Raw genomic sequence first — 72089 nt, forward strand, 5'->3', positions numbered from 1 at the left:
TGTAGTTATCTGGTGTGGCTGACTTCCGCAAAGGTAGTATAATGCATTTTTTGGCATTGAGTTTTAAGCCATGGCTTTGCAACAAAACATTTGTCTGTGTTAGGCCTTCCTGAAGGGTATTCTGTTCTTGGGAGGATTCATTGACTGCTCCCGGTTTGCAATCGTCTGTGGACTTGGTCAGACAGAGGTCTTTGACATTGGCTTTGATCGTTGAGAAGTAGATACCAAAGAGAAGCAGGCCCAGTACAGCCCTGAGGGACTCCATTGTTGACTGTTTATTTTGTGGAGGTGGTCTCACTGATCATAACCTCTTGGGTCCTATCCATGAGCCAGCTATCATGCCTAGTTCTATAAATTTGTTGACAAAGCCTGGGTGGAGTATTTATCGAATATTTTAGCCAGATCTAGGTAGACATTACGCACTGGCTTCTCCTCATACATTGCCTTAGTGACCTTTTCAAAGAAATCCACCAGGTACAGTAAGTATAAGTAAGGCAGATAAACCACCAGGGATTAATGCAAATATGCCTTTAAAACCAGCCCTGAAAAAAGGGCATCACGTTACTGAGTTAATTGCATCTTAGTATTCATCATCTCCCTTAAGTTTTAAATCATTTATAAAAATGCTTTGTTTTAATTTGTATGTGGATCTGATGAAGCACGAACAGTGTGAAAGCGGTCATCCTTTTATGTGTTACTCATTAAAGTTTATGCCAGCAGCCGTGGTGGTCGCTCTGATTTATATTTTCACACCTGTATACTGGTTATCTCAGCACCCTTTGGTTGCCATTTGTTCTTTTCTTTTTGTGATTTATAGTGTAGTTTTATGGCAACGCATGGCTGAAGGCAACAATATAGAGGTTGAATATCACCATAGTGTTGAAGCACGTAAGAATGGATGTTTTAATCAACTGTTGAAAGTGGATAGTAATCCATTATTGAGGATGAATTTGACTGGTAAGGAGTTAGCACAAGAAGTATTGGATGTGGATACTTTTAAACCTCCCCTGAAAGATTTTGAGAATGGTTTGCTTAAATTAAAGAGGCTCCAGTGGCAACGCCTCCATTTGGAGGCTTGTCTCCACTACAAGGTTGTTCCTATGGGCTTCAGGATTTTATGTATGCCTACATATGGAGAGGCTTATCCTGAATTGTTAAAAAAAATGTCAAACGCTAAACATGGAACTAAGTTTTAATTACATTAGGCTCTTTATAGACTTTTTTCGTCCATATGAATATGAACTGGCTGCTAGAATAGAGGCTATACAAAAGGAGCTATATGAGAAATTTGATAATGGATGTTACACATCTGAAATAGATAATGTCTTGATCAAAGTCTCTGCGTATGATGACCATTTACAATTGCAGAAGAAAGGAAAACTGGCAAGAGACTTTGTAGATTTTAAGAACGGGCACATCTTTGTTTGGCCTTGTGAGAAACACATGAGAGACAACCCTATTTGTAGTGCAGATTCAACTCAATTGCTTAAGACTACTCAATCTACTATACTTCATGCTACGTATGATACTGAAATGTAATGCTGTTTCCATTGGTGAGATTTCTATGTTACCATCAAATCAGGTCTTTGAAGGAGGTAACCTAAGACTGTAATGAATAATAAGAACATCGGGAAAGTTGTTCCAGATTTGACAGCTCCTCTCAAGCTCCCCCACTCACAAAGGAGTGGGCGTTCACTCAGTCGAGGCCGGAAGAGGCTGAAGACATCGCTCGAAGTTGGGTTAGTAATGGAAGGAACAGTGCGCAAGAAGTACCATCTTTAGTTGTCAACTTATCTTCTATGGCATTAAAGAACTCGCAGGAAGTGTTGCTGAATAAAGCATTATCCTTTGTTCCAGCTCGCTCTTTACAGATCAGTGACATTATTGTAGACCTTAGATTGTTTGCAAGAAATGTTGCCTCATCGTCTCCCTTACATTTTAAATAATTTATAAAAATGCTTTGTTTTAATTTGTATGTGGATCTGATGAAGCACGAACAGTGTGAAAGCGCTCATCCTTTTATGTGTTACTCATTAAAGTTTATGCCAGCAGCTCAAAGTTAAGTCTTAAGTTTAAGAATATTTAATTCTGCAAGATGTATATCAATATTTTTTTATGTTTTTTATATATGTCAGATTTTTTTTTGTTAGAAATTTAGTAACAGGCTTTTAATAAGGAGTGGAGATTAATTAATATTCATGTATTTTTCTGAATCTTGATCACTATTGGCTGTTGTTTAATTTAATTGTTTACTTGGGTATAAAAGGAAGTTGTTTGAATGTGGATGCTGTTTCTGAAGAAGTTCTGTAAATTAAATGAGCAAAAGTGCTAATGCCATTTCTGTGCCTGACTGCTGGTTTGTTTTTTCAGTTGTTTCTTTGTTCTTTGATTGGTTTGCTTCAGTGTGTCAGCACACATTTTCGCTTTGGTTTGTGTGCACTTTTTATTAAGAACATTGAGTTCCTTGTCTTTTAAGATGTAAAAGCCTTATTAAAAGCACTACTGCCATCCTTGGGAAGTTGTATTTTGACTTGTGGGCTTAGATCTCATCTAATATGGAAAGTGGTGAAGTCCGTGAATTCACTCTACATTCTACGCTGGAAGACATGACCAACTTAACTAAAAACCTGGCTGATGTCATTTAGCAAGCACAGGCAGTGCTTAAACAGCTAAAAGGGAGTTTCAGAGCCCTCCACAAGAGTGGTGAAAGTTTCGATGTGTTTTTCTCTTCCTCATCTGATGAAGGGACTGTTATTGCGGTTGAGATGGATGTTTCTCAGCAGACAGTGACTAGATTTCTGCAGGAAGAAGATTCCAATCCTTTTTTGGAGGTCAGCTTATTGTGGCAGTTCGGAAGGTCTGTAAATACACACAGCAATTCGTTTGACTTTAAAGCCAACTTTTTTGAGCTGGAAAAGAAAGTTTTGAGATTTAAAAGTCTATTGCTGGAAAATCATTATTTGAATAAGTGTGTAGACCTTAAAGTTGTGCCATTGGGGGCTCAGAGTGTACGCGTCCCCTAATGGAATAACTGTTAAAGACAAAAGTTATCTTGACATCAATGATATTTATAATAGAGCTGGTTTAGACATTTTAAAAGTATTAGCTGGTTGGATCGCAGATAAAATCAAGCTCCTTAGAGAACAGGTCAACATTATTGATGCTAAGCTCAACAAACATCCTGATTTTCAGGCCTTTCAATATTTATATCGGAATCTTATTGAAAAAACTGAAAGGCTTGTGAACAACATTGTTAACAAGCAAAAGAAAAATCTGATTAGGGATATCAAAAGTTATCAGCTAGGGCAGGCCTATCTCATAAAAAAGAAGGGCCAAAAACATGTTGGTGCTGCTGACAATAATCATGACAACAAAAACACAGTGTTCAGAAATCTTGACAGGCTGGACTCTTTCACTAACTCTGAGATTGTCAATATGCCTGGTAAAGACACTGGTGAGCAACACAGAGACATTTTAGCTAGTGAGTCCAGTGAATTATCTTCCTCTGCTTCTTCTTCTTCTTTTTGTACATCAGTGGCGGAGACCTGCAGTCTGCCTCCAAATCAAGAGGCACTGACTGTGGTAACCAAGAAGAAAGGCAAAAACAAAGGATGTTAGACAGTGATTGTCGTAGTTACAATTTGAGCAACAAGTTTTTTTCTGCAACTGAACTAAGTTTGTTAGCTAAGGGTTTATCTTTTTTGCCAGCCAACAGAGCACCTGTTGTTAACATTTTCATTAATTTTAAAGTATTTGTAAGGAAGCTTAACTTAAAATGCATTCTGAGTGAAGTTAACATGACTGATGTTCCATTTAGAAAAGTGATCACATATGATCTTATTTTAGTCCACACACAGCACTTTTCCATCTGTTTGTGAGGCAGATCTTTACAATCTTTTTTATAATTCTGCACACAGTAAGTTTAATAAGAAATATTGTAATTTGAGTAAGCAAGAAATTGTAGCACTTAAAAGGCTAGGAAGTTATACAGACATTAGGTACTTGAAAGCAGACAAGGGATTGTTATTATGGAAACCAATAGGTACAGTGAAATTATTGGTAACCTTTTGACTGATGATACTACTTACATAAAGGTTTCCAAAAAGTTTGTTAGAAGCTGTTATAAAAATATTGATTTATGTCTGTTTGACTTGTTGCACCAGGGATACATCACCATAGATTTATTTGAATTTCTTATGGTAGAAGAGCCACAATTAGTTTTTTTATTTGGTATTGCTAAAATACACGAAAATTTGGAGCAACCTCCTTTTAGGCCCATAGTGTCTGCACCTTTCAATAAAACATTTAACATTTTAACTTACTTGGATCAAGTGTTAAATCCTATAGTCCAAAAGAGTAAATATTATTTAAAAAAGACTCATGGATGTTTTTCGATGAGCTTAAAAAATATAATTTTACTGGCAATGAAAGTATGATGTGTACTACTGACATCAGTTCTTTATACACCTCTAAATCAGGAAGAGGGCATATAATTTGTTAGATTATATTTGAGTAAATACTGCAAGGATTGTGGACATTACATATCCATTTTATGTCAAATGTTGGACATAGTATTAAAAATAACTTGTTTATGTTCAGTGGCAGTGTATTCCAACACAAAATTGGGGTAGCCATGGGGACCCAAGTGGCTCCGGTGTTTGCGAATCTAGTTCTTTGTTGGTGGGAAGAGGAGTATTTATTTAAGATCATACTTTTTCATCATGTACACTTCTCAGAAGATACATAGATTATTTGTTTTTTATTTGGTCAAGTAATGAAGTTACATTACAATAATTTTTGCAGCAGGTCAATGACAGTGTGAGATGGCTCAATTTCACATTACATGATTTGGGAGAGTCAGTTCATTTTTTTGGATATAACAATTGATTTAAATATTCAAGAAAATAAGTTTTCTAGCAAGATTTTAGAAAAAAGTGCGTTCACTAATAATTATTTACATCATGACAGTTTTCATCCCTCTTACATGAAATTGAATGTGTTTCATGGGCAAATCATCAGATTAAGTCGTCTGATCAGAGACGATGGGGTTTTCTCAGAAGAAACTAACAAAGTTATTAAGTTGTTTGAAGAAAGGGGATATCCCCTTACAAAATTGACTGTTATTGCAAATAATGTTAAGGAACAAAGACACAATAAATTTCCTCCTGTTATTAAGGTAGGTTTTCATGCCAAAATGAATACTGACAATAAAGAGTTCATCTGTTCCTTCCCTGTCCCTTTAAGTGTTGAAGGTGCTGAAATAAGGCAAATTATTAGTGACAATTGGAAAATTTTATTAGGAAATCATGAACTTATAAAGGTTATTGGAGAAAAAACAAAGTTCATGTATAAAAGAACTAGAAATTTGAAGCAGTTTGTTGAAAGTTTATCAACCATAAGAAGGTTGACACAGACAGACAAAAACTTGGTACATGCTCATGTAATGGGTGTTGACAGTGGAGATATATTTTGGTTATGAGCAGTTTATATTTTGGGCACAATAATTATCTTTACACTGCAAAAGACAGGATCACATGCCAAACTGAAGGATTAGTTTATGTTGCAGTCTGCTCTACATGCAAGTTTTTCTACATTGAAAAAAACATACAGAGGTTGGCAGACAGGATCAGGGAGCACATCATGGGCATAAGAAAGAAAGACAATAGTAATGCATTAGCCAGGCATTCTCAGAAATGTGTTGATTTTAAGAAATTTCAGTTCATGGTGTTGGAAAAAGTTAATAGAGCAAGATTTATTGATACTTCCAATGCATATTTGAAGTATTTAGAGCTTAAATGGCAAATATTTTTAGGGCAGATTATTCCGCCTTGTATTAATGAGATAATATCTATTAAATGTTTTTTAAAGTTTAAGAATATTTAATTCTGCAAGATATACATCAATATTTTTATGTTTTTTATATATGTATTCTGTCAATTTTTTTTTTTTTAGAAATTTAGTGACAGGCGTTTAATAAGGAGTGGAGATTAATTAATATTCATATATTTTTCTGAATCTTGATCACTATTGGCTGCTTTGTAATTTAATTGTTTAATTGGGTATAAAAGGAAGTTGTTTGAATGTGGATGTTGTTTCTGAAGAAGTTCTGTAAATTAAATGAACAAAAGTGCTAATACCATTTCTGTGCCTGACTGCCGGTTTGTTTTTTCAGTTGCCTTAAAGTTAATTCATTCTTCTAGCAGCATTCCTGATGCTGTTCGCCTAAAGAAACCTAGTCTATTTAACCCGCAACTTCATCCAGTTATAGAAGTTTTCTTGAAAGTTTGTGAAACTGAGATTTTTAAAAACTTAATGATCCAAATTCTAAAAGGAACTTTTTCAGCCTTAACAAGGATGAATACTTAGCCCTACAACAGCTGCGTGATAATACAGATGTGTCTGTCCACCCAGCAGATAGTGGGGCTGTTGTGCTTTTAGACCCTGCACAATATGTCAAGAGCATACTTGAAATGTTGAGTGACACATCAACTTATATTATTATTACGACTACTTATGTAATGTATACATGGTTATTTATATGATTTATTGATGACTTCTCTTTTAACTAAAGAATTGTATGATTTTATGTATGTGGAGAAACCATTGATTCCCACAATACATGGGTTACCCAAAATACATAAATGAATGGTTAATCTGCCAGTGCACCCTATAGTCTCAGGGTGTGGAAGGGTAACAATTTATTTATATTTTTATTGAAAAACAATTAGAGACCACTGGCAAAGGCACAGGCTGTCATCAAAGACACAGAAGATTTACATTAGGAGATTATGTGAGAAATTTGGAATGTATTGAAAATGATTTGTTATTGGTTACATTGAACATTTTTACACTGTTCACTATAATAACCAATGATTTTGAGACTGATTCAGTTAAGGATTTTTTAAGAGTGAATAGTTAGTATACATCGGCACAGATTGACCTGATTTGTATTTTACTAGAATTAGTACTATAAAATAATATATTTGTTTTTAATTATGATTTTATATGCAAAAATGTGGTGTAATGATGGGAACACCATGCACCAACAATTATGCCACCTTAGTGTTGGCTAACTGAAGTTGTTTTTTCTAGTCATAGGTTTAATACACATTTGTTATACTAGAAGAGATTTGTTGATGATGTTTTTATCTTGTGGAAAGGGACTAGTGATTTGTTAAAGGAATTTATCCAATATATAGAGCAACACAGTACATGTTTTAGGTTTTCTATAAGATATTCTCGTCATTATATAGACTTTCTAGATGTTAATTTAACTATTAAAGATGGTGCCATTGAGAGTTTATTATACAGGAAAGATTGTAGGAGAAATGGACTCCATCATTCTAGCATGCTCCCTAATCATATTTTTAAGAATATAACTAAAGGGCAATTCTTGAGGATGTCTAGATTACAAACTAACAATCAGGATTATTTAGAAGCCAACACTAGATTGAAACATGACTTCATTGAAAGAGGTTACAGGATGGTACAGCTAGATCACATAATGAAGTTAATACTTTACTTTCTACTGTTGGTAAACTTTATTTTATTAGAGGTCCCAATTATGATACTAGTGTTCAAGTTAACAATAATTACATTTGTAGAATTCCCTTAACTTATAGTAACAACATTAGTAGGGTTTGTGAAATCATCAATAGGAATTGGCCCATCTTATTATCTGGTGAGAAAGTCAAAGATATTGTAGGTGACAGACCTAGGTTCACATTCAAGAATACTCTTTCACTCAAAAGACAACTTTGTTATGGTCCACATAGAACAGGTGTTAATAATTCAATAAGATTGGGTACATTCCCTGCAGGAGTTGTAAAGCATATGTTACGCAATGTCAAGGAGGAACACATTTACACACCCAATAACAGGGCTTATGTTTACATTTAGTTTTATGCAGATTCTAGGATAATGAACCTGGTTTATTTGGCTCAGTGCAAATTATGCACTTCTTTTCATATAGGCAAGACTAACAGGATGTTAAAAGAGAGTGTCGCAGCATGCTAAATGTGTTAGCCAACCATGTTTCTTATAATCATGCTCATTCCTTTGTCTTTACTGTCCTGCAACTTGTCCCAGATGTTACAAGAGATGGTGATTTGATAAATAGAAAATAAATGGCAGAGATGAAATGGATTGCTACCTTACAGGCAGATAAACCACCAGGCATTGATGCAAATATGCCTTTAAAACCAGACCTGAAAAAAGGGCATCACATTAATGAGTTAATTGCATATTTTTATTCATTGGCTCCCTAATGTTTTAATCATATATAAAAATGGCTTGTTTTAATTTGTATGTGGATCTGATGAAGCACTAACAGTGCAAAAGTGCTCATCCTTTTATGTATTACTCATTAAAGTTTATGCCAGCAGCTGTGGTGGTCACTCTGATTTATATTTTTACACTTGCATATTGGTTATCTCAGTGCCCTTTGGTTGCCATTTGTTCTTTTCTTTTCGAGTTTCACTAAGCACACCTTTCCTTCGACAAAGCCAAATTGGAATGGATCCAGTGTCTGGAGATCTGCTTTGTCCTTGTTGTTAATTTCCAGGAGAATTCCTTCCATGGCTTTGCAAATAAGACTAGCAGTACTAATGGGTGAATAGTTTGGGTCTATATTAGAACATTGAAGTTTCAAAACTTCGAATGTTCTAATATCGACCCCTATTCAGCAAAAGCTGAAAACATCGAACATACAGAACAGCAAATTTTTTCCTAGGGAAAAAATTTGCTGTTCCAAAACATATACACACAACACAAGCACACCAAACAAACAGCAATCCACACACATACACCTAAAATCTTACACCTAACCTTACACTAAACTATATGCACACCACTACCTACCCACTTACCTTAACCCAAACCCTAACCCTAAGGTCCGTCACTATTGTACACTCACCTGCACCCTAACCCTAGCTCACTTACCCTGCCCTAACCCTCACGTCCACACAATCGCACACTTACCTGAACCCGACCCGTAACTTTCCACCACAGTGCAGAAAATACTGAAGCAACAGAAATGGACAACCGAATTCTTTCCCTAGGAAAAAATTTGGTTTTCTGTTGCTTCGATATTTTCAGCTTTTGATGAATAGGGGTCGATATTAGAACATTCAAAGTTTTGAAACATCGATGTTCTAATATAGACTCTCTAGTTTCCAGGATCTGTTGAAGGTCCTCCCTTATGCAGGGAAATGACCATCGCAGTCCTCCATTCTCATGTTAAAAAGCGTGTTTTAAGACTATAGTTAAATAATGACTATACCAGGGGTCCTGATAACTCATATTTTGGACTGTTCAGGAATCATTGTGGGATGTTATCAGGACCTACTGAGGCAATTTCTTGGCTTTAGTGAGTGCAGCCAGTACATGTCCCTAGTAATAGTTAGAGGAGTTGTGTTTGAAGGTATTTCTTGGGGTAGGATGGGTTGTGAGGGTGATAAAGTTGGAACTGAATTTGTCCGCTAACAGGTTTGCTGTATTGTCAGACTTGGTGAATGTGGCACCATTAATCACCAGTTCAACACATTGCTGTGTGCTGCCCTTGAGGTTCTTGACATAGCTGAAGAAGGCATTATGGTTATCTTTCACCTGGGAGGCCATCTTAACTTCAAAGTTTGCTTTGTTTGACCTAATTAGCCCTCTTTGTCATCAAACTAAATAGGCAACTGATTTTTTTTTTTAATCATAAAGAGAACTACTCTTTCTGATTTTTGATGTAAATTTTCCTATTGTTGTATATCCTGTTAATTTGGGATTGCTACCAGGATAGTTTATTTCAGGGGTTAGTTTTGGACTGAAGAAGAATGGCAGCACCTACAAACAGCATGTGTTATGACTACAGAAAAGATATGTGGCCGAGCCAGGTATGGAAATAAGGTACATAAGGAAAGCTGGTGGTGGAATGCAGAAGTCCAGGAAGTCATCAAAAGAAAGGAGGAATGTAGGAAGAAGTTGGAGATGGAAAAGACTGACCAGGCTAGGAAGGACTACTAGTTGGCTAACAAAGAAGCTAAGAAAGAAGTTGCAGTAGCAAAGAATAGGGCATCAGAGTCACTGTACCAACTTCTGTATCAGGTTGCAAGGTAAAGAAAGAAAGATAAAGAAGATAGTCAGACACCCTTCATAAGGGATGCCAGCAACAACCCGGTCACCAGTCCAGAGGACATCAGAGGCAGATGGAAAGAGTATTTCCAGCAGCTACTGAATGAAGAAAACCCCACAGAAGCTGTACTGCCCCAGAAACAGCCTACAGTGAGAGAAGAAGAGTAGCCCACCCTAGAAGAAGAAAGAACAGCACTAAGGAAGATGAAGTCAGGGAAAGCAGCATGATGTCTGGTGAGATAGGGAAGAAATGGCTCCTGAGGGTACTAATAGCAGTGTGGAGAGAAAGGCATATCCCAGATGACTGGAGAATAAGCATACTCGTGCCATTGTACAAGAACAAAGGGGGCATCCACAACTGTGGGCAGTACGGAGGCATCAAACCCCTATCACATTGCATGAAAGTTCTGGAGAGGGTGATTGATAAACGGATAAGCAGAGTAGTAGATTGTAAGATGGGAGATGAGCTGTTTGGATTCAGATCAGGATGCAGCACAAGTGACCTGATGTTTGCATTGAGACAGATACTTGAGTAGAAGCTAGAGATGAGGAGAGAGTCCAACTGGGCATTCCTAGACTTGGAGAAAGCATATGACAAGGTCCCAAGAAAGCTGATCTGGGCAGTATTGCAGTAGTTTGAAGTTCCAGAAACATTGGTAGAATTAGTGCAGGCTATGTACAAGGACCCAATGACTCAAATATGAACAGTGTTCGGCCTCACATACTGGTGATGGACTGCATTAGCAAACAGGTTGGAGGGGACGGATCAACAAAGCTGCTGTATGCAGACAATGTGGCAGTACAGGCAGACTCTGAGCTAGAACTTCAGCAAAGGATAGGAGAATGGAATGCAAATTTGAAAGCACACAGGATGAAACTAAGCACAGATAAGATGGTGGTCATGGCAGCAAATTGCGGAAATCAGAAGAAGCTGAGAGTAGAGATAGAAGGGAAGATAGTGAAGCAGGTAAACAGCTTCAGGTATCTGGGAGGGGTAGTTGAGTAGAAGGGTAGTCTGAATGAAGAGGTCAAAACTAGAATCAGAGGGGCTGCAGCCAACTGGCATAGAGTATCAGGTGTAGTCTATGACAGAAAAATGCCAAAGAAGCTGAAAAGTAAGGTGTACAGGACAGTGGTGCAACCAGTACTACTGTATGGTACAGAAACCTGGGCAGTAAAGGCAGAACAGTTGAAGCTAGAGGTGATGGAAATGAAGTGCCTGAGAAAGGTGGTAGGATGCACACTGTGGGACAGACATAGAAATTAGGACATGAGCATAAGCCAAAGTAGCTCCAATTTCAGGAAAGATCAAAGAGAACAGATTATGGTGGTTTGGGCATATGTGTAGAAAAGCAGAAGATAATCTAGTGAGGAAGATTTGGGACAGACATGAAGAAGGTAAGAGTAGGTGCGAACGTCCAGCAAAGAGGTGGATGGATTGTATGAAAAAGGATCTGTAACAGTCAGGCATGAGTGTTGAAGAAGGCATGAATGTGGCACTGAATCGAGAGAGTTGGGGACAGTTAACACAATACCTCGATCCCATGTAGAAAAATGGTAAAAAGGGGGCTGATGATGATGATGATTTTGGGCTTACGTCTGGTAGGTACAGCAGCCATTAATATGGTTGTGCAGATTAGGCTTCTTTGTTTTTGGAGTTTGGAGGGACATTGAATTTTGGCCGACCATCATTAATGAAAGGTAGTTTGCCTTGGGATATTAACTAACTGTTACTGGTTTTACTGGAGTTACAGAGTTGAATTTGCTTTTGAAGGGGATGGCTTTATGGTCAGACATTACCAGGAAGGATGAGATTTTGCAGAAGAAATTGAGTAAGACAGTATAACAGTATATTTGTAGACAATATTCTGTTATGCCTGGCAATCTAAGAGGAAAAGAATGTTAACCAGTTTCTTTTTGATAAGAAGACAGAGTTGAGAGTCAAGATGTAAAACAGAAGTAAAATGGTATTTGTTAACAGCTTAATTTATTTTGAGCAAAAAACTGCTATACAGAAGCATGTTTAAGTTACTGAAACTGGGTTTCTTGAATGAGTTAGGTGTACTTGAATATGTGCATGCCAATTTAATAATAAATGTGGGCTAGTTACCTGTAATGACAGGGAGTATGTCGTACTGAGCCCATAGCACTTAAGTGCAGTAAATTTGGAAGACTTCTTAATTATGTTTTGGTCAGTCATATTTAGTACTGAGCCCCCTGTGTACTGTTTATTTGTCTTTGTGTTTTGTTCAGCGGTACAGTTGGGTACTTAAACTGCATTAATTTAAAATAATATCATATATTACCAGTTCAGTTTGCTGATATCAATTTAAATTGTAATATTTTCAGGATGGATTTGAGGAAACTCTAGTGATTATGAAAGTATGCACAGCAGAGTTTGTTGCTAAGGGTTTTTGTGTAATTTTTACAACATCCTCCATTAAATACAAGTAGTCTTTGTCACTGTGTAGTTTTAAAGTTGTTTTTGCAAATGGATTGTCAGTATGAATCAGTTTTATCTTTTTTTGTATACTTAATTACTTGTAGACCTATGCAGTAAGGGCCTATTCACAAGGTAAGTATTCAGCAGAGATGGGGACATGACTAACTTCCATCTGTGTAGTGGAAAATGTACACTGTTGAGTTTAAATTGTGGAAACTTTAAACTCAGCACCATCTTGTGTGAGTAGAAGGTATTTTGCGTACCTTTGAGTTATAGAGGCTTCGTAAGAATAATCAGCAAAAAGTCAAAAGAGTTCAAAGTTGTGTGGTGTGGTGTGCAAAGCACCCCTACGAGAAAGTGACTGTTGAGAAGAAGTGTATTTGATTCCAAGTTATACCTTTGGGCTCCCATTACTGTTTTTCATGTAAATAGCCGTTAACAAACTTATTAAGGGAGTGTTATATAAAATCATCTGTAAGTACACAAAGTGCATGGCTAAAACTTGATGATCTGCAATTTTCAGTTAACTGTTTTAGTAAAAATATGCAGAAAATGCTCAGAAGTATTAAAAGGTATATGTGCCCTTCTATGAATATTCATGTATGTGTCAGGTGCGCTGGATACTTGGAGCTTTGCATGGTGTATCTCTTTCAGACTTACAGTTCTGGTGCTGTATATTTTTTCTATTGCTTTTCTCTCGTGTTAAAATAGATTTTAACTGTATTTGACTGTATTATATCATTATATATCTCAAAGTCAGGAACTCCATTTATCTTACTCAGATCAGAGGAGATTTATTGAATTTTATTCATTTATTTATTAAGCATTTGAGTGTGAATATGCTATAAGCCCTTTTGGTAGAATATTGCATAGGCTTCCACCTGAGTATTGTAATAGTTTACAGCTATTACTGTAGTGCATTAGCAGAAAAGAGTTCATATATTAGGACCAAGCATTCAAGACTGGTAGTTAGTCGAAAGGACAAAACAGAAAGTGAGCATATAGTTCTATGAAGTAGAGGGATGTAACCCATGATCCCAGGGAAGTGGATTTGTTTAATGGCTTGGACATAGCAGGAGAACGTTAGCGAAGATAGCAGTGAGTCTCTGATAAGTGGGTTTCCCATTCTGGTGGACAGACTCACTTAAATGCAGGCATCTGTTGTTGGAGAGACATTTTGCATGTAACAATATTTGTGATATGTGGTTGGTCCCTGCCAAGCCGCATATATGGTAGCTTTTATGGGAGGAGTGTTGGTATGTGCATTCACCTAGGGGAAGGTATTGCATACTGTAAATCTGTGAGCATAGCTGTCCACTGCAGAATGGGCCTGATTTTGCTTCATGTTTTTGCCCTGTCCATCATACCATTTTTGATTTTCTGGTAAATCGCTAAAGATTATAGTTAGTCATTAATGTCAAATAACACCAGACAGTGGAGTTTCATACTTGTGTGTGTGTGTGTGTGTGTGTGTGTGTGTGTGTGTGTGTGTGTGTGTGTGTGTGTGTGTGTGTGTGTGTGTGTGTGTGTACATGTGCATGCATGCTTGCTGGGGATAGTTCTTTTTTAAGGGACTGATCTGATGACTGTATTGAGAGGAAACATAAATGGGGGTTCCAGGTGCATTTTGGAGTATGAGAATGAAAGGAAATAGGCATGTGGCTAGGCAGATATACAGACAGGACAGTCTGTTTGTTGTTGTTGTGTGGAGTTTTTGTATTGGTTATTGGCCTCCGTGGACTCCTTATTCCCTCCCTTCCTTTCTGCATGTACATGTTGATTGCATCTAAATAAGCTTTTCCTTTTTCTAGAGAGATTAACTTGAATTGGGGGATGAGATTTTTCCATCGATAATTGAGAACACTGGACTTTTATACATTTTCTATGCTTGACAAAATGATATTGTGGCAGCATAGTTTGATAGTTGCCATGCCATTTTGACAGGTATGGAGACTGGCAGACCAACAGTTTCAAGGCAATATTAACAATGCAGTTGATTTACTAGGAGACCTCTCAGTTGTCTGTCTTTATTTTATTTTTTTTATTTAATTTGTCTGGGATGGTAGGGTGAATGGACAACTGGCTTCCTCCTTAATTTTCACACTCTATTTTTAGAAAATACTGGGCACTTGAAGTTAAGGTGATGTCATCCCACCTCCCCTTACAAATGGAATTAATAATCTATCTGTTTAGTTATCCAGCTTCCTATTTGTCTAAGTAAAAATAATGCCTGACAGTGCAGAGGATTAAAACTATGACCCATCAAAGAGCCACTTCCTGTGGTACAGGATTTGAACCCCTCAACCTTCATTTGCATATTGTGTGATATTAAGCAAATCACTGAACCATGTAGTGCTCTCGGGCATTTGAAAACTTTGGCTAGGTTTTTTTAATGTTCTCCTGAACTGCATGCTTAATAACTACCTATGAACTTGCCCCCATCCCCCTCAAAAATGCAGCTGGTTACTAGGCAGAAGACAATTCTGTTTGTATAACCTCATGACAGAGATTCTGGACCAGCACTTGTCAAGATGGCTGAGCAGTCTAAGGTACTGTGTTAAGCACGCCATCACTTCTGGAGACATGGGTTCAAATCCCATTTCTGACAAATAAGTTTTGTGATGTCCATTATCTGTGACTATACAATATGGCAATATAAATTTTGTTTGCCTATGTGTGGGTTCAAATTTCAGTGTAGCCTATTTGTTGAGGAGTTGTCATAATGGTTAAGGTGTATACATCACAGACACAAGGTACAGGGTTTGATTCTAACATTTGAAGGAAAACTAGCTAAGCTTAAAATGGAGTGTAAGGGCATGACCTTATAGCACTTACTCTTGATCTAGTATACTCTATAATCACCAATTTTCTTCTGTTTTTTATCTTTACCTTCAAGTAGGTTAGGTAGGTGTCACAGGAATATCCTTGATGTTGTCATTGGAGTGAAAAAAAGGAATATGGGCTGAACTCAGAATCTCCTTATGATTTGTCCTTGAGAGATAGCGAGAGTAGGATTTTTAAAATAATGATGTATAAAAACTCAGTTTCTGGCATAGGAAGTTACTGGTTATACAACCCAGGAAACGAGTGCGAATCCTGCCTTAGTTTCCCCAGAGAAATGTCTGGTTATGTACCTTGCTGAGGGTCTACAAGTAGGCATATGGAGACTGAGGGAATCAAACCCTGCAAGGTGGGAAGCAGCTCATTAAGAGCTCACAGCCTTAAGCTTCTGTGCTATTATACTGTAAGATTTATATAGCAATAACCCATGCCTGGGTGTGGGTAATGCTGGATTTACCCATGGGTTGGTGTGGTTTGGTCACGAGGGTGAAGCCCGAGTGACCAAACAAAGCCAACCATGGGTAAATCCAGCATTACCCACACCCAGAAGTGGGTTATTGCTATTATAGAATGACATTATTTAAGAAAAAATAAATAAATTTTCTTAAATAATGGCATTGTATAATGCCTCCTTGCTGCCCTTCCGCAGCTGTCTGGTATTCTGCTGCAGTTCTGATGTACTGCGCATGCGTATGCCTACGCAGTACATCAGAGCTGTGGGCAAAAGCAACGGAGAAAGCAAGATCTCTGTTGCTTTTTACAAACTGTTTCGCTATGTTAAATGGGTTTAACATAGCGAGACAGCTTTAAAAAAAGCAATGGAGCCGTTGCTTTTTTTAAAGCTGTCTCGCTATGTTAAACCCATTTAACATAGTGAAACAGTTTGTAAAAAGCAATGGAGAAAGCAAGATCTCCGTTGATTTTTACAAACTGTCTCGCTATGTTAAAGGAGTTTAACATAGTGAGACAGTGTGAAGCAATGGAGATCTTGCGTTCTCCGTTGCTGTAAAAAAAAAAAAAAAAAAAAAAGTTATAGTAATGGAAGAAGACCGGGCGACCGGACCTTTTTCCATTACTATAACTCTGATTTACAACGTGCACGCTGACCAATCAGCGTGCACGTTTTTTGAATATTAATGGGGGGGGGGTTGTTGTATAATTGGTTTGTTTTAAGCTTTATGTGAATATCGTGTTCTATATTTTGTAAATACTTATTAACCATTGTGTTGTAAATTGTATTTTAGTATTCTTCATTGTTAACCTTATTGTAACCTAAACATTATTTTCTCTGTATTTGTCTTGGAGGTTTTTCTCCCCGGCCCTCTACGGAAAATGGACATATATCCGTTAGACTAGCCCGGTCAACAAATGTAAAATAAAATAAATAAAAATAAAATTGTTCTGTAAAATTTATTGAAGTGGGTTAAATTTGACTATTTCTCTCTTTTGCTTGCCGTAGCGTGTAACAAAGACAAGCCAATGTAATCCATGGTGGATTAGTATTATCTGTGGCTGTGAGGGGCTCTACAGTGGATAGATTTGTGGAACTGCTGTGTTCTTTTTGAATATTTTCATTGTATATGCCTGCAGTATAGGTGCTTTTTAAAACAGTGCCACGTAAGGCCTTCTGAGCATTTTGTGATCTTACAGCAGAAACATTTTAAAGGTACTGATGATATGCTGATGCCCTTGTTTTGTTAAGAATGGAACAAAGAAAATGTTTGTGTACATTATGCATTATGATAATGAGGAGCAGGCATTTGTTTCTTCAAACTGATGCCAGTTAAGGGCTCTACAGTATAGAGTTTGATCAGAAAAGTTCAACAAATGAAAACTGTTTAAATCTTAGCTGTTCCTTATTATGTAGGATTTTATTTTCCTCAACAAGGTGGTTTAATTTGTGGATTGCTTGTATGGAAAAGTTCAGCCTATGTATTGTTTATGAACTACAGTTCAGTGTATGTTGCATGACAAAAGTTTAATCCATTGATGTTATTTACTAAGGTGGAAAAAGTTGCGCACATCTATAGTCATTGTTGAGATTGCCTGAAATCAAAACCCGAAAAGTTGGTTATTGTTTAGATGAACTTTGGGCCAGATTCACGAACCTCTACTCTAAGTGTATACTAAGTGTACACGATGTGTACTCAGGAACATCCCTATCACATTTTTTGTGTTGTCTATTCACTCAGAAGGATTATACTAAGTGTACACGTAGTCTACACCTTGTAGTAACCTTTATGAATCCCTCTTGATATTTAAGGCTGCAAGAAAATCAGTAGGAAAACTAAAAATTAGGAGGAGGGAGGTGGGAGTTATGCTTATGTTGTCTCTTCACTCAGAATAGTGTACACTTAGTTTAGGCATTCATGAATCCAGCCTGAGATGGAAGTGATGTCTACCAAATACATTTTTTTTCTTTCCATGCGCAGATCAGAAAAATTTTAGTTCAGCATGCCATCAGTGTATGCATAGAGAAATTGTACAGCATCTGTGGGCATACCTCACCTACATCTGAATCTGTCCAACAAAGAAAGCATAAAGATTTCTGTACACAAAGCTGCCAGACATAAATAAGCACTAATCAGAACTGTAAATTTATTTCCTGTAGGATATTGTGACACAGCTGGAGTTATATCATTGCCAGCTATTTAATGACTGGGTAAACTGATTTACATGGAAAATAAAACAGTTGTCAGTTTCCAGGCAGCTTTTGTTAATTTTTAAAAATGTATTGCCAAGATGTTTTGTAACCTTGATTGCTAAATAAACTAGGACTGTGCTTTTGGTCACTCAGTGCATTAAAGGATAAGGCATGTAACAGTGTAAGTAAATGCAGACATGTTAGTAAAATATATGCAGTTTGCAAATAAATTGGTCTAGTATAGCTAATAAGATATAACACTCCGAGTCAATTCAGACCTTCTAATCCTTAAGTGGAAAGTCGTTATTTTTGTAGTAGATTCCTGATTTTTCCCTCTGGACATTTTACCTCCTGTGTTGCTTCTTACCAAATAATAATACCTTTCTCTACAACATGTGCTTACTAACTTCTGAGCTTGATTAGTGTTGCAGTGCTGTGACTGTACACAGGCTGTGTGCACAAGCATATTTGTCACGTGCTTCCCTAGAACCAGACTGAGCATGGCTAGAGCCAGCTAGTGTAGGTGGTGCATTGCATTCTATCTGTGATTCAGACATTTGTGGTAAACTGCTTCATCAGCATAGCTGCAGTAATAAGAGGCCCCGTTTAGCACAGTGTAAAATGTAGGCACCATTTTGCATAAGAATGCTTACAGATGAAAAACTGTGGAAAACAGGAGTTTGGATATTAACTTTGTGAAATTGGAGTTACAAAAAGGAAAGAAAGAAAAAGTGCATGATAATATTCCACAACGTTTTCTTCAAAACCTGTGGTGGACAACAATAACAGCAAGACAGATACAGTGGGGTATGTGCAAGTGGGAACACAGAATAATAGAATGCCACTATCACATCCAGCCATAGTGCTGGGGAACTGAGGATATTGGATATCTAGGGAAGGACAGTGCACAAAGATATGTTGATCCTCCATAGGGGTAGGCGTAGCGATGCATTGAAAGAAGAAGTGTAACAGTGTGTGCATAGCAATAGATGGGGCCAGTAGGTACCTGCAAAAAAGAGTGTAGGATCCCATGTTGATTGCTGCATTGTGTACATGGGGGGATGTGCAGAGCAGTATACAAGCCTGCTCTGCACATCCGTAAACTCACTAAACTAGGTATAAATCTCTGTGTCAAAAGATGGGTTGCCAACTGGCTCACTGACAGAACCCACACTGTGAAAGTAGCTGACTCCAAATCCGACTTCAGACCAGTGACAAGTGAAGTACCACAGGGTTCAGTCCTGGGTCCTCTCCTGTTTAGTATCTATTTCTCAGAAGTACAGGCTAACACAGAAGGTCTTTGGCTAACAAAGTTCGCAGATGACTGCAAAATAGGAGCCATAATCGAAACTCCTAATAATGTGGACATCTGCAAAAGGGCCTCACTGAGACAGATGCCTGGTGTCAAAGCCCTGGCCTCAAGCTCAATGCCAAAAAGTGCATTGCCATCCCTTTTGGTAAAAACTCAGTACCCATGAACTACCACATAGGCGGTAGTCTACTTAAAACCGAAAGTGTGATGAGACCTTCGGACACAGGTGGACAGTAATCTCTCTTTTGATAATCACATCGCCACAGTAGTCAGGAAATCCTGCTACGTGGCACACCTCATCACAAAAGGTTTCTCATCCAGGAAAAAAGAGGTCATTGTTCCCCTCTACTCGTCACTCATTAAACCTATTATAGAGTACAAAGCCCCTTTTGGTATGTACCTCACAAGACATCTACAACAACTAGAAAGGCCACAGAAATACCTCACAAAGAGGATTACCAGCCTCAAACAGATGCCCTAAGAAGACCATCTCAAAAAACTTCAGCTTTACTCTGTCACATATCACCTATTCAGAGGCGATCTCTGCCTAACCTACAAAGCTATGTCAAACTCAGATATGTTGGACATGCTCCACTTAAAGAAATCCCAATCCCTCTGAGCTACAAGCTCTAGCAACCTAAACCTTGTCACCACAATAAACAGAACATGTTGGAGGGATAGATTCCTGTCCCAGAGACTTCCCATACTCTGGAACAAACTACCCATCTATATCAAACAAAGCTCCTCATTAGCACTCTTCAAGAAAACTCTTGATGATTGGATAGGAGATAGGAAATTCATCCCGGGGATCACTTCTGTGGCTCTGCTCGACAGGGGTACAGGAAAATAATTTTCTTGGGTGATGAAAGCCCAGGGTACCTTTTTGGCTAGGCTTATATAGGCCCTAGGGCCAATAGCCTAGTAACTACCTATGAACCTGCAAGCCAGCTGCAGAATTTGAGGAAGTGGGGGATAGTGGCCATAGGTAGATGACTTCCACAGTCTCCGTGACACACTTATTGACTGATGTGTAACCCATAGGAGTACACAGGCCCCAAGAGAGAAAATGGCTGGAAATGTCACAACTCAAGAGACAGAGGTGGTTATGCAGACCAGTCATGTGCATCCTGGGGAAAATTGTCATGGCTAAAATATATCAGGAGCAGTTGTGACAGGGAGTAGTGCAGGATGTGAATGCGATGGGCATCCGTAATAGGTTTATGCAACAGATATGGTGAAGGGTGACTAATTTAATACTTTTTTGCAAACAACATGATACTGAGCATCTACTGAGCTCCTCTGTGATCTATTCTGAATAGCCACCCGTAATGACAACAGTCTTCATCCTAGTATTATGGACAGTTGGACTACCCTTGTTTCTCCTGCCAACCTTGTTGACTTGGGTCTCTTGAGGCAGTGTAGCAATTGCCTTATGTACACAGACAACCCTCTTCTAATAACAGACTGTAGTACAGAGTGTGAGAGATGTGTTTACACCAAGAATCTAGAATTAGTGCTCTCTCTCTCACTCAAAACAGTAACACGATGAAGGTTGTCAACTCACCCACCACTACATATGCTCAAAGTACCACTACTGATACCCATACCACTACTCATATGCACAGTATGCATCAAATACGTAAATCCATATACATAGGGGTTCTCTCAAAAAAACTTTAGTGCGACCCATGGATGTCCCACTCACCAGGCTGGACAAGGAGAAAGTCATTGTCTGCTGCCTGTCCATTGCCAGGATTCATCAGATCATGCATGCACTCATGTCTCTCAGCAACAAGTACCATTATGACTCTGTCATAGTTTATGTTGGTGTGAATGACCTGAGATGTACCTCATGGGACTATATGAAGAGAGACATGGTTGAGCTCTCTTGAGTATGTGTCCCAGGCAGGAATGTCCCTAGCCATGAGCAGCATATTACCCCGACCTAGAAGGATGCCACAGTATAAACAAAAAATGATTGATTTCAATAACTGGCTCAGTTTTTAGTGTTATTCAAAGGGGATCCAGTTCCTGTCAGCCTGGGAAGCCATGGTCGGCAAACCTAGCTGCTTTGACAGAGACGGTTTGCACCTGGCATCTCTAGGCTTTCAGCTGCTGGCAAAGGCTCTTGCCTCCCCCAAGGTGCCTTTTTTAGTCAAGGTCTCTAAAACAGCAAACCAAACAGAACAAAATAAGGGTCATGCTGCTAAATGCTAGGAGCTTAAACCAAAAACAGCACTCCCTAGAGGCACTTCTTTCACTAGAAGATGTAGATGTCTGTGCAGTCACAGAAACCTGCCTCAAGGCCTCAGAGAGTACCCTGGCCTTGTAAGGCTATAATGCCTTCCACACCTTTAGACTGCAGAATGAATGTGTGAAAACTAATGGAGGCGGTGTTTCAATCTAAATTAGTGATACATTCACCTCTCATGTTATTAGAATGGACAACTCCATGGAGTTACTCTAGGTGTAACTTATGCCCCCCTTTCAAGTCATAACTTGTTATAGATCCCCCTCCCATGGGACATAACTCCCACGAAGCCTATTTGACCATACTGGAGACAACACAAATTTTACCGTACACACAGGTTATGGGGGATTTCAGTTATCCCACCCATCTACTGGGAAACCTACGCTAGCATAAAAGTTCCTTGACTTTGTTAATTCAAATGCCCTGTAACAAATTGTCCATACCCCGACATGGGGAACAAACATTCTAGATCTGGTCCTCACCAAAATGTCAAACAGATGCACTGCTGCAACTGTCAGACCGTCATTTGTTAAAACTGACCACAAATCAGTCACCGTCAAGCTGGCACTAATGCCAGAACTCACAAAGGGTGAAATCAGACTAAAAAACTTCACCACGGCAAACTATACCCTCCTAGGTGAAGGTGGAAATGCATTCCAAGCCCCACCCCAAGCTGGAAGTGGTAACTATGTCGAAGCTTACACTAAAGCCTTGTACAATCACTTGCATAAGTGTATAAACTCGGCCATAACAGAAAGAATCAAAGCCAGAGCTCCAAGTAAATACAAGCTGCCATGGTGGCCATCCAACATCAACAAACTTTATAATAAATGCAAAAAGTTGCTTTCCAAGAAAACAAAGGCAAGGCCACAACAATGGAGAAGCACCCTCCTCAGGCTCAACAGGCAAATAAGACAACTTGTTAAATCCTCCAAGGACTCCTTTCAGAGAAACTTAGCAAATACAGCCAAGGATGACCATAAGGCTTTTTACAGCTACGTACATAACCTAAAGGGTTGGACCCAAGCATGTGCAGAACTAATGGTCAACGGTATCATACACACTGACCCCACAGAGATAGCAAATCAGCTAACGGATAAGTTTGGCAGAAATTTCACTCCCTTATCCCCTCCTAACTTACAGTAAACCTTACCCCAACCCCCCCCCCCATGTATCTGAAGAGCAGGTCCTCAAAGCCTTGACCAAGGCAGAAAAACACAGCCCGTATAGGACCAGATGACATCCCAGGTTGTCTTCTAAACAGGCTAAAACATGAACTAGCATCGCCACTAAGTACCCTTTTCAATCATAGCCTTGCCATAGGCTTTGTATCTCCAGAATGGAGAACAGCAACAGTTATTCCCCTCCTCAAAGGTGGCCCAGCAACAGACCTGGGGAATTACAGACCCGTAAACCTGACCAGCCTCATCTGTAAGGCCATGGAATGTGTCATTATGGACATCATAAATAAAGACATAGGTGACCTCCAAACTCTGGATCCTACCCAATTCGGCTTCATGAAGGGCAGATACTTCCTGCCAAATCTGGTGGATTTCTTTGAAAATGTGACCAAGACCATTGACAAGGGCAAATCTGTGCACACAGCAAACCTCGACCTGGCAAAGGCTTTTGATGCAATCCCACATTCAAGCATTACTGATAAACTTAGCAACTTGCCAACTGGCTCACAAACTGGACACACACTATCAAAGTGGGTGACTCCACATCAACCAGCAGACCTTTTACCAGTGGGGTGCCACAGGGGTCAGTGCTGGGCCCCCTACTGTTTGGTATATACTTCTCAGAAGTTCAGGTCAAAACTAAAGGGTTATGGCTGACCAAGTTTGCAGGTGACTGCAAACTAGGTGCAATCATTGAATCCCCAAATGATGTCGGTGTACTCCAGGAGGGTCTCATGCAGAGCAATGATTGGTCTATTAGGCACTGTCTACAACCGAATGCAGAGAAATGCATCATCATTCCCTTTGGCACAAATAATGTCCCCTCACACTGTCAAATCAACAACAGTATCCGAAGAACCCTTGAAGTGGTAAGGAACCTGGGATCACAAGTGGACTGCGACCTTAACTTTGACCACCATGTCTCTGCTGTAGTAAGAAAAGCTTTCTATGTAGCATACTTGATTAGTAAAGGCATCATCTTGAGAGCAAAAGAAGTTATAATCCCCCTACACTTGGCACCTATCTGACTCATAATTGAGTATAGCATCCTGTTTGGCATATACCATACTAAGCACCTGCAGCAGTTAGGGAGACCTCATGGGTTTATAACAAAGAAGATCAAGGGGGTCCAGCATATGCCTTACACAGACTGACTAAGGTCCCTGTCACTATACTCCATATCATAGACTTTTTAGGGGAGACTTATGCCTGGCCTACAGTGCAATCAAAGACCCTAACCTAGTGAACTTGCTGCATATCTGTAAATCAAATGGGGCTAGGGCTACTCATTCCAGGGACTTGAATACAGCCTGTGACCTAAATAGGACATGCTGGAGGGACAGATTTATCTCCCAGCAACTGCCATGTCTTTGGAACAGGCTACCAATTCATGTGAAACAGAGCACCTCTATGACACTGTTCAAGAGGAACCTGGACAAGTGGATGGGGCACTGTAAATTCTTACTGGGGATAGAGCCCACAACCCTCCAGGACATGGGCAGTCATCACTAAATGCAATCTTGGGTATTGCCTAGCATTTCTATGGTATTACATTGGGATGAAACAGCTATGCTTAAAATGACCTCCTGGTCGATAGCTTAGTAATCTCCTGTGATCCTATGAATACTGCCAGGGACATGTACGCCACATGGGGTGAACACCTGGCATAGAAAACAGCTCAAAGAGTTGGAGGACTTCCTTGTTGAATATTTATACCCAAAGGGTAGCTTGGATGTGGGAGAAAGGCTTACAGAAGCCACATGATTGTTAGTAGGGGGAGCACCAATTTAGTACTAGCTGCTATATGTCCATATGGTACAGTTCACTGCATATGGGATGATACTGATTCATCCAGAAGCTTGACAAGTAAACGGAACTATTAAAAAGAAAGTGGCAGACTCCAGAAGTTGACAAACAAAATGATGTTAAACAGAGCCATAGCTGGCTTATCTAGGGCTCAGTGTCATTCCCCTGTTCTGGTGACCCTCAATTCTATGACTTGAAGAGTAAAAAAATGAGAGTAGCCGGCAAGTCTGGTCCATCTTCAGAGGAGTTAAAAAAAAAAAAAAAAAAAAAAACAGATAATGCCCTGTACTGTCTAGATTCACTTGTGCTCCTCACCTCAGGAGCAAACAGCAAGCTGGGTTACTCTCTATGTTCCTTTTGTGCATGAGGAGCAAAACAGAAAAACAGGATGTTCTTCATCTCACATTGCTGCAGTCCTTACTTATGGGTAGTCCACGGTCCTCGGTCGGCCCGAATACCAAAGTATTAGGCTGACGTCGGTCATGGGTGCCTAGAACTGACATCAGAGCGTCAGGGTATAAAGGCGCATGACCGACGTCATATCCTCAGTCTTTTTTGCCGCATGGTCCGATGCAGAAGCAGCGTTGCAAGTGCCGTTCGGCGTTCTGAAATTTTTCGGTTTCAGAGTTTCAGACCGATACCAAGTTGGGCTAAGTACCCCGTTGGGGAATATTTTTGTTTTTTCTTGCCTCAGTTACTTACCGGATGTCAGAAAAAGTGAATAATTGTATTTCTTGTGGGAAACAGATACCGCATAGGGATTACCACTCGCTTTGTATTCCTTGTTTGGGACCGGAGCACGACGTAGGCAGGTGTCGGTTTTGTGCTAGGTTTAATAAGCGCACTATAAAACGGAGGTTAGATTGCGCTAGGTTAGTCTTTGGCAAGAGGTGTAATTATAACATGCCGTCGGAGGTTCCGACGCCGGCTTCTACTAAGAAGCGCAAAGACAAATCTTTAAAGCCTAGGCAGGATGATTCGTCTGTTACGGACGCTGGATCTTTAGAAGCTACAGCTGAACAGCTGGATCCGGCTGAAGTTTCTGTTGAGTCCCAGGGGGAAACTTTGATTTTACAAGATGTGGCCTCTCAGGTTACTATTCTCCCTTCTATGCCTAAGGTGGTTAGGCCTTCTGTTACTGTTCCTAAGGCTCCTTCTAAGGGCAGGTCTGTTTTGCCTTCCTCTGGTGTCAGTTCTGGTTCTTCAGGGTCTGTGCCTAAAAAGCACATGCTTAAAATGGCAGAGGATTTGATTACTTTAATTAGAGGTTCTATGCCCCCTCCTGATAAGAGGCCCAGGATGGAGCCAGAGTTGGAAAGTTTGGAGCAGGCCTCAGATGATTCTGAGTCTTCTGCTGAAGACATTCAAGATTTCCCTCCTTATTCTGATTCTGATGCAGAGGATTCCACTCCTTCTGCTTCTCCTCCAGAGGATTTTTCATTTTCAGAAACTCTGCATTCCATGATGGAGCATTTTAAGTGGGAAGGACAGGATTACTCTGATTCACGGAAGAGACTCAGGGAGTTCTTGTTTTTGCCACAGCATAGACCTTTAGCTATACCTCCGGTTTTGGATGTTGTTTCGGATGTTTTCTCGGAGGCTTCCCTTAATCCAGATTCTGTGCCTCCTGCTCCAGTTAAACCTGACAGGTATTATAGGGTGCCTGAGGCTCATAAATATCTGTATAAGAGTCCTAGGGTGGACCCAGAAACTATTAGTCAGGGGCCTAAGGGTGTTAGAGCCTCTGTTGTTAAGAATCCGGTTCCTCTGGATAAGGAAGCTAGAGCTTTGGATAGATGGGGTAAGAAAGTGTATACCTCTTCTACTTTAGCGATGAGAGCTTTGAACTGCCAGTTTCATATGTTGAAGTATCAGAATTTCCTTCTTTCTCAGCTAAGATCTAAAGTGGATGCTTTAGCAGAGGGCATAGAGTGTAAAGAATTGCAGGATTTAGTGCATGTTTCTGAACAGGTGGGAAAGCACTCTTTGCAATGTGGTTTTGATGCTTTACAGGCTTCTTCTAGGGTGGCTGCAACTGGTTCAGTTATTCGTAGGCACGCCTGGCTTAAAGAACAGAATTTGTCTGAGCATGTTAAGTCTAGAATTCTGGATGCCCCTTTACAGTCTGAAGTTTTGTTTGGTCCTCCTGTGGAGTCAGTCTTAAAGAAAATGGAAGACAAGGCTAAGTCTATGCAGACTGTTAAAGATTTTTTGCAGGTACAACCTCCAAAGTTTAGTAGAAATTGGCCTACTAAGGGGTGGACGTACCCTTCTTCTGATTCTCAGTCTAGGGGTAGATCTAGGTGTGGTAGGGGCAGAGCTCAGAGTACCTTCAGGCCGAGACAATGGAGTTCGCCTGCTCAATCTGCTGGTGAAGGCAGGGGCCAGTCCTTTCGTAAACAGGCCCAATGACCTGCGTTTTCAGCTGCCAGATTCTTCCTGCCTGGCAGCTCCTTTGGGAGGAAAGTTGGCTCTTTTCAAACAAAATTGGCATTTAGTTACCCAGGACAAATGGGTATTGGACATTATAAACCGAGGTTACAAGTTCTATTTCCATACCATGCCTCCTTTCAAGGGCATGCCAGACGTCCCTCCTCGGCAAAGGATAGAGGCTCACAAACAAATTTCTTTACTTCTTCAAATGGGAGCTATACAGTCAGTTCCTCTGTCAGAAGTGGGCCTAGGATTTTATTCTCGCCTGATGTTCTTCATTCCACATTGCTGCAGTCCTAACTATTGGGGTAGTCCGCTGTCCAGTCGGCCCGAATACCAAAGTATATGGCTGACGTCGGTCAGGGCGCATTAGACTGACGTCAGTACGTCAGGGTACTAATGCGCATGACCGACGTCATATCCTCAGTCTTTTTTGCCGCATGGTCCGATGCAGAAGCAATTTTGCGAGTGCAGGTTGGCATTCTGAAAGTTTCTGAAGTCAGAGTTTCAGACCGAATCAAAGTTGGCTAAGTACCCCGTTGGGGATTATTTTGGTTTTTTCTTGCCTCAGTATTTAACCGGATGTCAGAAAAAGTGAATAACTGTATTTCTTGTGGGAAACAGATACCTCATAGGGATTATCATACTTTGTGTATACCTTGTTTAGGGCCTGAGCACGACGTTGTTGGATGCCGCTCTTGTGCTAGATTTAACAAACGCACTATTAAGAGAAGGTTAGACTGTGCCAGGTTAGTGTTTGGGAAGCGTTGTAATTATAAAATGCCGTCGGATGCTCCGGCGCTTCGGCCAAAAAGCGCAAGGACAAAGCAGCAAAGCCTAGAGGGGAAGAACCGACAGTCCCAGACGTCGGTTCTTTGGAAGGCTCAGTGGAGCCGGAGGTTCTGCCAGGTGTTTCTTTGGAGTCTCAGGGAGAGACTTTACTGTTACAGGATGTATCCTCTCTGGAAGTAGGCCAGGCTGAGGGGGCTTCTCAGGTGGCTGTTCTTCCCTCTCTTCCTAAGGTGGTTAGAGCCTCTCCTTCTGTTTCCAAGACTTCTTTGAGAGGCAGGCCAAGTGTAGCTTCAGTGGGGGTTTCTCCTAGTGCTTCAGGGTCTTTGCCTAAGAAACATATGCTTAAAATGGCAGAGGATTTGATTACTATGATAAGAGGTTCTATGCCCCCTCCTGATAAGAGGCCTAGGGTGGAACCTGAGTTTGAGAGTTTTGAGCAATGTTCGGAGGCTTCTGAGTCTTCGACTGAAGACTTGCAGGAGTATCCTCCTTATTCTGATTCTGATGTGGATGATTCTACTCCTTCGGCTTCCCCTCCTGAGGATTTTTCATTTTCAGAGACTCTACATTCCATGAGGGAGCATTTTAAATGGGAAGGTCAAGATTTCTCTGATTCCAGGAAAAGGCTTAGGGAATTCTTGTTTTTACCCCAGCATAGGCCTTTAGCTATACCTCCTGTTCTGAATGTGGTGGAAGATGTTTTTGCAGAGGCTTCCCTGAATCCTGATTCTTTGCCTCCTGCCCCAGTTAAACCGGATAGGTATTATAGGTTGCCTGAAGCTCATAAGTATCTTAAGAGTCCTAGGGCAGACCCGGAAACTGTCTCTCAGGGGCCTAAAGGTGTGAAGGCCTCAGTTGTTAAAAATCCTGTCCCTCTTGATAAAGAGGCAAGGGCTTTGGATAGATGGGGAAAGAAAGTGTATACTTCTTCCACTTTAGCCATGAGGGCGTTGAATTGTCAGTTTCACATGTTAAAATATCAGAATTATCTCCTTTCACAACTGAAATCTAAGGTGGATGCTCTGGCGGAAGGTATTGAGTGTAAAGAGTTGCAGGATTTAGTTCATGTGTCTGAACAGGTGGGCAAACATTCCTTGCAGTGTGGTTTTGATGCGGTGCAGGCCTCCTCGAGGGTGGCTGCCACTGGTTCTGTTCTTCGTAGGCACGCCTGGTTGAGAGATCAGAATTTAGCTGAGCATGTTAAAACGAGGATTTTGGATGCTCCTTTACAGTCTGATGTGTTGTTTGGTTCACCAGTGGAAGCAGTCTTAAAGAAAATGGAGGACAAAGCTAAGTCTATGCAAACTGTTAAGGATTTTTTGCAGGTGCAGCCTCCGAAGTTTAGTAGAAATTGGCCTTCTAAGGGATGGACTTATCCTGCTTATGATTCCCAGTCTAGGGGTAGGTCTAGACGTGGTAGGGGCAGAGCTCAGGGTTCCTTTAGGCCTAGGACAGGGAGTTCCCCTGCTCAGACTTCTAGTGAGGGCAGAGGTCAGTCCTTTCGTAAGCAGACCCAATGTCCTGCCTTTCCAGCTGCCAGTTCATTCTCGCCTGGCAGCACCTTTGGGAGGAAGGCTGTCTCTTTTCAAAGAAAATTGGGATTTAATTACCCAAGACAGATGGGTTCTGGATATCATTCACCACGGTTACAGGTTTTATTTCCATACCTTGCCTCCTTTCAAAGGCATGCCAGACATTCCTCCTCTACAAAGAACAGAGGCTCACAAGCAAATTTCTCTGTTGCTCCAAATAGGGGCCATTCAGCCAGTTCCTGTACCAGAAAGAGGCCTAGGATTTTATTCTCGCCTGTTCCTAGTACCGAAGAAGGGGAACACGTGGAGACCAATTTTGGATGTATCTATCCTCAACACTTATCTGGACATTCCCAAGTTCAAAATGTTGACGTTACAACAGCTTTTACCTCTGCTGGGCAAAGATCACTGGATGGTAACTTTAGATCTCAAGGAAGCTTACCTTCATGTGCCTATAAGACTAACTTGCAGGAAGTATCTGCGTTTTCGAGCTGGAAATTCTCATTATCAGTTCTCTGCATTGCCCTTTGGCTTATCTACTGCGCCCAGAGTATTCACAAAGGTTCTGGCTCCAGTGATAGCTTACTTCAGGCTAAAAGGAATCCAAATCTATCCTTACTTGGACGATTGCCTGATTCTGGCTCAAGAAAAGGAAGATCTTCTACAGCATTTGGAATATGTCATAGCAGTGCTAAGATGCCTAGGGTATTCTGTGAACGAAATAAAGTCCAGTCTAGTACCCTCTCAAGACATGTGCTTTCTGGGTGTGAGACTGAATACAGCAGCCCAGATGGCCTTTTTAACCCCGGACAAACAAAAGAATCTTTCCAATTACTTCCATCACCTATCTCTTCAGTCCGGGCTGACTGCAAGGACAGTCCTTCAAGCCTTAGGGTTCATGGCATCTTGTATTCTGGTGCTTCCCAATGCCAAACTGCATATGAGGAAGCTGCAATGGTATCTCAAAATGTATGGACACAGCACTGCCAGGATTTGGACACTGTCATTCAAATAATACCTTGCATTCAAAAGGAATTTTTGTGGTGGGCTCAGGAATGTCACCTAAACAAGGGACTCTCTGTGACCCGGCCAGAGGCGAGTCAGATTCTAACAACAGATGCCTCAGACATTGCTTGGGGAGCTCATCTAAATGGAAAGTGGATACCAGACAAGTGGCCTGCCAGACTACAGCATCTACATATCAACATGAAAGAGATGTTAGCAGTCCAGTTTGCATTAATGGCTTTCAAGGAATTACTTCTTCCAGGGCAGGTGTTGATTCTAACAGACAACACAACTGTCATGTGGTACATCAACAAACAAGGGGGAACACATTCTTACCCATTGTGCAGGCAAGCAATGATTTTATGGGAGACTGCGCTCAGCTTGCAACTAACTCTTCAGGCAAGGTTTCTGCCGGGAGCACAGAACTCCTTAGCAGATGTGTTAAGCAGACAAATCATGGATCCCCACGAGTGGAAACTGGATCTTCATGTATTTCAAAAATTGACAGTGTCATGGGGAACTCCAGACATAGATCTGTTCGCTTCTCCACTAAACCACCAGCTGCCAAAGTTTTGCACAAAGGGGTTTCATCACACAGCTTGGAAAGTGGATGCTCTTTCTTTCAGTTGGAAAAATCTTCATGTGTATGCATTTCCACCTCTGCCTCTTCTTCCAAAGGTGCTTCTAAAGGTCAGACAAGACAAGCCAAGGATGATTTTAATAGCTCCAGATTGGCCTCGCAGCACTGGTATCCATTACTGAGGAGTCTGGTAAGGAAGCCTCCATGGCCTTTACCTTTGATTCCACACCTGTTGTCTCAGAGGGACGGTCATCTGCTCAATGTCAAGCTTCACTCTCTTCATCTAACAGCCTGGCATATTCTGTTTTGAAAGACAGCAGGTCTCAACTTCCTCAACAAGTTTTAAATGTGATTATGGAAGCCAGAAGACCTAGTACAAGGAAAGTGTACGCAGAAAAATGGAAGAGATTTTTATTTTGGAGTGCAGCAAACAATTTGGAGATTTCTGAGCCTAATTTGAGTGTGGCTCTTCAATATCTTACTGAGTTACTGGACAAAGGTTTGTCTTTCTCTTCCATTAAGATTCATGCTGCAGCAATTTCAGCTCACTATGATTGTGACCCACCATTGTTTTCGCATCCTTTGTTCAAGCAATTCCTTAGAGGGGCAAAGAATATAAGACCCCCACGTAGAGCTCCTACTCCTGCTTGGGATCTCAATTTTGTGTTGGAGAAACTTACTCTACAACCTTTTGAGCCTCGGCTACTGCTGAATTGAAATACTTGTCATGGAAGACTGCTTTTTTGTTGGCCATTACTTCTGCAAGAAGGGTTTCTGAGTTGCAGGCCCTTATGGCAGTGGAGCCTTTTTTGATTTTTCATAAGGATAGGGTATCTTTACGTACTAATCCTTCCTTTATGCCTAAGGTGGTTTCTAGTGTGGCTTTAAACCAAACTATTCATTTGCCTACTTTTTATGCAGAACCCCAAAATAAAGGGGAAAAGATTTTGCACACTTTAGATGTACACAGGCAATTGCGTTATTATTTGAGCAGGACTAAGGATTTTAGGCAGTCTCAGCAGTTGTTTGTTTCCTTTGCTTTGAGTTCACAGGGCAAGCCTGTGTCAAAACAAACTATTTCTAGGTGGATTGGGTGTTGCATTGCATTTTGTTATTCCCATCATGGCAAGGAGATTCCAGCTGGGATTAGACCTCATTCCACTAGGGCTACTGCCACTTCAACAGCATTTCTAAGGGGGGTGGCAACTAAGGATATTTTGGAGGCAGCTACTTGGAGTTCAGTGCATACTTTCTCTAAGCATTATCACCTTCCTCTCTACTCTAAGTCTAGGGCTGGTTTTGCCACAGCTATTTTGCAAGGCATGTTGTCAGTTCCTGCTTCCTTATGATTTGCCAGCCTCCCTTACCTCTGCTTTGGGATTCTACCCAATAGTTAGGACTGCAGCAATGTGGAATGAAGAACATAGTACAGTTTTGTACCTACCATAAATGTAGATGTTCGAGGATCCACATTGCTGCAGTCCAATTTACCTCCCTCCTTCCCTCTGTGTTTAGGGGTGGTTGTGTAGGTGAGGTTGTCTTCTGCTAATTTTGTATATATTGTGCATATTTTTGGTGCAGGTATGTTTGGAGTTTTTGGGTTTTGGCCTTATCTTTTCAGGGTCTTCTGACATCTGGGGCAAGAAAAGACTGAGGATATGACGTCGGTCATGCGCATTAGTACCCTGACGTACTGACGTCAGTCTAATGCGCCCTGACCGACGTCAGCCATATACTTTGGTATTCGGGCCGACTGGACAGCGGACTACCCCAATAGTTAGGACTGCAGCAATGTGGATCCTCGAACATCTACATTTATGGTAGGTACAAAACTGTACTTTTCTAGTTCCAAAGAAAGGGAACACGTGGAGACCAATTTTGGATTTATCTATCCTCAACACTTATCTGGACATTCCAAAGTTCAAGATGCTGACTTTACAACAGCTTTTACCTCTGTTGGGAAAAGATCACTGGATGGTTACTCTGGATCTCAAAGAGGCTTACCTTCATGTTCCTATCAGGCCCAGTTGCAGGAGGTACCTGCGTTTTCGGGCTGGAAATTTACATTATCAGTTCTCTGCATTGCCCTTTGGCTTATCTACTGCGCCCAGAGTGTTCACAAAGGTTCTGGCTCCAGTGATAGCCTTTTTTCAGACTAAGAGGAATTCAGATTTATCCTTATTTGGACGATTGCCTGATTATTGCACAGGAAAAGGACGAACTTCTTCAACATCTATAGTATGTGATGGCAGTGTTAAGATGCCTAGGGTATTCTGTGAACGAAACAAAGTCCAGTCTAGTACCCTCTCAGGACATGTGCTTTCTGGGTGTGAGACTGAATACAGCTTCCCAGATGGCCTTTTTGACCCCGGACAAACAAAGAAGCCTTTCTCTTTATTTTCATCAAATGTCTCTACGGTCCAGGCTGACTGCAAGGACAGTCCTTCAAGCCTTGGGGTTCATGGCATCTTGTATTCTGGTGCTTCCCAATGCCAAATTGCATATGAGGAAGCTTCAATGGTATCTCAAAATGTATGGACACAGCACTGCCAAGATCTAGACACTGTCATTCAGATAATACCTTGCATTCAGAAGGAGTTTTTGTGGTGGGCTCAGGAATGTCACCTAAACAAGGGACTCTCTGTGACCTGGCCAGAGGCGAGTCAGATTCTAACGACAGATGCCTCGGACAAGGCTTGGGGAGCACACCTCAATGGAAAATGGGTGCAAGACACGTGGCCTGTCAAACTCCAACATTTGCATATCAACTTGAAGGAAATGTTAGCAGTCCAGTTTGCATTGATGGCTTTCAAAGACTTACTTCACCCAGGGCAGGTGTTGATTCAAACAGACAGCACTACTGTCATGTGGTACATCAACAAGCAAGGGGGAACCCATTCTTACCCTCTTTGCAGACAAGCGATGATTTTGTGGGAAACTGCTCTCAATCTACACCTCAATCTTCAAGCAAGGTTTCTACCAGGAGCACAGATCTCCTTAGCAGATGTGTTGAGCAGACAAATAGTGGATCCTCACGAATGGAAATTGGATCCTCATGTATTTCAAAAATTGACAGTGTTATGGGGAACTCCAGACATAGATCTGTTCGCTTCTCCACTAAATTACCAGTTGCCAAAGTTTTGCACAAAAATGTTTCATCACACAGCTTGGAAGGTGGACGCTTTATCATTCAGTTGGAACAATCTGCATGTATATGCCTTTCCACCTCTGCCTCTTCTTCCCAAGGTACTTTTGAAGGCCAGACAAGACAAGCCAACCATGATTTTGATAGCACCGGATTGGCCTCGACAACACTGGTACCCACTACTGAGGAGTCTAGTACGAGAACCTCCATGGCCTCTGCCTTTGATTCCGCACCTTTTGTCACAAGAGGGCAATCACTTCCTCAATGTCAAGATTCAGTCTCTGCATCTAACAGCCTGGCATATTCTGTTTTAGACTCTGGAGGGTCTCAGCTTCCACAACAAGTTTTGAATGTTATTTTGGAGGCCAGGAGGCCTAGTACCAGGAAAGTTTACGCTGATAAATGGAGGAGATTTTTTATTTGGAGCAAAGGAAAGGACTTTGATGTCTCCAAACCTGATTTAAGTGTTGCTCTTCAATATCTTACTGAGTTATTGGACAAGGGTTTGTCTTTCTCCTCGATAAAGGTCCATGCTGCAGCCATTTCTGCTCACTATGACTGTGACCCTCCTTTATTCTCTCACCCTTTGTTTAAGCAATTTCTTAGAGGGGCAAAGAATATAAGACCCCCACGTAGAGCTCCTACTCCTGCTTGGGATCTCAATTTTGTGTTGGAAAAGCTTACTCTACAACCTTTTGAGCCTGCAGCTTGGGCCGAGTTAAAGTATTTGTCATGGAAAACTGCTTTTTTGTTGGCCATTACCTCTGCAAGAAGGGTTTCTGAATTACAGGCCCTCATGGCAGTGGAGCCTTTCCTGATTTTTCATAAGGATAGGGTATCTTTGCGTACTAATCCTTCCTTTATGCCTAAAGTGGTTTCTAGTGTGGCCTTAAACCAAACTATTCATTTGCCTACTTTTATGCAAACCCCCAAAATAAAGGGGAGAAAATTTTGCATACTTTGGATATTCACAGGCAGTTGTGTTATTATTTGAGCAGAACCAAGGAGTTCAGACAGTCTCAGCAGTTGTTTGTTTCTTTTGCCTTGGGTTCACAGGGTAAACCTGTTTCAAAACAAACTATTTCTAAATGGATTGGGTTTTGTATTTCTTTCTGTTATTCCCATCATGGTAAGGAGATTCCGGCTGGAATCAGGCCTCATTCCACTAGGGCTACTGCTACTTCCACAGCCTTTCTAAGGGGGGTAGCTACAAAAGACATTTTGGAGGCAGCTACTTGGAGTTCAGTGCATACTTTTTCTAAACATTACCACCTTCCTCTCTATTCTAAGTCTGGGGCTGGATTTGCCACTGCAATTTTACAGGGCATTTTAGCAGCCCCTAATGCTTTATGATTTTTACCAACCTCCCTTTCCCGTTGCTTTGGGATTCTACCCATAAGTAAGGACTGCAGCAATGTGAGATGAAGAACATAGTACAGTTTTGTACCTACCATAAATGTAGATGTTCAAGATCCACATTGCTGCAGTCCAATTACCCTCCCTCCTTCCCCACTGTAGTTTAACAGGGTGCTATGCTTTAGGTGATGGTTGTTGTTGGGCATGTTTTTGGGAGGTATTCTGTTTTTGGCTGTGGCCTTTCTTGTTTGGCCTTCTGACATCTGGGGCAAGAAAAGACTGAGGATATGACGTCGGTCATGCGCCTTTATACCCTGACGCTCTGATGTCAGTTCTAGGCGCCCATGACCGACGTCAGCCTAATACTTTGGTATTCGGGCCGACCGAGGACCGCGGACTACCCATAAGTAAGGACTGTAGCAATGTGGATCTTCGAACATCTACATTTATGGTAGGTACAAAACTGTACTTTTCTTTACTTTAAATTGGAGCAACTCAAAGTCACTTGCTACAGATTTAACAAGTACCCTGCTACAGTCTAAATACCAGACACTGTTGCCATGACGGCTAATGCACTATCAGCAGACATTTCTGAATGCTAGTAGTGCACTACCTCCCAATTTTCCATCACCTGATCTTTCCCCCCTACCATCTTGTTTCCAAAGTGTCTGCCTGTTTCATCCCACTTGATCTGTGCTTCTGGTGTTAAAATTCAAATGAAAAGAATACAGTACTTTTCCATAGTGATGCCCTTTATTGGTGGTGTGGTGGGATAATTTCATCAAAACAGCCCATGTGACCTGACTTTGAATAATGTTTCAAACCTGCTGGTGCAGACAAGGATGATGGGCATGCCCATAGTTGGGGGTGTGGGGGGTGTGCATGTTCACAAAGGACAGATCTATGATGGAGTCTCACAGAGAATCATAGAGAGTATGCCAGTATAGTTCACTGCACACTTTCCTTTAGATGATAGAGGTGGACACAAGAGAGGTTGTTAGAGAAAAAATACTCCTCACCGGCAGCATGATACTGCCTCAGGTAGCCAAAATCTTCTTACCAGTCCTGAACATGGGTAAGAGTTACTTGAGTCATGGCTATATGGGTGCAGACGACCATCTGAATGAGAAAAGGCCCTGACAGCAACTGTGTTGAAATGCTATCTATAATGATGGCTTCTAACAGCTGATGAGGCATTGGTAAATGGGTAACTTATTTCCATGGCACTAGTATTATTTACTGAAATGCAGTTAATTCATTTATTTTCTACTACCTACTTTGCGTAGCTCAGGGTTAGAAGAGCTGAAGATTCTCGTGGAACTGAGAGGGTGCAAGACAGAGAAACTAATATTGGACAGTACATTAATCATTTGCAAGGTACTCACACATTCTGTTATACATGGCATGAGCTGCCATCAGCAATTTAGAAACTTGATGGTTTGCATTCAGAGATTCTTTTAGATATGAGCGGTAAATTATGCGGTTTGTAAAACCCCACAGGGACAAAGGGAGAACATGTAGTCTGCACACAGAAGGTACCTCAGCTGGGAATCAAACTGAATAACCAAGTACTATGCGGTAACAATGGTAACCAGTGCACCACTCTGCTGCCCTAAAAAATAATGCAATGCAAAAAAAAGTTCAAAAATGGTTTTCGCTGAAAACAATAAAAATGATAACCAAATAAGGGTGCTGAGCCAAGTCCCCCTTCATCCCATTGCAGGGGGCTGTGTCTCCAAATCCCCATTTATTTAGTCAGACTAGAAGGCCATGCTTCCTTGGAGAAAGAAGAAAATTGTAAGGATCCATAACTTCAAGGTTGATATTACTTTTGCTGAAATCCATGTTGCTAAAAATATGTTACGTGAAATATATTTCAGTAAACATAGGAAGCGCACATTACCACTGGTTGTCTTCTCACATTTTATGTTGCAACCTGTCTCCTAACTTGAAATCTGCTCTTATTTATCGATTAAGCACTTTTGGAGCTGAGTTATGTTTGAGCTAATATATATTTGCCTGATTTATTTATTTATTCCAGTTTGATGACTGGGGAGTTCCACTGGGCTTGGGGAGAAAAGTTCCAACAATACATAGTTACATGAATAATTACTAAGAAACTTTGCATTACTGACAAATAAACAGGTATGCATGGAGTCCTTGAAGGAGTGGAGGTATTCATAATAATTGTCACAGTCTTATACAAGGATTTGCTTATTGTGCTATGTATGTGAACTTGGCTGTGGTGCACTTAAGAAACTTAAATCATCCAAGCTGTGTGCCATACAAATACAGATCTCACATAAAATGCTGGTAGACAAGTATCTTGCATGGAAAATGTACATGATGTAGCTGTGGCACTGTGTTAACCTTCTAAGGCTAAATGTATTTTATTTTGTTTTGTTTTTCAACATGGAGTTGTGATTCTGTACCTGAGAACCATGCATTATTCTTTGAAATGCCTATGTCACTATTACAGTCTTTAAATAAGAATAGTATATTGGTAACATGATAATTCCAAAGTAATTCTTTTCTTAACTTATATACTGAACTGACTGCTGGAGAAAGTCTGAAATATTGTATGTGGGGATGGATTGTAAACATGGATTTTTCATTGAGGGTTGTTGCCTAGGAGGTAAACATAGGAATATAATTGTGATTGTAAGATCCTCTTCAACCACATATGCTCTTAACAGCTGCAGATAAAGAGATAATTATCCCCTTAATTTGTCATATTCTTCATATGGTTCACTGTTGTTGTAAAACTATTCATGATCTATGGAATTAATGGCGGGTGGACATCCACTTAGATGGCCCAGCTCCCAGAGTGCTTTAGATAGCTTGGCTGTAGCTGGCTCCTCTTCAAATCAGAGATGCATGCTATACCTTGTTGGAAAAGATCGAAGTTGTACTGTTTGGTCTTAGATCCTACAGCTCCTTTTTATTTGGGAGATCCCCACTTTGTGGTATTCTCGTATATGTGTATGTGTTTTACTCATAATGCCAACAGAAATAGTGAAAATGTTCTTCAGATGTTAACAAAAAATAAATTGGATGTTATTATGCAAGCTTCAGAGTCTGGAGAACCATCTATGTCTACAGAAGAGTCTCTACATCCCAAAAGTGGTACATGGAAAGAGTCCCACCACAAGAATGTTGAGGGAAAGAAGAACCTCAGAAAAAATTCTTCAGAGGTGTTTCAAAATAGTGGTAGACTGCTTCCATAGTAGCAGACAGGCCTGAGGACACCTTTACCAGTGAAGTGGATTCACATTTCCCAGATTTGGCATCTGGTTCATCTTTTAGCATCTGTTAACTATTACAGTCTCTTGGGCCATATACCAGAGAGCATGTATGCCACATATACAATACACTTTCATTATACCACCAAATTCAGACATCTCCATTAAGATTGTGGTAACGTTTGGTGATTCTTACCTTTATTGTCCATGAAACTATATCACAGGACAGACTGGGGAATACTAGTCAATCTTCCAAGAATGCCTTTATGGTTAATATGGTAACTTGTCATTGCTATCTTTCCACAGAAGCTTGAAAATATGAGTAACATATGCCCAGGGTATTGCAAACTTCAAACAACCCAAAATTCCAACTGGGCCTCATTGTGCAAGACTTTAAAAGACTAGTAGAAGACCTATTTACTATGTAGCAGACCTTGCAACAGTTTTATTTCCTCACATTTCAGGTTCAGTACTCAGCCCTGCAAGACAAAAAGGGGGGCCCATCTAATTTAGGGAATCAGAATCTTTGGAGGAGGATAAATAATACATAGCCTGCACCCCTTGAATGTCTTTTACTCTCAGATATGACTCAGATGAAGAAAAAACAGTTTCAACAGATTTCTGCCCCCACCCAGAATGTCTCATTTGTGGAAATCCCAGTCTTATAAGGGAACACTTCAGGTGATAGTCCCAGAAGAAGTCAGTGCCTAGACATGCTAGGCCTAGATGAGCCTAGGCCCCTAGAAGTATCTTTGATGTTCAAAGCTGTCAATGATACCTCTTTGGCAATGTCCTGTAGGGTTCAGCTTTCCTTCAAATGCTCATACAAAAACCTGGAAGCATACTCCTTCCGTAGTTTCTATCTGCATGAAATTGATACTAAGCCACAGCACTCCTCCAGTAGAAAGGAAAATGAGAATTGGTGATAAGTTCAGAAAAAAAATGGTTTACATTTCAGGCAAATTTCCCTTCTGGGCGGGCAATTGCTAGACTTGAATGGCAAGATATCAAGATGAAATCCTAAATCAAGTCAAGTAGTTGCTTCAAAAGTCAAAGACAAGGACATAGATGTAAAGTTCTAGGCTGGCCCGCACAAAATGGAGAGCGGGAAGGCATGTGAATAAGTGTTAACACAATGCAACAGATGTGACTTTCTGTATAATAGTGTTGAGTCCATCACCAGAGGGCTCACACAGTTGAGATTCCTACTTCTGTTGGTGGTAATTAAAGACAACTGTGTAATGCACCATTGGACAAAAGTTTCCTTTTTGGTACCTACTACAAGAAATTGTTACAGGAAATTGTTAAGAAGCTAGAAAGAGAATGTAGGACAGTGGAGGACAATAGAGAAGATAAAGCAATTTTTCACCCCAACCCCATTTCAAGGTATAGTAGGAATTATTCATCAAAGTACTGGCCTTTTTTACTAGTGGCAATCTAGAGGTAAACAGGACAGGAATAACAGTACATTCTTAAAACGAAGTTGTAGGACAAAAAGAAATGGAAATGTTGGAAGCTTCCTCGGACTACAGAAGGTTTGACAAGTATTGACTCTGTGGAAACTCCTTCCTCTACCTTTATGTCCAACTCTGGCCCACCTTCCCTCACCTTTCTGGGAAGTCAGATGAGCCTCTTCAGAGATAACTGGGCAAAGATCTCCTCAGACAGTGAATACTAAATATAATCTCTCTTGGTTACAGAATCAAATTCAAAACATTTCCTCCTTTCATCTGAATACCTGCTGTCATATTAGATCAACTGTGGTTAGCCCTACCCCATCTTGATCAACTAAGAGCAACTTGTTTCCTTGACTTTTGTGGCTAGAAGAAGGACTAACTGTGGAACTGATAGACTGTTCCATGGTCAAGCGGAAAATACTGCCTGTTTTCCGGGGAAAGCATGTAACAAATGCTGGTAAAAAACAAAAGTTTTTAAAAAGTCACTTTTTTCAAAGACAAACACAGTAAAAAGTATTTTAAAATACATTGCCAGATCCACAAAGTAAAATAAACACAGTTTCTCCACAAAAAATGGTTTTCAGTTACTTTAAACAACTTTTAAATTGGCAGGAATAAAAGTGTGTACCTGTTTACAGTACAGACTCATGATAGTCCATTAAAACACAAACTCTTGACTTTAAAATAACTTTCCTAAATGGGAAAGAATTTATATTAAACAAAAAATATAGAATGGAAGGTTTTTACTCTCAAAGAGAACTTATCTGCCCAGCAAAGGAACAGCACAAACTGACCATTGATCCTTGTAAGCCTCAGAGGGGTGTACTCTTCAACGGCAGTAAAGCTCTGAAGGGCTTGGTGTCCGAAATTATCTTTTAGTCAGCTTAGCGTGAGTTGCCAGACTGTTTTGGTGTATGGAAGGTGCCCTGAAGCTTTGGAAACTGCATGATTGTTATATCTTTAGCTGGATATAACCCACATAGCTTAGGGTATTGCAGAGACAGCTTAGCATGAGTTGCCAGACTCTTTGGGTGTGTGGAAGGTGCCCTGAAGCTTTGGAATCTGGCTGATTGTTATATCTTTAGCTGGATATAACCCATATAGCTTAGTGTATTGCAACAGTGATCATTTAAACATCTGTCATTATGGTAAGTTTACTTACACAACTGTACTTTTTCTGAACATGATTTCAGTGCAAAAGAGTATGAAAAATGGATGCCATTACTCTTTTCCATGAAATGGTTTCATTCTTTATACATACCCTCTAATTCTTTTGTTATCAAGGATACTATAGAAGATGAGGATGGAAATATCCAAGATGATTCTGCTGTGCCTTACTGACTGATACAATGCTATTTTTCACTACTTATGCAGTTATGGAAAGAACCCACCTTGCACAGAAATCTAGTACAGTGGTGCACCAGAATGTCATGGTCTAAGATTTACAGCTTTTATTTTCTGGCTGTTATTCTTCTCAACCACCTACTCTATGAAAATGTGCTTTAAATTATGGATTTGGCCAGGAAATGTAATGTAAGGGAACCTTATTTGGTGAAGAGGTGGTTTTCCATGTAACAAAATGTACCAGGAGCCGAAATCATCAAGGCTGTCATTGATGCTTCCTTACCTTTCATATATTTTTGCAGCAGGGCGATCATACTTCAGTGTTATATTCAATGTTCAGTAAATATCAAAAACAAGACCACAAGAGAGACTGTAATATGAGTTTGCTGATGATTAAGAGACATTAAAAACCTGTCGCCAAACCATGAGTCCATAAACAGTTTTAACTTATCAAGTCTTGATGCTTTTTTAGTCTGTAAGGGAGTTTATTCTAGAGTTTCCCAGCCCTGTAATGGAAGGAACTTGTCCCCATTGTTTTGTTATAAGCCTTGATATTTTACAAAAAAAATGTTATTCCTAGTGTCCTGGCAATGCTGAGTAAATATCAAATCTAAGGTGGCTTATAATGCAACATTGTTCATGCATTCATCCACAAGAATACAATCTCTGATCAATCTATATTGTTTAAAGTACAATGATAGCCATTCCATTCTGTTTCTGTAATTTAGATGTTTAGCACCATCAATTTGTTTGGAGAAAAACTTTTGAATTCTTTCCATCTGAAATGACTTGGCACAATTAAAACACAAACATCTCCACAGTGTCTTATATGTGATCTTACAACAGCCTTATAAAGAGGAATTAGGAATCTCTCAACACAAGTAGTGATACTATTTAGAATGTCCCTAATCACAATGTAGCACTCCTCTATTACAATTCGCTATATACAACATGGCCTAAATCCCTGATATATTCTCACTGCTTATAACATTAGACAATAAATTCAGGAAACATAGATTATTATAGCCAAATTGCAACACTTTGGCTTTACTGAAATTAAACTCCATGCACTTATCCAATGACTATGACTGTAGGGTGTACAAGAAGACCTGTAAAATGGCCTTGTCATTAACAGAATTTATAATTGCCCCAATTTTAAGATCATTGGCAAACTTACTGACTAGTACACTGCTTTGATTTGGAAAGTCTGACATAAACAAGTTAAAGAATAGAGGTTCTAACAAAGAACCCTGAGGAACTCCCAGTGTAACCTTCCATCCTTTGATACAGTATCCTCAATGTTTACCTTAAATGCTGTCCAGGTCAGCCAACTATTGAGCTACTTAATAATATATTGATTGATTCCAAGACTGAACAAAATGGTCATTATTTCTACATGAGGCACAAGATCAAATGTCTTGGCCAAATCAAAACAGATCACATCAAATAACAAATCCATATCCACTGATTCACATATGTTCTGATAGAAGCTCACCAAACTAATCAAGCTAGATCTGCATTGAGAAAATCCATTTTGGAAAATGTCCAAGGTAATGCTTAACTCTTCAAGTATCGAGGAACATAATAGTCTTTCAAAACATTTGTCAGTGGTACAAGTGAGATTAATTGGATGATAGCTGTTAAGTATTACCTTGCTTAAATAAGGGGAGAACAATAGCTGTTTTACATACCTGAGGTTCAAATTCCTCCTGAAGTCCAAACTGGAATAACAAACATATACAGTGTAATAAGACTTGGATATTTTGACAGGAAATACCCACTGAGGCTGTCAAGACCTGCTGCTGAGAAAGGTTTACTTGCTCTTAATGCTTTACCCACCATATTCAAGTTTCAACCGGGACAGATGCATCACTCCTTTCACTTGATTCATCATTTGCCATTCTTCTCTGTGCACTGAGGTGGGCTGTCCCTCTTCTTTAGGACCACAGCTTCACCCTGAAGAAGTTGACCCTAGATCCTTTTAAACTAGCAACCTCAAATGCCTCTCCTAGAAAACAGCATTACTAGTGACCACTGTTTCAGTAAAAAGCATTTCCAAACTGCAGGCTGTTATGTGCAAGGAAAAATTCTTTGTATTCCACAGAGACAGGGTGAGTATTAGAACCAATCTCTCCTTCATGCCAAAGGTAGTATCAGAATTTTTCTTCAGCCAGACCATCCAGCTTTAGATTTTCTTCATTAGTTCATAATCCAAAAGGGAGAGGAGTCTATCCTAATTGGGCAGCCACACTCAACTCAGATGTTATTCTGTTTATTTTTATTTAATATTGGCTAAATGGGGTAGGTCACTAAACCCTGTAGACCGTTTTCAGGCTGAACACCAAAAATTAAACAATTATCCAAGTAATTAGATGAGTAAATAGTTGCAGGTAACAATATATATTTTTTGAGAAACAGTGAAAAAAGGAGAGATGGAGAGAATAGAGAAAAGGAGAGATGGAGAGAATAGAGAAAATTAAGGATGAGGAGAATAAAAAGGGGCAAAATTAATAAATATTTTTCTTTTTTCTGTCCACTGAAGAATTAGACACCTCTGGAGGTAATTTGTTACCAAGAGAGCTTCATGGAGTTGTGAGTGGAAAGTCCGACATAAACAGGTAAGAGAATAGATGTTCAAGTACAGAATCCTGTTTTCCATATTTATTGGACTGCATTTTAGGTTATACCCATCTAATTAATGCATTTGCTGGAGAGGTTTGAGTAAGAAATTTCTAAGTTGGCTGTGAAATTAGGGAATGGGTTTATTTGTGCTTGCTCTGTCGGAAGAGCTTCCTACATTTGGGGAGCTAACACTAAGAATCTGTGGTCTGTGCAGTCTGATTCTGGAAGTCTGAAGGGAAGGAAGAGATGAGTCAAGTAATCTGATGTTGTAGGTGGTCTATTCTTGAGTTGATGATTCTATAAATATGGTTGGTGGTTGGTAGGAATACCATATTCTTTTAAAAGGTAGAAGTCATTATAGATAGCCTGTGTTTCATCCAAGCGAGGAACACTCCTTTGCCAGTTGTTGAATGTCATGTACGAGGCTGTATAAGTTAGTGATGGTGTTTCTTCCACTCCAAAAGCCATACTGGGTACTGATAGTACTTTATGTGGTGGCAGGTATTCACAGAGTTGAGAGCAGGTCATTTTTCTGAAGATTTTTCCTAGGGTTGAGAAGTTGAAGATGGGCTAGAAGTCTGTAGTCATGGCAGGTTTAGGAATTTTAGAGACAGGTTTTATTAAAACTTGTTTCCAAAGAATGAATATTTTAGACAAAGGAGCAGGTTTTCTTTGCAGAGCAAGGTAAACCAAGGGTATTGGTATCAGAACGTGAGGGAACATCAGAAGAGATTTGATCAGTTATTCAGTATCTTTTTTGCTCATATCTTTGAAATAAAATGGGTAAAGGGACTGCTATTTTGTTTGAATGATGGTTTACTGGAGAAGGAGTGGGTAGAAGATGTGAAAATTCTCCAAGGAAGTCTGTAGATAGATTTCATGAGGAGGAAGGAATGAAGTGTTCTGTTAGAGAACCTTTTATAGGTTCATAGGCGAATTCTAGGTTAACTGCTGTGCCATTTTATGCCTAGGCAATAATCCGAAGTCAGAATCAAACCCTGTACCTTGTGTTTTTGAGGTGAAGACCTTAACTATTATGCCAAACCCACCCAACAGATTGTACAACCTGATCTGATTCACTAGGCTTCAGAGCGGTTTTCTTTGTTTATGCTGGATCTTTGAGCAGAATGAAGTGATGCAGCAATCACTATGAGATGAGAGGAGGATAGAAAGGACAGAGATGTTATTGGGCAGGATTTATAATTACATAGTCTAGAAGGGTGTAACGGTCTTATTTGAAATAGGGTGGTGGTAATTCTTGTTCTAGCTGGACAAAGTGTTGGCTGATTAAATAATCTTGAATGGTTGTTCTGAGTGGGCCATGAGGGTTAATATTGAAGTTCCCTAGGCTAATGATGTTTTTGAATGGTTTGTATGTAGAAGAAGTTAGTACAGTAGAACATTGAGCACACCTCATTTGCTGGGTGGGAGAAGTTAGGCTTGCTCATTATCTGCCTTGAGACTTAGACATGAACAGGGATATTAGCCAGAGCAGTTGTTTATGCCCTTTGTCCTAGGGGAAACAAGGAAAGCTAGTGACTAAGCAAAGACTCTAAATGCATAGCTAACTACATATTTTTCTGTTATGAAAAGCATGGCAAAACCTTGCAGGAACAGATGAAGGCACAATCTGCCAGGGCAGCTGCATATCAGCAGCCATCTTTAATATTATCTCTATTCAGAGCATTCTTGAGGAAGTTTAGTCCACACTTTTGCTACAGTCTAGAGGCAAGGTAGGACAGGGTAGGGTTTGGTGATGCAATTTTGCAAGATTTCCTTGAGGGTTGTCTGTGCTATGTCTGGCTTTGTTTTCCACTTCTCAGAATAATACTGGTTTTGGAAGTCTTCCCGTAGGACAAAAATACTACTACAGCAGTGACCAATATAAGAACATTGTACATTTGTGTAAAGACATTCACCATAACAGTAGATGTTCAGGTAGGATCACTGTTGCAGTAATAGTTTTCCTCCAAACTGCCCCATTATGCTTATTTTTTCCTAAAGATGTTTTCTTTGTTATGGCTGAGTTGGGAAGAATGTAAAGGGTGATTGCACTCCTTTCACGATTTCTGTGAAAGCGTTTATCCAATAGTGAGTGAGAATATGCATCTGGGACTCAGAGATTTTTGGCTCTCTAGTCCACTTTTATTTCACCTGTTATGCTAAAGGAGAGCATGTGGATGAAAACCTCTCCCTTCGCAGGACATTACCCTCTTTTCTAAAAGATGGCATTGGCCGTCTGTCTGCTGTATTTAAACACAAGGCATATGTTCCCATTTTGAGGAGTATCCAGTCTGTGTCATGACATTTGTAGAGCTCTGAGAACTGGGACAGCTGGTCTGGCAGCTACTGATGGCTGACTCCCATCTCATCATCAGTACTGAAACAGTGATCCTACTCAAACTTCCATGGTTATGAGTGTGCTCAAGTAAATATACTTTCCTGTTATGAGTCAGGGTGTACCTTTCCTGTACACATGTACTAAATTTAAAAATTACATGAAATTAGAACCACTTCTTTCAGCTGATTTCCAAGGAATACATGAAACTATAAGGCTAAGCCTTTTATTATAACAAGCAAATTCCTTCCCATGCCATAGAACCAGGTTTATACTGCACAGTACAAACAGAGCCTTTTCTATAATGGCAACAGTAGTGTACCACCCATCCATGAAGTTTTGTCTTGTAGCCATCTTTAATGTTTGGTTACTGGATATCATTGTTTGCATGTGATTTTACTTGCATACAGTGACATCCAGTATGTGTGTGTGTGTGTGTGTGTGTGTGTGTGTGTGTGTGTGTGTGTTTGTGAGCTGTGTGTGCAAGTGCATTTTTTATAGAATTAGGATAAGGTAAGGGGATGGCTTTAGTTTATTTTTGCAGATGTGTGTTTTTTTAGAGTTAGGTTAAGATTAGGTTAGGGGATAGCTTTTGCATGTGTGTGGGAGTGTATGCTTTTTAGAGTTAGGATAAGGATTAGGTAAGGGGTTAGATGTAGTGTTGTGATTGTGTGCCGATGCTTGTGTGTGCTTATATGTGTGCGTAGTGGTAGTGTTATTGAAATTTTGTTTTAAGGTAAGGTGTACGGTTAGTAGCAGGGGCAGGGCTAGGGTTAGGGTGAGCATGCATTACAAGGGTGGAGAAGATGCACACAGACATACGTACAGGCTCACACACATAAACAGAAAAAAATACAGACACACACATATATACACAAACAAGCCAAATAATTACAGCACTGTTCTGACTGGGTTCACCTCAGTTATCACATTGTGAACTATTAAATGAATATAGTAATATTAACCACCTGCTGAGCGAAGTATTACAACAACCCTTTCACACCCAGTGTGTGTGTGTGTGTGTGTGTGTGTGTGTGTGTGTCTGTCTGTCTGTCTCTCACAAAAACACATTTTTTGTAACTGCCACTACAGTTTCTTAGGTTACTTTCATTTATTTATTTATTTAACTTACTCTTCTTCACACTTTCTAATCGCTGTTGGCAAGGGGAGGGGAAATAGCAGACCCAGTTGTAATTGCTCCTGGTACTACAGTTAGTGTTGTTAGGATTTTTTCCCTCCGTGCCTTTGACTAAATGTTTAGCAAATGGAAGGTTGATGACAGGTCCTTGTAACTGGTGGTGCAGTTACTTTCATTTGTTCTATTTTATTTTATTTATTTCCATGCACTCTATATGAAGTAGTGCTTAGCAAGTGTAAACAAGGTCATTTATGTTCAGTTGTAAGTCTGAGATTTTTGTAAGACAGTTTTAGTTGATTTAAAACTTTATTAAATTGAGTTGGTGTGTATAATAAATGATTGATTATGTTCCAGTGCAACTCCTAGGTATTTTTCTGTTTCCTGACAAGAAGCTGGTTTCCTGCTAGGCTTCTTTTAGTGATACTATAACCATTCCTAAGCTTCTGGAATATGCCAAATAACATTACAGTAGTTCATGTTGGTTGTATTGACTATGATTTTTCTAGTATGAAACCAGTTTCATTCTGCATAAGATAGAGTTCTTCTTGCTGCCTGTTGTAAGGGTTATATCATCAGCATACAGGATGTAGTTGGTCTGAGGCAGATCCCAGGTGAGGTAACTTAAGATGGAGAAAAGGAAGTGATCCAAGGACAGAACTTTGAGAAATTCCTTTGTCCGGTTCGATTCTCAGCTAGAGCGTCTTCTGTGTGGAGACGTGTGTGAATGGGCGTACCTTCGTTGAAGGTTGTGCGTCAGGGCTGGTAACTCTGCACGTAAAAATCAACTACCAATCATTAGCGGACCGGAGTTCCGCTGTGGCAACCCCCTAACCGGGAAAAAGCCGAAAGACAAACAACAACATAACCATTGCCTGTAAAAACCTACTTCTCAGATAACTCCAGGTAACCGGTCAGTGCTTATCCCAAACTCTTTTGCTGTCTTTTTTTTTCTGCTTGGGTTGATGTGGCAAAATTATCTACTGCTAACTTCAGACTGCTTGCACATCTAGTTTCTCCTTTCTCATTATGACCAGTGCAACTGGAATATACCATGTAAAGTGTCCTTTCACTAGGTAAGTCTGATCTCAGAAGATATGAAGACCTCTCAGACATCAGACTTTGAATACATAACATATTCATTCTCAGTCCTTGTGTGTTTGTACAATCTTGAGTATTTATCCTTACATTGGTTATCTCTTGGTCTCTTTTACCAAATTGTCACTCTTCTTTTTACTTCAATATTCATTTCCCTCACATGCCATTTTTATGTGCATCTTTTCCTAACCATATATTATTGTACAGTACCTTATTTGTAGTTTGCTTCAATGATTAATTGTTTTCCTACTTTTACTTCATACTTTGTCATCTCTGCTGTTCAGCTGTGTATTTGCTTTCACTTCTACTACTGCTCATGCCCCCTTTATAGAATTTTTTTTTGCTGTGTTACCTTTATTCTTTTTCATTGTCTGGGCTTTTAAGCCCATCTCAACCAAGCTGAGGTGCTTTTTATTCACTGTTGTTCACTCCTGTCTTTGTCAGTTTTGCCTGTACCATTGTTTATGCTTTTTTTTTTTTTTTTTTTTACCACCTATCTTTTACTTCCCTTCTGGACCAGCTATTCCTTTTAGACAGGTGTTCTGTATATCTCTTGCTGATGCAGGTCTGGTTTTAAATTTTTCGATCTTAATTTTGATTGGCTGATCAATTTTCCCTGAACCCGCTTTATACACTCTGCTGCTGGGTCACCATACCTAATCTTTTTTTTTTTTTTTTTTTTTTGGGCTCTTCCTTGTGTTGGTTGGTATACTTCTGCTCGTCATCCAGCTCTTCTATACTTGCTTAGTCCTTCTTGTCTTTGCTGTTATCTTTGGCTCCATCTTATCTGCCTTGATGTTACAGGCTGTGGCTCTGATTGGGGTTTTCTTTTCTATGAAGTATGACTTACATTTCCAAGACTTTCTCTCTTGTTCCATGATTTTCTCTCAAGTTCTCAGTTCATGTGCAGTAGTTCTCAGGGTTCATGTAGATTTCTTAGCACGGTCTGGTGCTCAGCTATATTTACTTATATTGTTGTAAGAAATTGCAATCTGGAGCTCACTGCCCCCCTTAGCTTTTTCTTAGGTTGTTATATTTCTAGATATTTTGGTTCAGCTTTATAAGGTTATCTGCATTTATTCTTATCTTTTTTTCCATCTGGGTCTGCTAACTTTGTTCTTGCACACCATGTTCCCTCCATGGGACATTGACATCCATCTATTTCCAGGTCTGTATTCTTAGCTGGAAGTGCAGCTATATTCTACCAAGCTAGAAAAGCCTGTTTTCTCCTCTTCTTTCATTTGTGCCTGTCTTTCTTATCTTCCTTCTAGCCCTGCTCTCCTGCTTGTCCAGTTCATGTCTCAGCTGTTCATATTCATACTTCAGGCTTTTCAGTCTGTCCATTTACTGTTTTTTCATGCTTGAGCTCCTTTTTCTTATTTTGCTCTTCCTCTTGCATTTTTTCAGCTTTTGCTGATGGACCTATTTTGCCTCCCTCATGAATTCTACATTCTTAAGAGGTTTCCTCCATCATCAGGGTCGATCTTTTCACATCCTCCAATCAGATTATTTTCTTGTGTTCCTTCTGTATTCCTCCCTCAATGTGGAAGGTTGCCTTTTATTACTGCTTATGTTCTCTCTGCTGTTTCCATCATTTCCATCTGTTTCATTTACCTGTGCCACATTTCAGGATTAAGCGACCATCTTAGCTCACCTCCTCCCATGAAAATATTTCTTTCAGCTATTAAACTAATCTACAGTTATCAGTAAAACACTGTGTCCTCAGTGTGACACTGTCTAATCCTTCCTCATCACTTGGTAAGGGAGGAGGAGGAGGAAGGAAACAAAAGTGCCCGTCTTCATTATTAAGATATTCTTGCTCCCTATTTTCCCACCCTACAAATCTGTTTTGGTTATGTGCCCCTAGTAATCCGACTACTCCCCACGCAACTCAGCACCCAGATATCTGAGTGTTGCTGTCTCTGTTGCTCCATTGTATTTTTTCCATTTTAACTTTGTCATTAAAAACTATCACCTGTCCTGAACACTCCCCCCACTTCTCTCCTCTGTCACTTGCACCTATCATCTAAATCTCGTTTCTGTTACAGTCTAACCCTGCTGAGTTCTAGCAAGAAGCAAAACAGCCCTCAAATCTGCACAGGTTACATATATGCTTATATTTGTTTATGTGTTTAATGTATTATATTTATAGAGTGCCTTGTAAAATTTTACTTGTAATGGTGAGTTAAAAAGTATGAGACTCCTATTATATGTATAATATATATCTATCTATATCTGTATCTGTCTATATATATATATATATATATATATATATATAAATAATTGTGTGTGTGTATGTGTCTATATGTATAATATATATATATGTGTGTGTGTGTGTGTGTGTATATATATATATATATATATATATATATATACACACACACACACACATACACACACACATATATATACACATGGATCTACTTTATATTGTTGAAACGCCACTTACACAAAATTCACAGATTTGAAACCACTTTACCAAAATGGCATGTTATCGAACACCCGCAACATCGTAATTTCACTCTGGAAGGGAAACATTTGCCACTAACACAGAAATAGCAAACCAAAGTATATCAAACCCACCCCGCAACTAAATCTACATATTAAATGAAACTTGCAGTAATTCCATTAAAGTACTTTTGCATAAGGGCTCTGCCCTTTGTATCCCCATTGTGGAGGTCTTTGGTGTCACCCATCCCTTCTACGTATATAAATTAACAGTGTGATCACTGTACCTCTGCATAAGGGGCTTACTCTGAGGCAGTGGAGTCTTGGCCTTCTCCTTCTTCCATTTTTATTCTTGCTGTTCTGAGGATGTTATGCAAATAGATAGATATGAGCTAATGGCAATTAATTGAAATGCAAAAGCATTGAAATACAGCTAATTAGTGCTTGCATTTAAAAAAAACTGTAAACCAAAAGTAGTGAAAACACTTAGATTGCAAAAGCAAAACAGATTCCTTACACTCTCCATGAAACAAAATACCAGTACATTCATACCAAATTTGTCTGAATTGTGGTATTGTTCTGGAAAAGGTTTTCCCTAAGATAAGGTATATGGTTAGGGGTAGCATGCATTAGTAAGGATGGGCCCTCCTGCACCACCTTTCTAACTTATTAAGGATTAAAGCTGTATTGGTTCACTGATAGAAAATACTGTAACAGAGTGGATGCGCAGTGCCCCTACTTAAACCTTCAGTCTAACATGACCCCTGCATCAGCATTACTGACAAAATACTCATACTAGTCTGAAAGAAAAGGTAGCTGTATTACTTATTTAACTGTATTGTAAAGCCTGCGTTAGTCCATTTAAGTTATTCATTTAAGATTGCACATTTGTACTAAGGTCATAGATGGTGTGAACTGCCTTTTTTTCTCAACATAATAGGCTAAAGGTTCCAACTGCACTGATACAGTAGTTTATGATTTATTGCACTAGACTCTCTGTTGTTGACAGGCAAGAGTCAATCTGATTTTACTGCCTTAACATAATGGTTGAACAGGTCAGTAGAACTCTGCTGAAAATATGTAAAAATAGGTAGCACATGAAAATCTGCAAGAACATCTGAGTCCTTTGGCTTTAGTGTATGATCCTGTGACCAGTCACATGAGAGGGTTTTGAAGAGAAGTAAATATCTTTATTACAGGATGAGTACAAACAGGTGACTCACTCAGATTCTGCCATAGAGTGCGGTGAGGCAAAGGTTAGTTTGTTTTTCCTTTTATTGCCTTCTTGTGTTTTGCATTACTTTTATTGTTTCCACTGTTTTGTGTATTGTGGTATATTTTCATTACGGTATATTTTAATTACATTCTGTTTTCTATTGCATATTTAAACTAGGAAAGAAACCAAGGCTGTGTCTCTTGTGAGCCACACAGAAATTAGTATAGGTCACTTTAAGGTTAATCACCTGTGAAATCAAGGAGGATCTAGGAACTAAACCCTGTAATTAAAGGGTGAAATAAAACATTTCCAGTCTTTACTGGAGTAAGCTCACTCAGACTCTGCTGTAGACATCTGGGAAAGGTTAGTTTATTTTTCCTTTTAGTATCATAGGATCATAGGAAGTTACTAGGCTGTTGGTCCTGAGGCCCTTACAAGCCTAGCCAAGAATTTAAGCCATATTCCAACAAGTCAGCACCCTATGCCACTGTCCAGCAGGGACATAGGTGGAATCCCAGGGGTGTATTTTCTATTCCCCATCTAGTTATCTAGGTTGTGCTTAAAAAGGTTTAATGAGGTACTCTGCTTTATGTGGTGTGGGAATCTATTCCACAAAAGGGGGAGTCTCTGGGACACAAGTCTGTCTCGCCAAAAAGTCTTATAGATGTCACAGACCAGGTTCATAGGTGTGTACTAGGCTAATGGCCCTGGAGCCTTTACAAGCCTAGCCCATAGGATTACCCTGGCATCGTGCCACCCACCTTAGTTTCCAGTGCCTCTGTCGAGTAGAGCCAATGGAGTAATCCCCAGTGTGAATTTTCTAGTTCCCATCCACTCAAGATTTCTCTTGAAGAGGGCTAGTGAGGTGCTCTGTTTGACATGTATGGGAAGTCTATTTCATAACATGGGCAGTCTCTGGGTTATGAACCTGTCCCTCCAGCACGTTCTGTTGATTGTGGTAATGAGGTTGAGGTCTCTGGAGCATGTGGTGCGGAGGGATTGGGATTTCTTTAGATGTAGCATTTCAAACAGAGCTGGGTCAGACATGGCTTTATAAGTTAAGCAGAGATCACCTGTAAGTAGGTGATATGAGACAGAGAATAGTTGGAGTTTTTTGAGTCTGTCCATATAGGACAAGTGTTTAAGGCCTATGATCCTCTTTGTGAGGTACTTTTGCGGCCTCTCCAGTTGTTGCATGTGTCTAGTGAGGTACATGCCAAATGGGGCATTGTACTCTATGATTGGCCTAATGAGGGAAGAGTAGAGGGAGACAATGACCTCTTTCTTCCTGGATGCAAAACCCTTAGTAATGAGATGTGCCACATAGAAGGACTTTCTGACCACAGTGGCAATGTGGTGGTCAAAAGAGAGTTTGCTGTCAACCTGTGTTCCCAGATCTCTTATAAAGCCTTCTGTGTTCTGTGGACTACCATCGATGTGGCAGTTCATGGGAACTGGGTTTTTCCCAAAGGGGATGATGACACATTTTTTGGCGTTGAGCTTAAGGTCATGGTTCTGACACCAGTCGTTGGTCTCAGTGAGGCCTTTCTGTAGGATGTCGACATCACTTGGGGAGTTAATAATGACTCCCAACTTGCAATCATCTGCGAACTTTGTCAGCCAGAGTCCCTTTGTGTTGGACTGGACTTCTGAGAAGTAGATATCAAACAGGAGAGGACCCAGGACCGATCCCTGTGGGACTCTACTCGTGACTGGTCAGCAGTCTTTAACAGCAGGAAAGGAGAATCACATTGTGCAACTGATGCTTTTTTGAGGTCTTACATGTGGGTTACTTGAGTAGAGCTTGACTTAGCGGATATGTGTAGCAGTCCCATCAGGGCGGGGTCTGAGATTGCTTTGTATGCCAGACAGGTCACCCCTGAGGAGTCTGTAGGAGACTGAGTAGAGGGACAGGGCTTTTAGCCTATCTGTGTAGGGTAGATGTTTGAGGCCCTGGATTCTCCAGGTGCGGAATCTCTGTGGTCTCTCCAGCTGCTGCATGTGCTTTGTGAGGTAAATGCTGAAAGGGGCATTGTATTTAATAATCAGTCTTATAAGGGAAGAATACAGGGATGTTATGACCACCTTGCCCCTGGATGAGATACCCTTACTAATGAGGTGGGCCATGTAGAAAGCTTTCTGTACAATGGAGGCAATATGGTGGTCAAAAGTCAGTTTGCTATCAACCTGGATTCCCAAGTTCCTCACGATTGATTGCGTACTTAGCACCTTATTATCAATGTGATAATTTGTGGGGACGTCATTCTCCTGAAAAGGGATGATGATGCCGTTTTTGGCATTGTTTGAAGCCATGTTTCTAGCACCAGTCATTTGTTTGAGTGAGACCCTCTTGGATAATGTCCACATCACCAGGGGAATTGATAACAGCACCCAGCTTGCAGTTATCTGCAGACTAGGTCAGCCATAGTCCACTAGATTTGGCCTGCACCTCTGATAAATATATCCCAAACAGCAGAGGCCCCAAGATCGATTCCTGGGGTACACTGCTCATTACCGGTCTACTAGGCTTCCCCTATTTTGACTAGGTGGGTACTATTTTCATTGCGTTCTTCTATTTTGCATTTTCATTACACTGTGTTGTAATTGCATTCTGTTTTCCTTTGTATATTTAAACTGGGAAGATAATTCAAAGCTGTGTCTCTTGTTAGTCGTACAGAAATTGAATTTTCAATACCCTTCCACTCTGATGGTGTGCTGTTAAATTCACTGCTTCTATAACTGTTAACTCCTTGTGTTAATTTAACCACATAATTCCTTCTATCCTTCTTGTCTTTCACTGGCTATTGTCATTAAGTGCAGAATTATCATTTTGTAAAGACACCCCCTTAAACTATTTAATATATTTGCCCAGCTGCTCACTCAGACTGTGCTGTAGAGCCAGAATACTGAGAGCCTCCTCTCCATCCAGTCCATCTTGCTCTTTTAAAATATATTGCTTTCCCCTTACACTGCTAAAACTCAAAGTTACCCCCACTTTTATATCTTCTTAACCTCTTAGTGCACACTGCATCTATTAGGAAATTATCCCATTTTTTCCCTCTTACTTTTAAAATCTGAAACATCTGGTCCAAGACCACCAATCATCGAAAAGCCAACATTCAGCTTCTCAGCATTCATCTTGGGATTAGTGCTTCTGTTTTGCTCCTAGTGAGAGAAGGAACATAAGGCCATTATTTCCTGGAGACTGCTGATTACTAGATAGCCTAATAATTGATTCATAGAAGCCAGCTTGGAATGTGTGCCACAGTTCTGCTCCTGGTGAGAGAAGGAGCAGAAGGCCATAGTTTCCTGATTCTATCTGATTGGGCAGTTAGTGTGTCTGTGGATCATTCCTGAATGGTCTGATTGCTGTTCAGCATATCTGCTAGGAAAACAAACCTACAGACCCCTGCATCATCTGGGACAAGATGTCTGATCACTAAAGAAGAAGCAAAAGACATTGAATCCCAGCAATGTAAACACTAAATTAGGTGAATCCTCACAATCCATCATTTTTGACAAAGCTCATTTTTTTCTTTTCAATAAGTACTGCTTGATTAGCTACTGTCTAATCTAACTTCAGAGCTTCTTCCTAAATAGTTAATCCATAAATCATCTGGGTCTATATCATTTAAAGTCAAGAAAAAACCCTCTGCAAGTAGGACCGGGTGCAAGGCAGGAACTGGTACAAGTAGACAAAAAAACGCCAGCACCAATTACAGTGAAAAGCACCAAACAAGACTAGTAAAGTAAATACATAAGTACTTTATTCAAAAGGTAGTATACATCCCAGACCGGTTTCAGCCAACAGGAAAGCCTGTTGGCTGAAACCGGTCTGGGATGTATACTTCCTTTTGAATAAAATACTTATGTATTTACTTTACTAGTCTTGTTTGGTGCTTTTCACTGTAATTGGTGTTGGCGTTTTTTGTCTATCTATATCATTTAATCAAAAGCTTAATTGAGCGAATCACTATTTGTCGAACCCAATTAAGTGAAAGCTCATTTAAGTGAACGATCATTTAAGCAAAAACTTTCTTAGGGAAAAAAAATAATTGCCCATCCACCGACCGTAACAAACAAAAAATTTAAAAATCTGCAAATTGGGGGGGGGGGGGGCTTCACCCCCCAACTAAATATACCAACTTCAAAAGTGTACTAGAGGGGGAAAAGGGCAAATTCCCAATGATGGCCAACCACTTCCTTTCTCTGGGAAAAAATTCTCTTCAACAACCTTTCAATTAATTGAGCTTTCGCAAGTCATTTCGGTAAATAGCGATTCGCTAAGTTAAGCTGTCGATTAACTGGTAATAGACCCGTCTACTGCAGTAGTTTCCCTCTAGTGTTTGGCAGTGCTCTGTATAGATACATGCATCTTGAGTTGACATTTTCCCAGTAAAAGTACCCCTGAAATTTCAACAAAATCTAATTGTGCACAATGCAACTAATCTGTGTGTTAACAAGCACTGCCCCATAGTTGCAAACCAGATACTCCTGACTTTACTTTATACTGTCACAGCAACTATTTAATCAATAAAAAAGGACATTTTGCCATGGATATGAACTTTCCCACTATCTCTGTTTCAAGTTTTGTGGCTATGGGTATCCTGAAGCAATGCAGAAATTGCCTTATGTTCACTGGCAACTAGCTAATTCTCAAACAAAGTAATAAGGCATGTGAGAGATGTATTTATACAATGTCAGTTGAGACAAAGCTCTCTCATAAAAGCACTCCTAATATCAGTCAGGTTGTCAGTAGTATACACATTGCACCCATCAAAAACAGCATAAACCAGGCACAAAGACCCACATATGCTGAGGCACTTAAGTATAACCTTCCTAAACCCAAAAGACCTCCTAGACAAAGCAAATATAACAAATGCCCTCAGCAGCCCTAAATGCACTTTTCAAAACAACACTCACCTCAATGTGTTCAGGCACAACACTTGGGCCTGTACTTCTAAGCCCTTATGGCAAACCACCACCCAACCCAACATTATGATCATTGGAGACTTCATTGTTGGACATAGTGATGTACCTTTCACCAGGCTGAGTAAGGAGAAAGTCACAGTCAGTTGCTTATCAAGGTCCAGGATTCACCAAATTAAACACTCACTCACTCAGGTCATTGGACCACAAGTACCTGTATGACTCAGTCATAGTTCATGTGGGTGTAAATGACCTGAGATGTACCTCCCTAGACTATTCAAAGAGAGACATGATGGAATTCTCAGAAAATGTGGATATAAATGACCTGAAATGTACCTCAGTAGACTATACGAAGAGAGACATGATGGAGTTCTCGGAATATGTATCCCAGACTGGTATGAGCCTAGCATTGAGGAACATTCTACTTTCTCCAAGGATTATGCCACAATATGAACAGATGTCATTCTAAGGGGGTGCAATATTTCTCAGCATGGATGGAGGTGGTCTCCAGACAATGTTGCTTTGCCAGGGGTGGTTTGTACCTCTCCCCTCTAGACTTTGGAATATTTGCTAAAACATTGTCATTCTTCATAGTGCCTTTTTTAGTCAATGCAAACCTGACAGTCATTTCAACATAGCAAATCAAAGCTAAGAAAATCTAAAGGTGTTACTGCTCAATACCAGGAGTCCAAACAAGAAAACTCCACTTCATACAGGCTCTTCTCAATCTAGAGAATGCTGATGTCTGTGCAGTCACTGAGACGTGGTTTAAAGTCATGGAAAGCACCCTGCAATGCAGGGTTATAATGTCTTCTGCACATTTACACCAGTTACTACACAGGCAGGGACTAAAGGTGGAGGCATTTTGGTTTACATAAAAAATTAATACACCTCAAGGCTGGACAAGCAGGACGATGCACTTGAGCTTCTCCATGTTCAAATCATCATAGGCAAAATCCAGTACCACTTTCTTGTAAGCTAAAGGTTCCCCTCTATGACTCAAGAAACGCATAACACTTATTTGAGTTTACTGGAGATACTCCCCATCCAACCCAATACTATATTTATAGGTGACTTTAATTACCCCACTGTTAACTGGGCTTTATATATATATGACACCAAATGTGTAGGCACAGAGATTCCTGGATTTTGTAAAAAATAAACTCCCTTGATCAGATTTTCAATATGCTGATCAAGGGCGGAAACATAAAGGATCTGATACTTACTAATGCAGGAGAGCACTGCACACTCCCTAGTGTAATGCCCTCTCTGGTAAGGTCAGACCACAAAACGATTTCTTTTCAAGTAAAAATAAAACCCAGAATCAGAGCTAACCCTGGAATGTTCAGTAACTACTCCAAGGCTAACTTCCTACTATTAAGTTATAAACTGGCAAAATGTCTGCTGCCTTTGAGGAACTGTTCACAGAAATTCTATTATTATAGGTTCATAGGTTCATCGGTTCATCAGTAGGTACTAAACTATCAGCCTGAGGGCCTACGTAAGCCTAGCCCACAAGGTTCCCTGGCTTACGACACCCAAGAAAGTTATTTTCCTGCGCCACTGTTGAGCAGAGACACAGAAGTGATCCCCAGGGTGTATTTCCTATTTCCCATCCACTCATCAAGATTTTTCTTGAAGAGTGCTAATGAAGAGCTTTGCTTGACATAGATGGGTAGCCTGTTCCAGAGTATGCATGTTAATAGCTGCATAAAGACAGGTGTACTCACCAGGAATAAGTGCAGAGCTAACTCAAAAAACAAAGCACCCTGGTAGAATCACATCAGTAGACTGTATGACAGAAGGAAGAAAATCATGGCAGAAATTAGGAAGTATAGCAGTCAGCAAGATAAAAGAACTCTCAAATTATACAAATGGCCCAGAGGGCAAATAAAGTCTACCAAAGCCAAATTTGAGGTAAATCTAGCCTCCCAGACCAAGGGCAACCACGGGGCATTCTTTAGTTATGTCTGCAACCTCAAAGGTAATGCACAATTGTGTGCAGAGCTCATTGTTAATGGAGCCATGCCCACTGAAACAGAAGATCTAGCAAACCTACTGGCCTACAAATACAGCTCTGTCATTACCCTATCTCCCCAACACTCTCTCTTCAGGAAATATGATCAAATATAACTCCCTCAGCTATCACTAGGGAACAGGTCCTCAATGCTCTCTCTCTCTCTCTCTCTCTCTCTCTCTTAGCCCTGACATATGCAAAGCCATAGAAAGAAACCTCCACCCAATAGATCCAACCCAGTTTGGTTTCAAGGGCAGGTCATGCCTACTCAACTTTTGAGAAGGTCACCAAAGCAATGGATGAGGGCAAAATGGCTCACTCTTTCTTTCTTGATCCAGCCAATGCATTTGACACAGTAGCTCACTCGTGCATTACTGACAAACTTAAGAGGTAAGTTATAATCCATTTTATGTCACTCAGTGGATAGCGAACTGGCTCACAGACAGGACCAGGAAGTTAGAATTAAGAAGTCTATCTCAACAAAAAGGTCAGTCACCGGCAAAGTCCCTCAGGGATTGGTTCTGGGACTGCTCCTTTTTGGCATCTACTTCTCCAAAGTCAAGTCCAATGCTTAGGGCCTCTGGCTGAGAAAATTTGCAGACAATTGCAAATTAGGAGCAGTCATAAAATCCAATCCAAGAAGGGCTGACACAGACAAATAACTGGTGTCAGAGCCATGGACTAAAACTAAATTACCAAGAAATGTATAATAGTGTCCTTCGGCAAGTTGGCCACCCCTATTAACTGTTATATTGACAACACAGCAGAGATCTGGGAGATGGCTGCTTGTGTCCATTTGAGACATAGGTATCAAACCAGGGGTGAATTTTCAGTTCCCCATCCAATTGTCCTGGTTACACTTGAATTGGATTGGGGAAGAGCTCTGCTTCACATGAATGGGGAGCCTGTTCCAGAGAAATGGTCATCTCTGTGATACATACCTGTCTGTCCAGTAGGTCCTGTTTATATCACAGGCAAGGTTTAAGTCTTTAGAACTGGTAATTCAGGTGCTGTTTTGTTTTGCAGATATATGGAAGGTTCATCAGACTGGAGTTGGAAGATGTCTTGTATGCCAGGCGTAGAGCTCTCCTAAACAGATTGCAGGAGACAGAATACAGGGATAGGGCTTTAAAGTGATCTGCACTGGACATATTATTTATGCCATGTATTCTTTTAGTGAGTAACCTCTGTGGACATTCCAGTTGCTGGATGTGCCTGATTAGAGACATACCAAAGGGAACAGTGTACTCAGTGATAGGGCTGATGAGTGCCAGATACAGTAGATCAATGAGTTTCTTGGACTCAGATGACATTTCTTTGTTTATAAGTTGTGCAGCATAGAATGATTTCCTCACTACCATAGACACATGATGGCCAAAGGCTAAATTAACTGACTGTGTGTTCCCCAAGTCCCAGGTCTCACCTTCGATAACCACATCGCCACAACAGTCAGGAAATCCTTCTATGTGGCACACCTCATCACGAAGGGCTTTTCATCCAGAAAAAAGGAGGTCATTGTCCCACTGTACTCATCCCTCATTAGACCCATTATAGAATACAAGGCCCCATTTGGTATGTACCTCTCAAGACATCTGCAACAACTGGAAAGGCCTCAGAAATACCTCACTAAAAGAATCACAGGCCTAAAGCAGATGCCCTACGCTGACCGCCTTAAAAAACTCCAGCTATACTCTGTCGCATATCGTCTACTCAGAGGCGATCTCTGCTTAACATACAAGGCCATATCAAACCCAGAGCTGTTGGACATGCTACACTTAAAGAAATCCCAATCCCTCAGAGCTACACGCTCCAGGGATCTAAACCTTGTCATCACAATAAACAAAACATGCTGGAGGATAGGTTCCTGACCCAGAGACTCCCCAGACTCTGGAATAGATTGCCCATACATGTCAAGCAGAGTGCCTCTTTGGACCTCTTCAAGAGGAACCTTGACGATTGGATGGGAGAAAGGAAATTCACCCCAGGGATCACGTCAGTCGCCCTGCTAGACAGGGGTCCAGGAAAGTAAATAATGTGGGAAGAAATAGCCAGGGAATTGTTATGGCTAGGCTTGTATAGGCCCTAGGGCTGATAGCCTAGTACCAACCTATGAACCTATGAACTACTGCTTGACTCTTAGGGTTGTGTTGTCAGTATGGTAGTTACCAGGGGTTTCCCACTTCAGGAAGGATATTATTACACCAGAATTCTAATTTTCTGGGTCCTGTCTGTGAGCCAGCTAACAATTCACCGGGAGACAAAAGTGTTTTTATCTAACCTCTTCAGATTGTCAACAATGCCTGAGTGGGGTTTGTGTCAGATGCCTTGGCGAGGTGAAGGTAGGCAGTGAGAACCATTTTGCTCATTCCATTGCTTTGATGACCTTCTCAAAGAAGTCTACCAGGCTGAGTAGGCATGACCTGTCCTTGGCAAAATAAAACTGGGTTGGGTCTAGTGTCTGGTGGTTTCCAGTATCATTACTGATCATTTCTATGATAATTCTTTTCATGGATTTCCATATGATATTAGTGAGACTTATAAGCTTGTAGTTTACAGGGTCTTTAGATGGCCATCCTTTGTGCAGAGGAATGACCTGTGTCATTCTTAAGTCATGAGGCACATTTGGAGACTGCAGTTAAGTAAAAATTTCAGAGGCCCTAATAGGTCATGTTTCATGCTATTTAGAAGGCAGTTTTGGATATTTTTGGTGCCCAATGGTACAGTATTCTTGACTTTAGAGAGAAAGTTGAGGACCTCTTCCCTAGTGATAGTTAGGAGAGTAATATTTGATGGTATTTCCTGCAGGGAGGCTTGGGGGAGGGGTGAGGGAGGGTAGAGTTACAGCTGAATTATCTGCCAGTACGTTTGCTGTATCTTCTGGCTCAGTATAGGTGGCTTTATAAACAACAAACTCTGCATACAACTAAGTATTGCATTTGAAGTTGTGGACGTAACTATATAATGCTTTGTGGTTTTTCTTGGTCTAGGGTGCCAGATTTACCTCAAATTTGATCTTGGTAGACTTTATTTGTCCTCTGATTTATTTGTTTAGTTTGATGAGAGTACTTTTATCTTGCTGGGCGCTACACCTCCTAATTTTTGCCACAATTTCTTTCTTTTGTTATAATGCCTATTGATGTTTTGATTCTACCAGGGTTGTTTCTTTTTTGAATTTGTTCTGTACTTATTCCTGGTGGGCACAGCTACATCTATGCAGTTGTTAACATGTTTGTATAGGTTTCCTGTGAATAGTTTCACATAGGCAGGAGTATTCTCAGGTTTTAGCAGACTTGACATTTTGCCAGGTTATTGCTTAATAACATGAACTGCTAAAGAGTGCACTACTCCAACTTATTACTGCAGGCATGAAAACATGCACTCGCATTAGGCTTAACATTGAGGGAATTGTATCTTTCCTTCTTTCTGGCTTTTGGGGAAGGTAGAAATATCCCCAAGATAACCTCATAAACCACACTGGATGAGTTGGTGCATCCTCATATCTCTGAGTGCCAGAGATTGTGACGAAAAACAAAAAAAAATAGACCTCACACTCACCATTGCAATTGTTACTATATAAACCTGTGAAAGTTGAATTTCAGTATTTAATAACCAGGTTAACATGGCAGCTTCCTTATTTATTTTGAACAGCACACTTATCTGTTTTCTGAAAGTCATTTGGTAATAGATTAGAGCAGAACGTTTTATGGTGACCATTTCTTCTAGCACGTGTAGCAGAGTAACAGAAAGTTGATTGGGAGGTTAACATTTTCTGTATTTCTTCTAATGTGTCCAGTTTACAGTGTGTCACTGCCTCACTTCACCACATCAGGTGTTGGGACATGGTGTTCTGAAATCGTTGGAGGCATGTTTTAAGGGAATATGTAAGGTATTACTGAAGTAAAAGGAATACATGGCAGTACATTGACTTCATTAATGTAAAGTACCATATCAGAAAGTCATTAATTATCATTTTAGTCTGCTTTATTTAGGCTCATTACTATATACTCTGTGATTTGACATAATCTGTACACTTGAAGTTGCATTTCAGTGAAACCTGTCTTGAAAGATCCCCGTGTTTTCTACAAAATGATAAATGATGACTTTGGAAGTTGTGGGAGAAATTCAACACAAACTTAGATGTCACACCTCAGTGGGTGAAGTGGAGAAAACAGGATCTTTCAGGTCAAAGTGCTTCATCAACAGTCTGTACAGGAATCCGGATTATCTAACAGGTAGCCCAACATAGTACTATGGCCACAAAGATTATTATATCCTACCTTTTTCCAGCAGTTATGCATTAGTTAATTATGAGGACATTGTCTATATAAGAAGTGTAATGTTTAGTGTTTTAGTTCTGATGAAGTCCGTTAATGTTTATATGGATGAAAGTGCTTAACTTTGAATAAAGATATGTTGGTCTCTTGTCTGGTAGTCCTGTGGAATGTTCTGGAGGCAGTTTCATGTTTACTGGTTTCTATTTTGCCTCAGTTCTGCTCTTTTTGGATTTCTTAGTTTATTACCAGCGGTAGACATGTCCTAGGACTTGCAAGATCTTTTGGGGACTAATGAAGGTTACTACAACACTGATAAAGGTACAAGACCTTCTGGAATGATTGCTGGCCCTTTCAAAGATGTTCCAGGCTCTCTGGACAAACTTACGGCACTCATCCAGTTACTTACCAAAGATTGCAGTATTTAACTCGCATATTGCTAATGGATGCATCTGCCACCATAAATGCACAAGCTTCTGTTTCAACTCCTGTTCATGGTGTTGGACTCTCTAATGGTTCTATTTCTACTAATACATTTAACATTTCTGGCAATATTTGTTCGGCTTATTCAGCTCCTGTTGGATATACGTTGTCCAATGAACAAGGAGAATGTTTGTGTTTCGCCTAACAGTTTTTTAATGGATAAAGGTTTATCAAGCTACTCAAATGCTGTAAAAAGTACCAACTTTTACAATACTTTATGTATGTACAATTCAGATCCCTCGATTGTAAGAGACATGGTTCCTGATAATAGAAATACTGGTTCAATGCTTAATAATTCTGAGACAGTTACTAATATCAAAGACTGGATGGCTCGTTGACCATCCTTTAATGAGAAAACTAAGTCATTTGAACCCAGTGAAAGGTTGTCATTATCCCAACAGATCTCTTGTTTAGAAAGACTTCTTAGTTTTTGAAAATTACAGTTAGATAACACATATTTTGAGATCTGTTTGCAAAGGGGACGTGCCGTAATGTTTTTTTTTTTTTTTTTTTATGGCTGTACCTGCTATTACAAACTAGTTGAGATGTTTAACATATTTGGTCTCAAGTTGATTAACATTCTAATTAAGAATAATGCCAGGAAGATGGACTTCTTGTCTCAACAAATTAATAAGCTAGACATTAATATTAGGTCTGACCTTTTATTTGATCACTATAGTGGTGTTTACTCTAAAAATTTTGTGAATGTTGACCGACGTGTTGCCAATACTAAAATTAGGAAATGGAAGAAACGTGACCGCAGTGAAAGGGAGTATATGATCTAACTTGTCTATCCGTTATCTAAATCTGAGGGTATTGCAGGGCATGAGATTGGGAATGATTGAGTTGTTCTTGATACCAAGACAAATTGTACTGCTGTAGGCCATAGTAATATGGACACAAATGTTCAGTATGATGAATTTTTTCCATCCAATGCAGACCATTTAGAATTTCCCTATCTACCTTGTTCTAAGAGAGTGGTGAATATGGAAGAGGAACCCCAAAAGAACAACAGCACATCTCCTGCAGGGAGATGTGGGAGGTTGAGAAATACCAGGGGTCAAACTAGGGGTTGATTCAGAAGGCCTTAACATCCCCTGTCCATATTTTTATTTATTTTTATTTTATTTTATTTTACATTTGTTGACCGGGCTAGTCTAGCTGGATACATGTCCATTTTCAGTAGAGGCCCGGGGAGAAAAGCTCCAAAGAACAGAAGTCGATAGACAAAATATCAGCAGATCAGTAATTATTAATACATTCATAGGCAAAATAAAGCAAGCAAGTAGGTCATACATATTGTTTAAAAGAGGTACAGACTTATGAAGATGGCCTAACATGGCTACATTGTAGACCTTTAAGGTTTTGGGTTGGGTAGAGGCTTCGGTGGGCCTGGGATGTTTGCTGTTAGTCTGGATTAATATTGTTTTAGATAGGCATATTGTGACTTCATGTAATGGTTTTAGTATTTTCAATTATTCTAATTTGACTTTAACACATGTTCATTTTAAATTGTTTGAGAGATGTTTCGCCTTTGTTCCTACCTGTAAGTTTGATGTGTCTGTTTGTTTACTTGAATTTAAATTGTTTACCAGGAAGCAGAATTTAGCAGTTATGTATGGTAACACCAAAATGACTAAAAAGGGAACATTTCACAAAAAAGTACATTTGTCCCCCCCAAATTGTCCTTTGGTAAATTTATTGAGAATCTTTGTGAGATATATATTTGTCAAATTGCACAACAATATTTTAAATATAATTTAAGTTGGGAAGATAGAGAATTATCGTATCACTTGAAAAGTGACCCCTCCGTATGAATTATGAAACCAAATAAGGGTGGAGGGGTGGTTTTGATGGATTCCCAGGATTACCCAACAAAATGTTGGAACTGTTATTGAATACTGATAAGTATCTCCCTGTGACAATGAATGAAATCGTTATAGCCTTTTGTGGGATAGATGTGTATTTGGATGGATTACTTCTTAATGACTGCATTACTCCAGTTACACACAAGTTTTTGTCCATTGAAAAACTAGTTGAACCCACAGTTTTTGGTATACCAAAAGTACACAAGGATACTGTAATTCCCGTGTGTGGACTATTGTTTCTGTCAGGTTTTCTAAGATTTATCCATTGGCTATATACGCTGACTGTATGTTTAAATGGTTTGTCAAAAATTTTGCTTATATATTACATGATTCATGGGATTTTTTTAAAGGTGTTTTACTCCTGATTTATATGACAATGAGGTATTCTTTGTCTGTACTGATGTGATTTATTTATCTGGTTTTATATCTGTATTAGAATAAATGGATGGTTTTGCTGAAGCATTATTATATTGTGATTTTCTTACAGTTGACAACATTGTTATCCTAATAAATTTTATGGAATTTGTCTTGGACAACAGTTTTATGTTTTTCAAGGGAGAATATTGCAAACAGATAAAGGGAGTAGCCATGGGGGCAGTATGTGCACCTTTATATGCAAATCTTGTGATGTAGGCTTGGGAACAAAAATTTATTTTGAGATCTCGTTTAACTGATTGCTTATCTTTTTACATGCGGTACTTGGATGACACCTTTATTTTGTGGAAAGACTCCCTAGCTAAGTTAGATGAATTTATCAGGTATATAATTGCTATAACATCTTTTTTAGGGTTCACACATTCTGTATCAAGGAACTCTTTTAACTATCTTGATATGACTATTTATAAGAACAAAGGTGGCTTCAAATCTAACATTTATAGGAAGCTTACTTTTTAAAATGCATATTTGCACTTTCACAGTAGTCATTCATTATGCCAGAAAAGGTCCTTAGTTAAAGGCCGGTTTGTCAGAATTTCTAGGAGGGTTACAGAAGAATCAATGTTTTTTTTTTTGGGGGGGGGGGATGCAATAATTTGTCACATATGTTTTTGGGTAGGGGTTATCCTGTTAACTTTACTGACATGATTAGATTTGAAGTGCTAGCCCACAGACGTATCAGATTTTTTCCTGTTTTAGGATAGGATATTCCACATGCAGATACCTGTTATAATAGTGTGGGTTTTAACAAGGGGTTTGTACTTAAATACCACCCCCAAATTACTAATTTTCCGAAAATAGTTTTCAAATATTAATCTTTATTCAGCTGAGATTCCAGTGTGTAAAAATATCAGGTGACACACCACTGTTTATTCATAAAAGAAGTAAAAACTTAAAGGATATTTTGGAAAAACAAAATACTAAAAAAATTGTTCCTATTACTGGAATAGGGGATGTGGCCAATGTAACCAGTGTCCCTACATTTTAGAAAGGGATTCTTTAGTGTGATGTGATGTAGATGGTGCAAGGTAGCACTGTTAGATGGGTGCAATTGTAAAACTACAGGCATAGATTATATTGCAGTTTGCGATCATAGGGATGCCTTTTATGTAGGGAAAACAGAAAGATCTTTAAGTAAATGTATATGCGAACATAACTATGAAATTAATAAAGGAACGCAGAATAATGCCCTAAATTCAAATGCTCAGGCTGCAATTTTTTATTTGCAGTGTTGGAGAAAATTATTAAAAGCCCAAGGGGTAGACAGCGAGAAACCCTTATTAAGTATGGGGAACTGATTTGGCAATTGCAGCTCAGAGCATCTGAACCACCAGGATTAAATGAGAATATTTCTGTAGTTAGTAGTTTAAAACTTTGTGCAGTGAATTTATAACATTATTTATGTATATATTCCTTTGCTAAATGGTCTACCTCCCTCTCATGCAAACATATTTGTTTTTTAATTGCTGTATGCATATGTTTTCTAAACAATGTTTCCATTTTATTATTTAAAAACTATTAATTCAGATGTTTATACTTATGGGCTGTTTATGAGGTATTTATTGAACAGTGAATAGTGAATTTGGGGGTTGTTAAAGTGTCATTATTGGATTGTGCCTTGAATGATTTGAATTAGTTAATTATGAGGTCATTGTTTATGTAAGAAGTGTGATGATTAGTCTTTTGCTATAAGTTCATTCATGTTTAATGGACAAAAGCGCTTAACTTTGAATAAATATATTTTGCTGTCTTGTCTGATAGTCCTGTGGACCGTTTTTGAGGCAGTTTCATGTGTATTAGGAGAGCAGCTCTCTTAACTGTGCATTAAGAGCATTTGAGAACATACTGAAACATAGCCAAAATATTTCAGTATTTCTTTTTTTTTTTAATTCTCCTTTGTTTACTTATTTTAGTGATACCGGTGCAATTATTTATTCAGTTCTGATTTATAATTGAATTTCCATTCTTCTCATGTCCTTCTTTGTGTATTAATTCATGGTTGGATTGTCAATGTCAGCAGGTCTTTAAGAATCATGAAGAATATTTTGAATGTCTGACAAACTTTAGATTTGTTGTTTTGCCCCACTTGGAGTCCTTTCTGCTAATCACAGATGGGAAAATGCTGTGTATACAACCATTCCCCATATTTGCTAGAATTTATTTTATTTATTTATTTATTTGTTTTGCTTCTCATAGGAAGAAACCAGTGTCCTTCTTTGGAGTCTGAGAATTTTCACATTGGTAGCATACCAGAGACTGACTGGCACAGAATTCACTACATATTCACAGATGTGAATTTTTCATCATACTCTGTTTGCATCTTAGCTACCCATAATAGAGATAGCCTCAGAATAAACAACTGCAGAAGAGGAAACAGGTGACACAGGTTCAGCCTTGCCATCTATGACAGTATTAGAGATGTGTAAGAGCATGAACTTTTAAAGGTTTTGCAAATCCTAGCAATGTTCACTTTTGTTTGCAGAAGCATGACAATTGTCAGTTTCTTGGTACCGAGCAGAACCACATTTTATTTTTTATTAACTTTTTGCCAAAGTTATGACATTTCTTAAAATTCTGTACATGCACATTTTTGCTTCCCCTGCTAAATATTTAAAATGTTAGTGATTTTCTGATGTTACGATATACATTTCATCATTTGATTAGTTAAGTGCTGATATACATTTTTACACTTGTCAATATTTATGTATTTGAGCCATTTTTTTGATAAAAAGCCTTTTAAACTATTTGTTAAACCGTGAACCAAATAAATGTAGCACTTACTACTGAGTTGTTACCTTGGGGTAATGTGTGTTGCATCCATAGACTTTAATGAGGCACCTTCAGACATGTGAGATGGTAGGCCCATTAAAGTCTATGGATGCAACATGTTTTTCCTACACTGACACCACTAAGGTTAAAGTTTACCGTTTTTCCTCAGTGGTGTTAGTGTATGTTAATCATATTTTTAAAGTATTGTTCTTGTTGAAATGCAACAAGAAAATGTCCCCTAATGGGTAAAAGTGCTGATTGGCAGTTTTTGCTTAAATGCCGTAATGCAAAAGTAGGAGTAGAAAACATTGGAAAAATCACTTTAAAATGTTAATGCTGATGCTGAATTCCATGTGCATGAAAACTTGACTGAAGAACCTTCTTTGAGCGTTTTTCCTGAACTGCTTGTTGATTAGCCTACACTCCTTGTACTGTATGCTGTGTGTGTGTGTGTGTGTGTGTGTGTGTGTGTGTGTGTGTGTGTGTGTGTGTGTGTGTGTGTATTTATATATAGGTTCATAGGTTCATACTAGGCTATCTGCCCTAGGGCATTTATAAGCCTAGCCAGAATGTGTTTGGCTTTCGCCACCCATTTTAAATTAATTTTGCTATGCCCTTTTTCGAGGTTAGTATACTGTGCCTCTGTCTAACAGTGACACAGAAGTGATACCCGGGTTAAACCTACGATCTCCCATCCACTCATCAAGATTCCTCTTGAAGAGAGTCAATGAGGGACTCTGCCTAACCTGGACTGGGATTTTATTCCAGAGTGAAGGGAGCCTCTGGGTTATGAATCTGTCCCTCCAGCATGTCCTATTTATTTCAGTGCTGAGGTTCAAGTCTCTCGAGCGCGTAGCTCGATGGGATTTGGATTTTCTGAGGTGCAGCATGTCCATTAATTCCGGGTTGGACATGGCTTTATACGTCAGGCACAGATCGCCCCTGAACAGGTGGTATGCCACTGAGTAGAGCTGGAGTTTCTTTAACCGGGCAGCATATGGCATCTGTTTGAGACCTTTTATCCTCTTGGTGAGGTACTTTTGGGGTCTTTCCAGTTGCTGCAGGTGTCTGGTATGGTACATCCCAAAAGGGGCATTGTACTCAATTATGGGCCTGATGAGGGATGAGTAAAGAGGCACGATGACCTCCCCTGATCTAGATGTGAATCCCTTCATGATTAGGTGGGCTATATAAAATGTTTTTCTAACCACTTTGGCCACGTGGTTGTCAAATGAGAGACTGCTATCAACTTGGGTTCCAGGTCCCTAATTACTTCTTCTGTACTTAATGGATTACCACCTATGTGGTAATTTGTGGGCACTTTGTTTTTGCCAAAGGGGATGACTATACACTTTTTGGCATTTAGCTTGAGGCCATGGCTCTGGCACCAGTTGTCTGTTTCTATGAGGCCCTTTTGGAGGATGCTTGTGTCGGCTGGAGAGTCTATTATGGCGCCCAGTTTGCAGTCATCTGCGAACTTGGTCAGCCACAGTCCTTCCGTGTTGGCCTGTACCTCCGAGAAATATATACCGAACAAGAGAGGTCCCAGGACTGAGCCTTGTGGGGCGCCACTTGTAACTGGTTTGGAGTCTGACATGGCTCCAGCAATTCTAACCATGTGGGTTCTGTCCTTGAGTCAGTTTGCAACCCATCTAGTGACATAGGGGTTTATATTTAGGCTGGTGAGCTTATCTATAATGCCCGAGTGGGGTATTGTATCGAAGGCTTTTGCAAGGTCCAGGTAGGCTGTGTGGACCACCTTCCCCTCATCAATGGCCTTGGTGACTGTTTCAAAGAAATCAACCAGGTTTAAGAGGCAGGATCTGCCCTTAACAAAGCCGAACTGGGTAGGATCCAGTGTCTGTAGGTCCCCAATATCTTTATTTATGAGGTCCATGATGATCCTTTCCATAGCTTTGCAGACCAAGCTAGTCAGGCTTATGGGGCGATAGTTTCCAGGATCCGTTGAGGGCACCACCTTTGTGGAGAGGGACCACTGTTGCTGTACGCCACTCTTTGGGTACATATCCTGTAGTAAGGCTGAGATTGAACAGTAGTTTTATGTTTGGGTTTAGCTCTTCTTGGAGTTCATGTAGGACGCAGCCTGGGACACCGTCTTGTCCCATTGATGCTGTGTTTTTTGCTTTGGAGAGGGCGGCTCTTACCTGAGCATCTGAGATGTCAGGGGGGCAGCACTCTGCTGGGATAGATATTTGCCCTTTTGGTGGGGAGTGGGGGGAGAAGTTTGTGCTGAACCTGTCAGCTAGGATGTTGGCAATGTCTGCGGGTTCGGTGTATTTTTTGTCATTTTGGACTAATTCTGAGCATATCTGGGAATTCTCACCCAGGTTCCTAACATAACTAAAGAAAGCCTTGTGATTATCCTTAGTGACCTGTGCAATTTTTCTCTCGAAGCCGGCCTTAGACGATTTTATGAGTGCCCGTAGTTTTTTGCTAGTACTGATCAGAGATGCCTTCCCTTTTTGGGATTTTGCTCTATCATTTAGTAGCTTCCTCCTACTATTGTATAGTTTGTTTATGGCTGGGGTCCACCAGACAGGACGTCTGCCTTTGGAGGATTGGGTCTTGGTTTTATTTGGGATTGCATGATCCATGCATTCCTGAAGGTGTTCATAGAATGCATTTATAAAGGATTCTGCGGTCTGGGCAGTATTTTCCACAGGCCCAGGGGCTTTGAAGGATTCCACCTCAGTTTTGAGGAGTGTGAAATTTGCTTTAGAGTAGTTTTTCACTGTGGTTTTCTGGGCAGGAGATGGGGTCGGGATGTGAATATCCAGTGAGATTAGTTTATGGTCTGATCTTACCAGTGAGGGATACACTTCTGGTCTGGAGCATAGAGTACCCATGTTGGTGATGATCAGGTCCAGTATGTTTTCCTCTCTTGTGGGAGTGGTAACAAGTTGTTCCATAGCATTTGAGTTTATAAATTCTAGGAACCTTTGGGCTAGGGTGTTGG

This window comes from Protopterus annectens, chromosome 3.part0 (genome assembly GCF_019279795.1).
Source record: "Protopterus annectens isolate FY-2018-M chromosome 3.part0, PAN1.0, whole genome shotgun sequence".
Taxonomy (NCBI): Eukaryota; Metazoa; Chordata; order Ceratodontiformes; family Protopteridae; genus Protopterus; species Protopterus annectens.